We start from the raw sequence: 72,089 nt of genomic DNA on the forward strand, positions 1-72,089 counted from the left end.
TGGGGCCAGGCAGAGATGGTTTTCATCTTTGGAGCTGGGCTCAAATCACCCCCCTTGGCCTTCACTCTGCCTCAGCCTCCTGAGTGCTAGGATTAAAAGCATATATCACTACTACCCAGCTGTTCCTGTCTTTTAAGGTAAGGACATTTCTAGGGCACATCTGTGAGCGCATTTGCCAAATCGTATGTATAAATAAATGGCTCTAGACAAAGTACATGGACCATGTCATAATAAATCTCATATTATTGGTGCCAAGTAAGACCTTTGGCAGATAAGAAAAAAAAAAAAAAAAAAAAAAAAAAAAGGATAGCCATTTGTGGAGTGAAGGAAACTTGTAAGTTACCGGCCTTTGGGGCCCAGCCTCTGTGGCAGACAGCATTCTGTCCCGGAGACTCTGACTCAGAACTTTCCTGTCTCGCTCTCCTCATTTCAACCATAGATCGATGAAGGTGAGATGGCACGGGTCTCTGTCCGATCCCTGCATGCAGCTTCAGGCTCCCGTTATGTAGTGAGGTGACCAACTTGTTTCAGTTAGCCCAGGGACTTTCCGGAGGAGGTTGTGGCAAATGTGCTTTCTCAGTCTCAGGCTAATGAGTCCTAGCTCCCTGAACCTAGTTCTTGCCGAGCTCCTCTAGAGGGCGCTGGAGGCCAAGAAGAGGAGGCGGCGCCATCATGCGCAGATTGACACTTCCAGGTGGGATGCAAGAGCTCCTCCCAGGCACCAGCCGCCCAGGGATTTTGTTATCACGCCCACCTGAAAATGCTGTCAGAGACGATGCTTGTTGGAAAGACGCGTTTGTAAACCTCTCCCATCCCTCTCTCCTTATTTTTTGTTTTGAGACAGGGTCTCACTCTGTAGTTCAAGCTGGATTCAGACTCGGCTTCCAAGTGTGAGTCACTAGGCCTGGCTTCCTTTCCTTTTTTGATCCTAATGAAGCAAATTGTTTGTAAATAAACTGATTTGTTACAGGCTACCAGGCTTCCAAGTGTGTTCTTGCTCTAACTATCCGGATGGCAAGGCTGTTCAGCTGCATTGACCTAGAACAAAGAAGATCAGAACAGGAAAAAAAAAAAAAAAAAAAAAAAACACACACACACACACACACACACACACACACACACAAAAAAAAAAAAACAAACTTGATTTTTATAAGAAAGGGATTCTCCCCGACCACGTCCCCTTTAGCCCTTTTGGGTTCCTGTCTGGATTTTTGTAACAAGACAGATTATCAAAAAAAATTATGCAAAATTTTACAAAGTGTATAGGACAATAGAACCTTATAAAGGATGAAGACTGCATGCCAGGGGGTACAGAAAAGAAACTGATGGCATGACCACTCCTTTAAGGGAAAGGTTTTTTTTTTTTTCTTCTTCTTTTAATTGTAGTTAGGAGAGAGAAAATATCCAGCAGAGTCCAGAGCAGAGGAAAAGGGAAACCGATTGGACAGGCACTGGGCTATCAGAGCAGAGAATAAAGAATAGCTTGAGAAGCAAGAGGTGGGAGAGGGAAGCCTCAGAGATGAGCGACAGCATGCGATGTGGAGGCTTTGTGATGTACTTGTGAGTAGGGACTGAGGGAGCTGGAGGCCAGCCCCCCCTCCTTTGAGCCCCCCCCCCCGTTTTGCTATGCCATCACAGGCATACATGTGAATGTGTGATCTACAATGTCAACATTCTGGAACTCGTCAGGCAGCAAGCCCTGTCCCTTCTGCCAGAGGCAAGGAAATGACTCTGGAAGAGCAGCCAGTGCTCTTGACCCCCCTTGCTCCCCAAGCCATCTCTCCAGCCCAACTCCCCAGTTTTTATTGAAAAAAAAATATTTAGATAAGCCCATCATTCACCCCCAGCTTCACTGTGTATTTTGTGCAGCGTAGGTGCTCAACTGGATTGTGATGTGTTTAAGATAGCCTCATGGGTGGGTCTTTCATAGGCTCTTCCAAGCAGTCTTTGTAGTTAAAGCCTGTAACAACAGCATCTGGGTATGCTGTTAGAGTTGCTCTGCATGGAGGACCAGGCTAGAAACACCCACAAAATGATTTCAAAACACACACACAGCTGCTATTTACTACTGGGAATGTCATTTGTGTTTCCTTTTTTTTTTTTTGCTAAGCTCTAGGAGGTGACTGTGGGAAAAGAGTGTTTCTTCCTGTTCGATAAGAAGTCATTTGTAAAAGCCATTCACTCTCTGTTGTGACAGCCTCCATCTTAGGGATTCAGCTGTGCCCCCTGCAAAAGCATCATCCCAGCTGGGCTTGTTGACTGCCTATATTCTGCCTTAGGGTTTCTGTTGCTGTGAATAGATGCCATGACCACATCAACACTTACGAAGGAAAACATTTAACTGGAGCTGGCTTATAGTTCAGAGGTTTAATCCATTATCATCATGGTGGGGAGCATTGTAGCGTGCAGACAGACATGGTGCTGGAGAGGTAGCTAAGAGTTCTTTATCTGGATCCGAAGACAGCAGGAAAAGCAAGTGGCCCACTGGGCCTGGCTTGAACTTCTGAAACCTCAAAGCCCGCCCTCAGTGACATACTTCCTCCAAAAAGGCCACACCCACTCCAACAAGGCCACACCTCCTAATAGTGCCATTCTCCATGGGCCTATGGGGGCCATTTTTATTCAGAGCACCACACACTCCCTTGTGGAGGGGTGGGGAAGACCCTTCACTGAGTACTCAGCTGCTTCCTACCACCTGTAGTATGCAACCTGCTTTAATTGTTACTGCTGAGAAGCCTCATCCCCGCTGGTTAAAGGCTTTCCAGGTGTGGCCTGATGTGAGGAGGAGCACTCACAGTCCTGTAAGTAATCCTCTGCTCCACAAGGAAGCCCAATAAACTCATAGGTTCCTCAGAGTGAACTTTGGCAGACTTGTGCCTTGATTTGTTGTTGGAACCTTAGGAGAAGTGATAGATATTATGGCTCCCCCTGGGGAAGAATTTTAATAACATACCCTTAACCTTTTTTTTTTTTTTTAATTAGATAGTGTTGATGGTTTTTGAGATTTGTACATTATTTTATTGTTTATTACTGTGTGTGTACAACGTTGCTTGTTTTGTTTTTGAGACAGGATCATCCTGGCCTGCAACTTACTATGTAGACCAGGTTGGCCTTGAGCTCACAAAGATCCACCTTCCTTGGCTTCCTGAATACAGGGATTAAAGGTGTGTGCCACCTTGCTTGAACAGAGGACAACTTGTGGAGTCAGTTCTCTCCTTCCATTTTTTCATGGATTCCAGGGATTGAACTCAGGATGACAGGCTTACATGGTAAGTGCCTTTGCCTCCTAAGCTATCTTTGTAGCTGGCTGATGGGTTTTGCCTGTTTAAAGCAGAATGTCCTGGCTTGGAACTTACTATGTAGCCCAAACTGGACTCAGACTCATTGCCTAGCCAAGGATGACCTTAGACTTCTTATCCTCCTGCCCCTACATCCCAAGTGCTTGACAACAAGCATGTACCATCATGCTTGGGGTGGGATTTTGAAGACCTTCAAAGAGGGTGTAACTTACAGGCAGGATATCCATCAGTCAGATCCACATAGGAATTCACCTTCAGCAGAAGTCTTATGACCTTGATTTCTCTATCTGCAAAGTGGGAATGATACAGTCCACACTCATGCTAAGGTATGGGTAGAGATAAAGCCTGGGAAGCATTGGGCCAGGACTAGCACCTGCAGGGGTCCAACAGCACCGTGAAAGCTGGAAACACCTGCCTTCACTAACTCTAAGCTGATTGCCCCAGTGTTGCTCAGACTTACATTGTAGCAGACTGAGTCACAGCTTTCATTGGCTGCATATAGCTACATCGGTGGATGGCGTAGATGTTTCTTGGATGGTGTAGATGTTTCTCCAGTTTCTCAGGAGCTTTGTTCTAAACTGTCACCATCATCACTACTGTCACTGTCCTTGCTTGCTTCTCTGTGGCTGTGATAAAACACTGTGAACAAAGCAATGTAGGAGAGAGGAAAAGGTTTGTCTTATCTTACAGGTTACAGGGAGCGCTTGGGGGTTAAGGGAAGACAAAGGAGGCGGGAGCAACACTGCTTGGAGGCTTCCTGTCTGGCTTATTCCCGGGTTCATGCTTAGTTAGCTTCTTTATGCATCCCAGGGCTCACCTGCCTAGGGACTGTGCTGCCCACTGTGGATGGGGTCCTGCCTCATCAGTAAGACAGTGTCCCACAGATATGCCCAGTGCCGAATCTGATCAAGGCAATCCTTGCACTTCGGCTCCATCTTCCCAGGTGATTCTGGATCGTGTCAAGATGACAATAAAGACTAAAATAAAGCACACCCACCATAATCTACAACAGTGGCAATTTCAGCAAATGTCTACTTTATGTCAGGCATTGGACAAAGTGTTTTCAACAGCAACCCATTTCATTTTCAGTAGTTTTTTTTTTTTTTTTTTTATCTCTCGTGCACATGAGAAAACTCAAACCTCAGCTTGAACTAGGAACCACACAGAAGCCTGTGTTCTTGGCCTGAGTTCTTTACTGCCCGTCCTTGTACAGCTGAGAATGGGTTGTATTTTTCCAGGTCTGTTCTGGAAATCTGAGAAAACTAGAGTTCCTGTGTGCTGGTTATAACTGGTTTTGGAGTCTGTGGACACTGGGGAGGGAGGGAAATGGGCTACCAGCCACTTCTGGGTTGTCACCCACTACTGGAGAGCATCAGACACTGTTTTGGGGAGGAAATACTGAGAAGTCCCGCATGCTGGAGGTTGTCAGGCTCCTGGCAAAGATCAGCATAGCCAGGTGTGTACATGTGGCTTTTGCTTGGGAGATGTTCTTGCCCCAGCAGAAGAAGCCAGATAGAACAACTCTAGTCTTGGCTCTGAAATAGTTGGATTTGAGATGAGTCACTCAGATCTCTTCTTTGGGTATTGATTTCTCCTTTGTTAAAATGAAAGGCTTTAATAAAATCGATGGGCGTGGTTCCTTGGCTCCATCCTGACCACCTTGGATGCAGTAGTTGTGGGCGGGGCCCAGGCATCTTTCCTGGAGAAGTGCTGGCTGACATTCGGTGTGGGAACTGGCCACAGGAACTGCCTCTGATATTTGGTGGAGACATTTATGCTCCATTAAAGCTAATATCTCAAGAGATAAAGTGGAGAGAGGTCAAGGGAGAAGGCCTACCTGGAGCACACAAGAAAAAGTAGGTCATTTTTATTTTGTATGTTTCTGTGACAGTCTTACTAAGCAGACTCAGACTTCAGATCCTCCTGCCTCAGCCTCCCAAGCGACAGGATTATAGGCACGTGGAACCCCAAGAGTGAAAATTCACAGGAAACCACAAAGGGTAAACACAAAACCTACGAAAGCCATGAAGGGGGTTCTCTGTGTTGCCGTCTTGAATGATTGGAACTGTTGGCTTCTGTTGTTTGCGAGTGTACATGCGTACATGCTGGTTTTGGCAGTACAGGCAGCACTGGAGGGCAGGAGCCTCAAAAGGGAGTGGTTTTTACCTGTGCTTCTCCCGGTTTTACACAAGAAGCTGGTCTCTGGGTGGATTTGTTTGCCTTGAATCTTTGGAATTATTGACTCACTCATCACTTAGCACTGTGAGCTACAGCCTGAGGTCCTTTTTTCCTCTTTCTCCAGGAAACCTGTTTTATAGGTGTTTATTTACCAACTCGGGCCAAAGATTACAAGCACAGATTGCCTTGGTAAGGTGATTCATTTTAATATTTACTTTAGGATTTAGACATGGAGTCAAAAGGGCTAGGGAGGTGGCTTGGTGGATAGAAGTGCTTGCCGCACAAGTGTAAGGAGCTGAGTTCAAATCCCCAGAACCCTGGTGAAAAGCCTGGGTGTGGTCTCATGCATGAGCCTGTAAAATTACCACTGAGGTAGAAGAGGACAGAGGCAGGGGGATCACTGGAACTTTCTGGCTGCCTGTCAAGACCCAGGTTAACTGAGAGGCCCCATTTCTCTGAGGGACAAGGCAGAGTGACAGAACAAGGCACCTGCCACCCTTCTTTTGTTTCCTTCTGACCACATGTATGTACATAAAACACACACCCACGTACATGTGCAGCCACACAGTCAGAAACTGCATTAAAAGCTCTTGGGCTTAGAGGAAGCACTCATGTTGGCACTTACTATTATTAGGTGCCCATGCAAGTAACTTCCTCTTATTGAGCCAATGTATTAATAATATTTCTCATTGTGTAACTGGGCCATGTCACCTTTCACAGGAATGGAATCTCTAAACTGTGCTTTATTGAGAGAGCCAGAAATCTGAGGAGACAATGGATCATTATCCCAAGGACCCATCTTCATCTTAACTACAGTGTACAGATTAGGTGGGGAGAACCAGGCCTCCATCCCCCAGAGCTGAGTGGATCAGCCATGTTTTTGAGACCTGGGATGTCTAAGTCTTCCTCCTTGTTATTGCTTGTACCCTTTCTCATTCTCTGCCCATCACCACTTCTTGAAACAACCTGTCTAGTTAGTGTCTACTAATGTCAACCTTGTGCTTCTCCAGGGAGCGTGTGGTCTGGGAAGGGATTGATGTAGAACAAACAAACCATTAATAATGTGTATGAGCTGGACTGGGAATAACATCTATGTGCTTCCTTTTTATGATATGGAGCACATGTATGCCCATATATGAAAGCACCCCTATCAGTGGCTGTGATAGAACCCTGACAGAAATAATTTAAGGAAGGGAAGGTTTATTATGACTCACAGTGAGGGTGCAGTCCTTCCATCATGGTGGTGGTGGGGTTAGGGGCATGGAGACAGAGTGGGAAGCAGTCGATCATCTGGCATTCTGTCCAGGATCCAATGGACTGGTGTCATCCATATTTATTTATGGTGGGGGTTCCCACACCCTTATATACACTCTTAGAGGTTTGTTTCCAAGGGGTTCTAAACCCCATCAAGCTGACAACCAGAGATTAATCCTCAGGGAACAATTTTGTTTTGAGACGGTGTGTGTGTGTGTGTGTGTGTGTGTGTGTGTGTGTGTGTGTGTGGTAGCCCAGGCTGTCCGAAACTCACAGAGTAGCTAAGGATGACCTTGAAAGATCTTCCTTCTCCTACCTCCCAAGTAACTGGGATTACAGGTGTGTGCCACCAAACCCAATTTTATGCAGTGCTGGGGACTGAACCCAGGACTTCTCAAATGCCAGGTAGATACTCTACTAACTGGGCTACATCCCCCAGGCCCAAAGGAACAATTTCTAAGCAGACATCATTCCTACAATTCCTAACACATATGGGTTTAAAGCTGTTTTCTTTTACAAAAAGCAATTGTTTTGTATTTGTGCTGACTGAAAATTTCCCCTTAAAATAAAGACGTAGGAGAAGCTAATTCCAAGAAGGCTATTTAGTAATAACAGGAGAGGTGGTGCCTAGAAATGCTACCAGCGTGGTAAAAGTATGAAAATGAGTGAGCTTCTAGAAGCTCCAGCACAGCATAAACAAAGTGGGGCTCCTTCCAAAATCCCAGCACTTGGGAGGGGCAGGAGGAGAATCAGGAGTTCAACAGCATCCTCTGCTATAGAAGGTACTCCAGGCCAGCCTGGGAAATGTGGGGCCCTGTGTCAAAACCACACACACACACACACACACACACACACACACACACACGAAAGAAGGGAGGAAGGAAGAAGGGGAAGAAGAAGAGTAAATTGCATCTGCATGTTCTCCATTTTGCTACTTATGATGATACCTATCAATATTTATGGAGGTGGTTCTATAATATGGTTAAAATGTGTATGTATGTGCACGCGTATGCGTGATGTGTGTGTGTGTGTGTGTGTGTGTGTTGTGTTGTATGGGGCCCTGAGATCATCATAGAGGATCCCTGCCCCATTTTAACTGATGCTTTGAAGGTGTAGTGATCTTGTGCCTTGACTGAGTGCCAAACACTGAGAAAAGACATGATTTTTCTGTATTACAGAAAGCCACTTTCAAAGGTCTGGCCCTCAGAGGCAGAAAAGGCAGAGTCACAGGGCAGGAGAAGAGGATCATGAGCTCCAGATCTCAAGGGACCATTGTCTTGAAATAGTTAATATTTTACTTGGAAGGACAACTCATTGGTTCTATTTCAAGGTGTATTTGTAAGAAGATTTGAAAGTATAGCCAAGCAGATTTAGCTCCTAGGACCATTTTTAAAGATTTGGTCATGGAGGTAGGGAGCTGTCACAAGAGACAGTGGGTATCCTAGACCAGAGGTATTTTTTAAAAAAAGATTGTAATGCCCTTGGGGGACATGCTTGGCAGGAGGCTGGAGGTGGCTCATCTCAGGTTGCCTCTCCTGAATGTCATTCAGTCTCGCTTGCTTTCAAGTGGTGTATCAAAAGAAGTCATTGCCTACAGATACTATCTGAGTTTTATGTAAAGAAAAAACTGCATTTGGGAATTTCCCCTCCCCACATAACATTTTTTACTCTTTAAGTAAATGAAGAAAAACATTATTGATAGTGAAACCATGTGAACCCAAACAGTCGTTTTGACTATATGGCTTCTGGGGTGTGTATACCAGCAAGTTGGGGCTGGAGAGATGGCTTAGTGGTTAAGAGCCCTTACTGGACTCACAGAGGATCCAAGTTCAGTTCCTAGTTCCCACTTCAGGTGGTTCACTAAGGCCTGTAAGGCCTGTAAGGCCTGTAATTCCAGCAACAGGGGATCTGATGCCCTCTTCTGGCCTGTGGTGGTAACTGCACTCCCATGCACATTACCCCCCCCCCCCATTCTCAGACACAGACCCATGATACATAATGAAGATTAAAAACAAATCCAAAGATTAGGATGTTAAATATTTAGTATTCTGGGTTTCCTTGATCACTAAAACTACAAGAGAATACAAATGTCATTTCACACTCGAAATGACAAGCAAGCTCTTGTACTTGTGGGATTAAAAGTAGACTTGTTAGCAAGCAGGTAGAACTATCCTGAAGATAACATGAGGGGTGGCTGAGTTAGCAAAGATCTGAGTTCAAATCCTTTGCACCCATGTGAAAAAGCTGAGCACAGTGGTGTGTACCTATAATCTTGATGTCCGGGAGTGGGGTTTGGGTGGGAAGGGTGAAGATCCTAGGGGCTTGCTGGCCGGACAGACTGGTTGAATTAGTGAGCTCCAGATTCAATGAGAGATCTGTCTAAAAAAAAAGGCAAAGTGATGGAATAGACATTTGTCATCAACCTCTGGTCTCCACATGCATGTGTGTTTTACCTTCACACACAGATGTGCATGTACACAATCATGCATGGAGACAAAAGCAAATGAGTCAACCTATGTGGGCCACTTCATGTGGTTCAAGATGAGAGTTAAGACATTTCTAAATGGTTTTAATGGTCATTAACACACGCATATCATTTTGAACTGAACTGTTTTCCTTACCACAGGGATGGAAGACTCATTTCACAGTAAGCCAAGTTACATATCAGCATGGTGTCTTCCAAAAGGCCTACCAGCAGACTGCTCTCCATTTGGAAGACCTTAGGCCATCTGAGGTGCAGACCGGTAGTGTAAGGAGTAAGGTTTTTCTGCCCGCCGCCTGGTCTTGTCCCGCCGACGCGCCAGCCCCAATCAACACACTGAGACTCTGTATTTGATATAATTCTGTTGGCCAGGTACTAGTTTCTTATCGGCTAGCTCTGCCTTAATTATTAACCCATTTCTGCTGATCTATGTATTTTCATGTGGACTTCTCTTACAGGGGAGCTGGCTGGCATTCTGCTTTCTCCAGACTCTCCATCTTGACTCTCCTTTCTACTTCCTCTTTCTCCTTGTCTCCTAGTCCCGTCTATCTTCCTTTCCTATTGGCCAACAGTGCTTTATTCATTAACCAGTATGAGAAACATATATACATAATGGCATCTCCCATCACGGTAGGAAGTCAGCAGTAGCTGTCCCAGCAAGGCTACCCCAGGGTGCAGAGCAAAATAAAACCCAGGCAGGAGGTGAAACCAGGTGGGCTCACTGGGGTAGCGCTTGGGGGAGGATTTAATAAATTATGATGCCTGCTCCATTGCTTGTTCACATGAAGAGCTGCTGACACTTCCGTTTAACTGCAGGTGATAGGAGCATTATCCTGTTTGCACCAACTGTCTTCTCTCCAGAACTGTGGACATGGGGAGGGGCAAAGCCAGAGGCCTGGATGTAGGTTAGCTTATTCAGCAGCTATCCAGGACCTCAGATTCCTGTTTTGGACAGTCCTTGAATCTATTCTATATTTTCCATTTGGCCTTTACATTATCACGTGAGAATGAGATAGCGCTTTGCTTTTCCCTTATTCTCTGCTTTAAAGAATGTAACTGCCGGTTGGTGGTGGTACAGGCCTTTAATCCCAGAACTTGGGAGGCAGAGGGAGATGGATCTACATATAGCATGATCTACATACAGCCCTGCTACAGCCTGTCTCAAAAACAAAACAATAAAAAGTTCTATATAGCCATGTATCACTTAGTAAAAGGGACATTAAAAAAATCTATCATTGGGTTATTTTTGTCAAGCAAACATCATGAAGGGTATGTGTACAAGCCTAGATGATATGTACCCCAGGTACAGATGATGGTTACTAGGCTATGACCTGTCAAGTCCATGAATAAGGAGACATAGCTCCAAGTTGCTGCCTTGAAGTCTCTTATCTTTCGAGATCATTGACTTGGGCATAGTAAATAATTTCTGAACTGCAGTATGAAGCAGAGTTGGACTTATTAGAGTTATCTTTATTTTATATGAATTGGTGTTTTTCATGTGTATGTCTGTGTAAGGGCATAGGGTCCCCTGGAGTTGCAGTTATTGGCAGTTGTGAGCTGCCATGTAGGTGCTGGGAATTGAACCTGGGTCCTCTGGAAGAAGTTAGTGTTGAGTCATCTCTCCAGCCCTAGAATTATCTTTTAAAAAGATTTATTTTATGAGTGCTTTGTGTGCATGCATGGATGTGCACCAATGCATACCTGGTGCCCTGAGAGGTCAGAAGGGCATTGGATCCCCTGAACTAGAGTTACAGTTATGAGCTGCCGTGTGAGTATGAATGCTGGGACTCAAACCTGGATCCTCTAGACCAATGCTTTTAACCACTGAGCCCTCTCTTAGTCTCATATTAAAGGTATCTTAATTTAGATCTTATATGCCATCGTCAAAGAGAAGTGATCAGAAAGAAAAAAAATACCCGAGAGCATGTGTGTGGGCTTCAGAGTGACACTTTATTGTTTTTACAATAGTCATATAGAAAATTTTGGGGTTTGAAGCTATTATCTTCAAAGGGTTGTAAAGAAACCTAAATGAGATCACAGGGTGGTTCCTGAGGGGCACTGACAGGATTATAATTGACCAGGGAGAGGCAGGAAATCATTACTGTAGAACATCTAGTGTTGAAATTCCTAGAAAATGTCTGGGTAAAGGAGTGAGGCCTTTACCCACATATATACATCCAGGCTTTTGTTTTTATTTTTTGGAGACAGGGTTTCTCTGTGTAGCTTTGGAGCCTGTCCTGGAACTCACTTTGTAGACCAGGCTGGTCTCACAGAGATTCACCTGCCTCTACCTCCCAGCTACATCCTGTGTCATTGCTGTCTTCATAACATACACATTGGAAAGGAATGTGTTGCCTTTGTGGCAAATTCAATTATGTTCAAGCTCTTGCTTAGCCTCCCAGAGCTTCAATCAGAATCCTTGGTGATCATCTCCTTTCCGTTTCCATGTCTCCATGACTTTATTTTGTCCTGCTCTTAATTCAGTACAGCGTTACCATAACTAGGAGCACCCACCACCATAACCAACAGGAAACAACATAACGAGAGTATTGTGGAAATTCAAAACAGGCATTTCTCAGCTCATGTGTCTGTGCTGGGACCAGTCCGACATGTACCCACCTTTTGCTGACAGGAATGTTACTATGCTGCACCTAGCAGTTCTGTTCAGGTCAGTTATTTAGAGAAAGGCCTGTAGGCTGTCTGGGCAAGTTGCAGAATATGAATTTTCTATAAAATCTGGGGATTATGAATTCCCCCTTTTTCTTAGAACCTTAAAAAAATGTAAACCCTTAAATTTATGCAAAACAAAAGCACATCATGTAAGGATAGTGAGACTTAAGATATTTCTGTGTATTTTATACTCAGTTTAAGCTACTTGTCTAATGCCTATGGCATATGGTTATCAAAGACCTGTTACACTCTGTATTCTCAAAACTAAGAATCTTTTTGAACTGCATCAGTCTAACAAAAACTTTAATTCAATTCTTCCCCACTAAGGTTAGTAGACCAGCAGCCTGGTCTAGAACTCCTTTCCCAGTGTTGTCCTCAGTGATAGTAGATGTTCCCATGCTCTTGGCACTGTAAGAACCCAAGACTTCACGTGTCCTGCTCCAGCTCACCAGAGGATTGTCTGTGGCTCCCCATTTTGTCTGGAACAAGAGGTTATGGCTCCACAGGTTCAACATACACAAAAACCTGTTGATAACAAAGGTCTTGATTCACAAGGAATTGTAATTCCATGTAGAACCATGGAAAAATTGACCAAAGGATGACCTTACACATCAGGCTTCCGCTCAGGAAACTGAACAGTGTAGAAGCAGACACTAACCGACTGAGTACTCAAGTACTGAGGAGTGCAGGTAGAGTGTCCTGCTTGAGCACACGTTGTATTCATCACTTAGCAACACTTCTTACTATTCAAACATCATAGATTTCTTCACAGTCCAATTAACACTGATAGTTCATGAGACAAGGGTCTTCATGTATGACATTTCATGACTACGGGATCAAATTATATGCCTTTTATCTTTTATAGTGCAATAAAAACACTGAGATCTTTGTCTTCATTTCTTTATTATGTCTGGACCTTTAAGAAACATATACCATCATATATATCACTATCAGTAAAAACCTATTCTAGGTTTTAGGAAACACACCACAATCTTTCTTGTTTCTCTAAGACTACTAAGGGTTTCTCAAAAAGGTAGGCTGTGATCTATGGAATCTCAAGCCTTGAGGTTTTCATCACTGTAAAATATGTTCAAGTGGATAAACTTCATTCCTGTTTTTCTTCTGGAATGGGTAATCATTCTGAAATTTATAGTCGATTCTAAGAATATTCCATTCCTTAAGCACTGTTGTCTATCATGTCTTTGGAAAACAAACTTGATTAAAAAGTATTTCTTTCCCCCTGTAGAGTAAGGATGGATTTCCCAGAACACATCCATATTAACTAGTGAAAAGCACTGTAATGTACATGTGTTGTGTTCACTTTAATGACCTCACACCAGCGACTACTCTACCATGGAGGTGTTTCTGCAGCAGTCTGCTCTCTGTGTAGTTAACGTCAGGTTATTCTACCCTGTAGGAGAACTGTTATCTGACATTAGAAATGAAAAGGTAAGTGAACAAACATACTCACATGATGTATTTAAGAGGGTCCTTTGTACGAATACATAAGATGGGGCTGGAAAGGGTTAAAGCTATTGCTTTGGTGGGCACCCAAGTGAGATGAAGGAAGGCATTTTTAAGAGTAGATTCTGCAGCATCAAAGGTAATTCTGGATTATTTCAGTTCGGAAGCTTCAGAAACCGAGAGTAACAGTATCCAAAGGAAAGGGCCAATTCTCAGAAGATAAGAAAGGTACGTGCTATGATGTTGATGGTTGGAAAGACTTTGGTGGTATCAATGGAAAAGGAAATAATTAATACACAGACCACATAACACCATTAAAACCAAAAAAAACCATTTTTTTTTTTCATTTAAAAAAGTTTTAGGACACATAAAACAAGGCAACATTTATTCTTTCTTGTCGTCTTCGGGCATGGGGTCTGTGGGTGGCTCCTCTACCGTTGCGCTGTTGCTCTCTGAGCCAGTGTTGCTATCACTGGTCCCTTCTACCTCCATGCTGTCGACCCCCTCCTGCCCACTCTCCTTGTCCTCAGGAGTAGACGTGCCTTCTTCCCCATTCTGTTGGCTCTCTGCTGTTTCTTCCAGATGTGTCTCCTCTGTAATCACACATTTGCCACGGTTAGTTCCAAGACAAACATTGACTCTAACTATGCTGATGGCATAAGATGTTCTGTCCAATAAGATAGTCACTACCCACACTTGGAGAAGCACCTGAAATGGACCACTATGACCCAGGAATTTTTAGCCATATTTGAGACAACTTAGGGTGCAAGAACCTACATTTTTACCTATAGGTTTATGACATTTAAATATAAACCAAACACTTGTGAGAACGGAGCTTTTGTAATTATGAAGTGTATGAAATACACACTGGATTACAAAGACTTACTGAGACAAAAGAATATAAGACAGTCGGGTGTGTGTGTGTGTGTGCGTATTGTATGTGTATGTGCGTACACACCATATGGAGGTTAGAGAGGACTGCAAGTGTTGTGTTCCTCAAGAACTGTCCACTTTAGCCAGGCAGTGGTGGCACACATCTTTAATCCCAGCACTTGTGGGGCACAGGCAGGCAGGTCTCTGTGAGTTCGAGGCCAGCCTGATCTATAGAGTGAGTTCCAGGACAGGCTCCAAAGCTACACAGAGAAACCCTCAAAAAAGCACAAATAAACAACAACAACAAAAAACAACTGTCCACCTTTTGGAGACAGGCTCTCTTGCTGGTGCAGAAGTCACCAAAAAGGCTAGGCTTGCGAGGGTGAGCCCTAGGGATCTGCCTGCCTCAGTCTCCACAGTGCTGGGATGACATGTATATACCATCATGCATGCTGTTTACATGCCTGCTGGTTCTACCCACTGAGTACTCTTTAGCCTAAAATGTTAATAAGATGTTGGTAACATTTCAACATTTTGGATATACTGGGTTAAATGTAACATTAAAATTAAGCCAGAGACAGTGGCATATGACATTTCAGCTACTTGGAGGCTGAGGTTAAGATTCCTCATGTTCAGGAGTTTGAGGCCAGCCTGGACAATGTAGTATAGCATGATCCTGCCTGAAATTCACAAAATGAAGGCACAGAATGAATATGCCATGCTCTGTTGCAAGTCCTGCTGGGCCATTTCCTTTCGGAAATTAAAAGCACAAGGTTTTTGATAACTCGTATTTTTTTCTTTAGTTCCCCTCCCCCTTCCCCCCCTAAGTTAGAAGACAGAACCTGAGTAAACACCCTCTGCTGACAGAGGAAGACAAACTTCATTTAAGGGCAAACAGACTCAAGACTGAGCACATGGTCTTGTTGCAAGATGAGAAAGAAGCATACTGACTGCCAAGCATCTGCTGTAACCACAGAAATGTGCTTCAGTCCTGAATTTATGGTAAAAAACAGGTTCACAAAAACAGAAAGAGGCCCAGAAAATGAAGATTAAAACTAGACTTGTCTGAAAAGATAATCTGCTGAGTTAAATACTGCGTAACTCCCTGCTAGAGGTACTGATGTTCCATTAAACACTGTATGGGCAGTTGCTGTTTGAGTACAAAGTATGCCCATGTCCCTTCTATTTCCTGTGGACTCTGATGGTATCCCGTAACTACCTCTGGCTTACTCCTGTCTACCCACTAGGCAGGGCCAATAGTTGCCAGAAGGCAAGTTGATCTCAAAACTCCAAGAATAACCAAGTTCATTACTGTTTTATGTAAGTTTAACTTTAAAAACAAAAACAAAACAAACAACAACAACAACAAAAAACAAGAACAAAAAAACCAAAACCCTAAAGAATGCTTTTATTTAGGAAAATCAGAATATCAAAAAGCAAACTGCTCTAGGGTGAGGTCAGCTATCTGCATGTAAGGCCTAGATAATCATCATTTTAGGCTTTGTGGGCCAGGAAGTCTTTCAAGTCCTAAACACACACAGACACACACACAGCCTACCTCAAAGCAGCCACAAACGAGTGTGGTGACCTTCCATTGAAACTTTACTTATAGAAAGATGGAGGCTTACAGTTGTTACTTTGCCCTGTGCTGTCCTAGGACACCAACGACAACAAATCTTGAGAATGATGATTACATCTTAGGTAAATGGTAGCCATAAAGGTTCAAATATTATTGCCTATTACTCCTATGTTAAATCCAGTACCAGAATGCATTCAGAGGCAGGTACTTGTTCAAATGAAGAATTGAGCTAAAACGCCCAGTAAGGTCACAGCGATGGGGAAAGGGATGAGACCCTTTCTGTCTGTCCCCAGAGCCACATGTACCCACCTGGGTACAAGAGCTCAGACCACAAGGCTGAGACACCATGCTGCCCTGTTGTGCCAGCAACAGCAACAGCAGTGGGGTGTCTACTTTGGAGAGTGAGATTGGAAAGTCACAGAGATTAACTAAAGGGCATGGCTGCTGCAAAGCATCCAGAAAGGGAGGTCAGAAGCCAGCTGTCAAAAGTCCTCATATGTCCCGGTACCAAGGAGCTGCTTACCTGTCTCCATAGGGATGCTCTCCTCATCCTTCTTCTCCTCGGCTTTGTTAGCCACTTGCTCTTCCTCAGGGGCGATGCTGCCCTGACTGCGCTCGGCTTGCTCTGCTGCCTCCTTCTCCCTCTCCTCTTGCCTTTTGCGGGCCTGTTCTTCAGCTTGTGCAATTTCAGCTGCAATTTTCTCCATGTCTACTTCTACCTTCAGAGTGCATAACTAGTCAAAAACAAATCAGAGAACTCTTAGCAACATTTTCTTCTTTGAAACTTGGAGTCAGGTGAGTTGTTTCTTGGCTTAATAATGGTATTTACACGAGGGAGAAAAACAAAGCAGTGTTTTGTTCTCAAACTGTACTCTAGTAGCACACCAGATATGGAAATGCAGAGGCTGCTGGGAGCACTGTCCAGGACTGGGCTAGCCTTAGGATGCTTCACTCACATTTCATCTACCAAACATTCCGTTCGTTCATTCATTCACTTTTTAAGTTTTTTTTCAAGACAGGGTCTCTATGTAGTCCTGGAGCTCACTATGTAGACCAGGCTGGCCTTGAACTCATTGAGATTCTCTTACCTCTACCTGGGATCAAAGGTGCACAGCACCAGCCCCAACTGAACTACATCTAATGAAGACATCTATGAATAAATTACAATAAAGTGAAAACAATTCAAGACTATAAAGATTTTAAACAAAAGCATTAGAGGGCTCTATCATCTGTGGGCCTATGACTTAAATGCATACTACATGACATTACAAATTTATTGTAATTTTTCCAGAAAATGGGAATAATTTTTATAAAGACAGTGCAAGTTACACTGTGATGTTACTATTGTTTTAAAGTGATCAACACTCAATAATAACAACATTACTTTAAGAAAAAAACAGAGCAACAGGCACACGATAAAGGCAGTCAATGAATGGAATAGGTACCCTTTTAAGTTCATTGTTAAAGGAATCCGTGCTTTCCAGAAATTTCCTCTTCTTTTCCTGGTGTCGTTCCTCTATCTGAAGAAGTTCGGCTTCTAGTTTTCGCTGCAAGGTATCAGATCAGATTATATACCATTATACGTTTTCTCTAAGGCAGATGTAAAGCACACAAAGAATGTAATTTTAAAATTAGTTTATGCTCTAAAGTATAATTGTGTATTTTTAATTATGTGTATGTGGGTATGTATACAAGTGTACATGCCCAGGGAGACCAGAAGAGGGTGTTGGGTTCCCAGGAGCTGGAGTTACAGGTGGTTGTGAACCACCTCACATGGGTTCTAGGAAATGAACTCAGGTTCTCCAGAAGAAAAGTACATGCCCCTAACCACTAAGCCATCTCTACAGTCCACTGATTTTGGATTAAAAAAAAAATTAGTAGTATAAAATCTAGCTATTATTTTAAAAATGTAACATAAGGAAAGACTACTGTTAACAAGAAGTTAATGAGTAAATTTTTTAGGAAAATCATTTTATAGTAAAGCAGCAAAGGCTGATGGGGTGCCCTAAAATTCTTCAGTTTGCACCCATCTTTTAAAAGATATACTACAATGTTTCATTACAGCTTTGAATGACAAACTTACTAAACTTGAGGAATGGTCCTCTCATCAGGCACAGCTCCCTTTTATTATGGCGAATGCTTCTGCCCTTACCTGATGGACCATTAACGACTGGACCTGTCTCTTGAGGACCTGCATCCTAGCTGTTGTGACAACCGACCGCACATCAGGTACTACACTCTCACTGAGGATCTCACTGATGAGGCGGTGGTTTCTCTGGAAACGGGCAGTGGCTGTATGCTTCATCGAAAAGCCATCATCATAATCTGGAATGAAGGAAATGGTCTAGAAATTAGGTGGCTAGTAACCAGAACAATGTTAACAAGCAATTATCAAGTGTGGCCCTCAGTGTCCTACCAAGTGGATTTGCCCAGCATCAGGGGAGTCAGGGCAGTAAGAACCACACAGAGACAGAAGACACAGCCATCTGAAATGTTGTCTCCATAAAGCTTGTAGGTAGGAGTTCACAAACTGGGTCATACCCCCAGGGTGGATAACCGAATGACCCTTTCACAGGGGTTGCATATCAGATATCTACATTGTGATTCATAACAGTAGCAAAATTAGTTATGAAGTAGCAACAAAAATAATTTTATGGTTGGAAGTCATAACACAAGGAACTGTATTAATAAAGGGTCATTAGGAAGATTGAGACCACTGTACTAAGGGATGATTTGTGTCTGAGGTTTGGTTAAAACACAATATATGTTCATATCTCTTTTAGCTCTGGGATCTATGTGAAGCCTGCAGTACTTGAAATTCTGCCAAATACAGGTACACATGCCTTTAATTCCAGCACTTGGGAGGCAGAGGCAAGTGCTGTGAGTTTGAGACCAGCCTGGTCTACAGTGTGAGTTCCCAGGACAGCCTCCAAAGCTACACAGAGAAACCCTGTCTTGAAAAACAAAACAAAACAAAACAAAACAAAAAAACAAAAAAGAAACCAAAAGTGAAGGGTGTATTTATGTGGCGCATGCCTTTAGTCCCAGCACTCAGGAGGCAGAGGGAGGTGCATCTCTGTGAGTTCGAAACCAGCCTGGTCTACAAGAGTTAGTCCCAGGACAGCTTAAAAGCCACAGAGAAACCCTGTCTCGAAAAAATAAAAAACAAAACAAAAACAAAAAAACAAACAACAACAACAAAAAAGAAATTCTAGCAAATGTTTCTCTCCCAGTAATGATTGAAGGCATTTGATAAATGCTGAACTATAAATAGGTAGTATTATTATCACAGCTGTTAAAATTAATGAAAATATCCACCTGTAAAAATAACATCACCATCTTCTCTAGCAATATTTAGTTTTCCAGGCAGTACTTATGATTTATTACATTAAAAATGGTAAAGACCTAAACTAATGTTACAGAAAGAAAAACCACAACTTGATTTCAAGGCTAGGAGAGGCTTCACTTGATAAAGGGTTTGCCAGGCAAGCACGAAGATCTAAATCTGGGTCCCGGCCAACAGTAAGGAAACACTGATTGTGGCAAATTCAGAAGGCTCAATGGTCACTCTAGCCAAACAGCAAGAAACTCTGGCTGTACTCCAACCTCCACATGTGCCAGCACAGGGAAGTACAGGGCATACACCATACCCAACTGTATCACAAGAAGGAGGATAGCCAACATTGGCACACACAGGAACATACAACACACACTCAGAGATACTTGAGTCTAAATTTATAAACATGCACATGGCTGTTATTAGGCACATACAACACACATTTGTGTTATTTTTGGTGTGTGTGATGCATGCATGCATGTCAGTCTCAGGTATGCACACATATGTACACATGAATGTGGAGGCCAGAGAATGATAGGTGTCTTCTTCTATCTCTTTAAGACAAGGTCTGTCTCTCGCTGCCCCAGAAGTTCAACATTTTGACTCGGCTAACTGCCCATCATGGGTCCAGAATCTGCCCATTTCAGCTCCCTAATGTTGGAGTTATGGGCATATGCCAGCTATCCAATGCTTGGCTTCTTACATGCATGTGTACTGGAGATGTGAACTTGTGCTTGCACAGCAAGAACACTTATCTACTGGGCCATCTCTTGAGCCCCAGGGTGTGTGATTTTTTTTTTTGAGACAAAATTTACTGTGTAGCCCAGGCTGGCTTTAAACTTGCATTATCCTTCCTGCCTTAGTTTCTCAAGTGCTGGGATAACAAGTGTGTGCTTATTTCTAGTAACACAGGTGTTTCCTTTAACTTGCTTTATTGGCTTCACATAACTCGTAGCCGTCTGTACTAATATCTATGTAATATTATTTTTTTTTTTACATTAACTCATCAAACAAATCAAGTTTTCCTTCCAATATAGATAGAAATAAAGGTTGTCATGGCACCATCCAATCCTTAGTGTCTCACAGAGGTATAGTTACCACGCTTAAGGAATCCTGTTACAGAGGCCTGAATGCTGCACACAATGGTCTCTCAAGAGTCATTTAAAAGCCTTCACTGTCTTGGTGAATCAAGGTCTGTTTGTGAACCTTCTGACAGTTCTCTAAGAAGGTAGCAGATGCTGCCTTCATCTTTTGATGGGTGGCTCCCATCTCTTGGTTTTCTGTACATTTTTCTACTTCTCAAGTCTTAGAGCAGTGGCTCTCAACCTGTGGGTCTTCACTCCCGGGGTGGGGATGGGGTGGTGTCAAAGGACCCTTTCACAGGGTCACATGTCAAATGTTCTGTGTATCAGATATTTACATTCATAACAATATCAAAATTACAGGTATGAAGTAGCAATGAAATAATTTTATGGTGGGGGCTCACTACATGATCAGTATTAAAGGGTCGAAGTGTTAGAAAGGTTGAGAACCACTGTCGTACAGGGTCACATTATATTAATATAGCTTAATTATTACATTCCATGTTACTGCTCATGTAAGAGCCTCTCAAACTTAGTTCCTGCTGTTATATTTGCTTAGGAAATATTGTGTTTTCTACATATGGCTTCTGTGTTGCCAACCTTTGTTTCTACTATATAGATTTCCATTCTCCCAGCTATTTTCAGGCTTACTTGCTCTTCCCTTGTTTTAGTCATGTCTTTCTTGCATCAACCATTTCATCTGGATAATTGAAGTCTGCATATAAACCTTGAGTAGTGCCTATGCGTAACATTAAATTCCTGTTTCCATTTTATTACACTCTACTACATTTATGAGAACTTTTGCTAGTAACTCCAATGAATCCTTTTGAAACTCATTTCTAATTCTTCCTCCTTCTGAGCTGAATTTATTCCTATCTTTTGGTGCAATTATAACCTCCTCCACTCTATAACCCTCTTTTAAAGTTCTAAAGAACTCCCTCTGGTATGTTTAAGTGGGATCTTAATTTACCATCTTGGTGTCCACCATGCAGTAGGACACAGAGACAAGTAAATGTTTATGCTAAGTATGTGGATGAGCATGCTCCTAAAGGGAGGTGGCTATCAAAGGGGCCCCTTGAGGCTGCAGACTGCCTGGCTGGGAGGCCAGGAGAGTAATCTGCACATGGAATCCTAATTAGGAAGCCTGTTCATCTGTGAGTAATGTATGTGTAATACATGATATCCTGTCTACATGTAATATATGATAGGCATTCACGAGTGATCTCATAAGTGGTACTCTCAAATTCATACTGGATTTTGAATTAAGTTTTTACAATGCTTCGACACACTCATTAATTTTTGCACCTAAGAGCCTCTAATTCAGTAAATTCAGGTTATCTGTAAGATTGGATGTGGCAATTAAGAGCATGTACAGCTCTTTTAAAGGACCAGAGTTCAATTTCTAGCTCCTGACCCCCTGTAACTCTAACTCCAGAGAATTTGACACATTCTCTGGCCTCCTCAGGTGCTACACTCACATGTACAAACCTGCAGTCTTGTTACACACATAATTAAAAAACAAAACAAACAAACAAACAAAAAATGACTAGATGTAATGGAGTGTCTTTAAATATTTACAAAATAAGTAGGCTGGATAAGGTAGCACACACCTTTGATCCCAGCACTCAAGGCAGAGGCAGGCGGATCTCTGTGAGGCCAATTTGAACTACACAGTGAGCTCCAGTCCAGGACAGCCAGGGCTATCTATATAGGTTTAGATACCCTGTTTCAAAAAACCAAACCAAATAAGCCAAACTAAACCAAACCAAACAATAAACAACAACAAAACCCAACCCAAAACAAACAAACAAACAAGACCACAGTGCTGCTTAGGGTGTGTCAGCAGAAGCCTATGGTCTAGGATTTGGAGGCTGAGACTGGAAAATCATCAGTTCAAGGCAAATCTTGAGTAACACAGTGAGACCTTGTCTTGAGAAGCAAATAAATCTTATATTCTGAGTACAAAGACTTTGAAAAGTAATAGATATAGCTCCCCCACTTTAATCATTTTTACATACTCTAAAGAGTATTTTTCTCATGAGAAAGTCATACACAAAAATCCTATTATTGAAATAACTTAAAATTACACTTTTCCATTTAAAAGAATAAAAGCCTACTATTTTAATTCAGAGAGAATGTACATTTCCCCTTACCATCTGGATCCTCAGCAGGCTGAATGCTCATATAAGGTTCTCCTTTCTCCATGCGAGACTGTCTCTGTCGACTTTCTTCCTCTAATGCAGCTTCTGCACGACTTTTTGCATTAATATATGCAAGGTATGCAGGGGAATTATGATAGGCCTTCATAGATTCATTGTACTCTATCTGAAATTGAAAGGGGCGTTGGTTTTATAATGTGCACCTTAGAAGCTACCGTGTGTGCCTGCATTGACCATCTGAATGTCAGGGGCATGAGGCAAAGCATGGTGTCGGGACAGTCATCTCTCTGAACAGAGAACACAAGGTTCAGATGTCAGGTGAGTGGAAGAGCTTGGTGGACAGAACCTCAGTGTTGCCTCAGCTTTCTGGTCAAACCTTATATTTCTTTCATAAATAATAAAATATTTTATTTATGTTTAAAATATTTTATGTACCCCCCCCTACCTTTTCTGCTTCGTATTCGTTTAAATATTCTTGTTTCTCTTCATCAGTGAGATCTCGCCACATGCCACCAATAATCTTGCCAATTTCCCACAACTTTAGGTCAGGGTTGGAAGCCTTTACTTGGTCCCAGACCTTAAAAGTCAACAGTTGAAAACTCAATATTAATGCCTAAGAATATAATCATTTAAAAATACTCTACTATGAAAACCTTTAAACACAAACAAAAGCAGAGAAGGCAGTATCAAACTAGTATGTACCAATCAGCCTGCTTTAAAACTGCCAAGAGCTGGCTTATCTCATACACCATGTCATTTTACTCATAAATACTTGAAACTGATAATTTAAGAACATCATTAATCACAGTACACACTTACAGCAAACTGACCAAACAATTAAGACTATATCTGTAACAGTTCATGAGAATTTAGAAGCAGTTAACTTGTATAATACAAAGGCATCACATCAAACATATATGTAATAATTATGATCAAAATAATATTTTTAGTATACTTATTAATTTTGTGCTCTTAGAATTGATCCTAAAGGCTCTTATATGTAGGCTAGGCAAATGTTTTACTACTAAGCTACATCCCAGACTTATTTTTAGAAAAAATAAAATATCAATCTATATAATCTTATATTTGTTTTTCTAATTAACATTTTCCACATGTCTCAATAGTCTCCAAAAGATATTAATATTACTTTCATGGCTCCCTAATCTGTTTAAAAGATTTTAGCATTTTATTTAACCATGTTCTTCTTGGATTCAAGTTCTAGAATTCTGAAATCAGAACAAATCACTTTAAAAATTACAAGTTTTTGGCCGGGTGGCGGTGGTGGACGCCTTTGATCCCAGCACTCAGGAGGCAGTGGCAGGTGGATCTCTGTGAGTTCAAGGCCAGCCTGGTCTAGAGAGTGAGTTCCAGGACAGGCTCCAAAGATACCCAGCGAAATCCTGTCTCAAACAAAACAAAACAAAACAAAAAATACAAGTTTTTAAATCCTTTCCCCAAATATGTGTAAGGAAGATGCCAAGCCAGTCTGAAATGGCACGGACAGTCTGAGTCAGCAGGGCAGGGGCTCTTGCCCGGTCCTGATCCCTGGTACACACCTTTCTGCTGTACCTCATGTAGGGCATCAGCGGCTTATCTGGTGGCTTTGGAGGCTTTGGAATCGTAATACCAGAGGATGCCTGTAAAAGAGATAAATACATGCATTATTCAATTGTAAGGAGTTCACTAGCACCTGAAAAGAAAGTCTCTTAAAAATTCTAATGCGCCTTTCTTCTACTCGTCCATGGATACAAGATTCTTATATTTTCTCCAAAGAAAATAGATATCACTGCAAATTCAGAAATGTTTATATCAAAAGAAAATGATTTTAAACAGGTAATATTTAATGTTTTACTTAGCAGTTTATTTCCACTGTTTGACAACCTGGCTGCAAGAATAAAATATTATACATAACCATACACTGAAAATGGGGTTACATGCCAAATGCCTCACATTTAGGACATTACCTGGTGTCCTTTAATTTGCTCAGTTACTATTATGCATACAGTCAACATTAGATATCTGTAGACTCTGAGCACTTAGCACTTACCACACACACACTGCCTACAGGGGATCTTGTTATCACGCAGGATTGTACCCCATCCAAATACAAAGACCACCTCCCAGGTCAAAACAAAACAAAAAAAAAAAAAAAACCCAATAAAAAACAGGAGGTAACTAAAAATCTAGCAAATATATTTAAAAAGAAAAAAAATATGTCCTTTAGAAATACTTATTTCTCTTAAGGTTTTACATTATCTTGTAATTTTCTGTCTAGTAGTCTTGAGGCAGTGGTTTTCTTACAGGTTCTTGTCCTCATCAGATTGCCACATAGAAATAAAGACGCCTGTTAGGCGCTGAGCACTGGCAGACTCTGGCTGGGCCTCGCTTAGGTTATTTTTGAGGCCCATCCCACAACATTGCTTTTGTGGAGAAGAAATGAGGACAAGGAAAGATAAGACACAAACTATTTTCAAAAGGGCAGTGAGGACAGCGGTGAGAGCAAAAGTGAGGGAGGGAGCAACCAGAGTGTACAGTGATTGGTTCTGTCTATGGGGGATGCTACAGGCAAGGAGACACCAGGTGACTTCTGGCAGATGCCCTGTATGGAGCTGCTACTTCAAGGACACCTGGTTTTGATTGTTATATCTTCTCTTCATATCACTGCTTTGATGAGGGAGTCATAAGAAGTAATATGGTCTATCACACTTGGCTCCAACATGGGTGGGGGGGGAGTGGCTGATAGTGACTCTGCCAGAATGGGGACAGGATGGCTTGCTTCACTCTAATTATCAACACACACACTGGCAAGTCCTTGCTGCTCTGACCCCACACAGATCTGGTCTTAGCCAGCAGTGGGTGGTGAAATGAAGGGACACATGTGGACAGAAACTATCACAGTGGTTAGAGTAGCCAATCAAGTGGGCCTCATGGTTCAGGAACCCTAAGAAGTCAGAGTCCTACATGGCTAACCTTATGCATGGAAAGTCTGCTTCTCAACACAGCATGTAATTAGAAAACATTTTAAGCCCAGATCCCAAACAAACTTTTGGAACACAAAGTGGGTCACATAAATAAATAAATTAAAAAAAAAAAAAAAAAAAAAGTTGCGCCCAGATTTGAAGGTACCAAAATACTGTTAACAGGTAAAAATTCTAACATGTTTACTTTTCAAACTTTAAGTAGGAATTAAAACAGTTAAAAATGTTTAGTTGTATTTGCTTACATCTTCCAAAGAATATTAATAGATTTGCTAATTCACCTCCTTTCCCAAAGAAAGGTACCTGAATAAAATTACAAATAAAAAACAAAAACAAAATAACACCACAAAACAACACTTGGCCCATTCCTTAAGAATAGTAAAGTGAAATTCCAGTAGGTTTGGGATCATCATATATCACCAACTTGCTTAGCATCTTTCTAAATGTCCGAGACATCGTCTACTATGCCCTGAGCACATTATCTCATCCTTTCTTGGTAAGAGCCACCTAGAAACAGTCATTGTATGCTGTAATGAAAAACTAGTCGACTCTTTGGCTAAGTGGTCTGGGAGCACAATTCTGGAGAGCTCAACCTTGCTTTTTCCATGAGGACTTATCCTTGTTGCTATCATGAAATCCACCTGTAGCACCAATTCTCCATCTCTGCAATTTCTCTCTTCCCACTTGCAATGAATTGGAAGTGGGGAAACTTGTTAAAACTGTTCTTATCTAAGAGTTAGGTCCTACTCCATCTGTGGATAAAGTCCATGATTTTGTGATCAAGTTATCTTGGATAGCACATGAGAATTTTTTGTTGTTTCTCAATTAAAGTTTCTTTTGTTCTGGAGACAGGATTTCTACCAACAAGAAGACAACACTTTGTCTCAATCTGTTTTTGAACCTGTATATTGGAGAATGCGAACTACTATCTGAATAAAGTGATCAGGTGTGTGGGCTGCACTTAAAGCTATCCTAAGCCCTCCAAAGGTCTCAATCTGGTACCTAAGTGTTTTATTATCTGAAGACAACCGACATGTAACAAAGCTCTTGCATGGGATTCACAGAATCATTCCATCAAATCACTATGGCTATTTATAGCTAACAATTTACTCAACAGGAACATTCCTCACGAAGTAGTCCATCGTTGGGGTCATTCTCTACAAACACTTTTTATGACCAACTGAGTCCCAAAACAGTAAGTCAGGGTTATAAGAGAATGCTAGTGCCCAGATTTCTAGCAATTTGATCACATCAGTCTGGTGGTAACAGAAGAAACAACTACAAAGAAGGCAAACACCAAACTTCTCACTCCTAATTCACTCTCCTACTGAAGGCTAGAGCCCACTCCCTACACCAAAGACTAGAGCTCACTCTGCATTCTGAGTTCTTCTATCCCCCAGAAGGGAAAGGGTTAAAGACACATGAACAGTATAGACCCAGAAAATGAGTGCACTCTCCTTTTTCTAGTAAGATTTCTACTGAATGACCTTACTTTGTACCAACACAGAAGCCTCTCAGCTATATACACATTAAGAACTGGTTGTTTATACAAACCCAAAGTCAAGCTATGACAGTGACTACTCCTGTTCCATTAGCATGGCCACCAAGAGCTCACTGTATGGAGCCATTGAGAATGATCATTCTTTCTAATTACCTATAAATAAATTTCTGCATGAACACAAAAATCCAAAACTAATTCTGCTTACTGTGAGCATCAGAATGTTCTTTTTCATCTGATAACCTTGCCACTCATTACACTTGTGAAACAACACATTTAGGCCAGGGAAAAATATGTACTGCTGCACATAGAAACTGTATGCATTGCACAATGCACACATAAACATATTTTGTCAGAATCCTTTTCAGATACTGTGACATACGCATGGCACATAGAACTTGACATGTTTATGAAGTACAAATTATGCAGAAACAATGGAAAATTTAGACATACAAAACCTATCAAGCTAAGCAATGTGCTTATCAAGATAGACACATGGTTTGATAGTGACGAGTTTTCAACTATAGCATTACTACAGGGTGAGAGGGTTTTTTTTTTTTTTTTTTGAGTTACATTTCTTTTTTATGAATACAGCAAATGAAAACCAGACATTAAAAAGTTTACAGCCATTCTGTGTTGTATATATTCTCACCAACACCACATTCTAATGGAGGTTATTTGACTTTTGGATTTATTACCTTAATTTCCTTGGAGTTTGATAAAAGATAAAAGCTTTAAAGTATGTCATCCAGTTTTGATTATCTTAGTTGGACCACTTAAATGAAACATCCCAGCTTTTAGGAATCATCTTTCTCACAACAATTCTAGGTGTACTTATCTAACACCTAGAATTAATTCAAGTTTTATCCTGAAATTTCTTTAGGTGACAGTAATTTTTTTTTTTCTGTATTAAACTGGAAAGAAATGAGTCTCAGATAGGCCAATTACTAAATCCAAAAGACAAATAACTGAGTGTAGAAGTTTGAGAGCAGGTCTGCCCAAAGCTTTCCAGTCCAGATGGAAGTCAGGTCTAAAGTCCCAGCATTCCTTAATAAACTACATCCTTGAGAGTAACGCCAATTACCTTAAACAACAAAAGATACTCTTCACGACATAAAATATTTTAACCAAAAGAATTCTAGATTTGTTTACATATATAGTACCCTACTGATCACCAAACAGAATGGATTTCTTTTCTTCCAAGTACATATTCCAGTCTGCACTTTTTTTTTTGTTTTTTAAATGGCTGTGCTTCTGATTCAAAAGGACCTAACTCTGGAGGCATTTCTGGTCAATTCCAGTTGTTTGCCGGAGGCTGTAATAGTTGATTCTCCTACCGTGACCCGGCTGTTGGTGCCCGGGTTCCCTCCCAGCCTGTAGTTGTTGTAGGCGAGATGACTGTATGGATTGTATCCCACAAACCCTGGTGTGCTGGGCATTTGCTGATGGAAACAAATGAGACAAAAACACGAATGAGAAATGAGCTCAAACGAGGAAAACACAGAAATGAAAAATGATCTGCATATGGCATGCAAAAGCAACCTGAATTTAAACAAGCAATGATGTGTTGTAATTGTTCTTTTTGTTGTTGAGGAAATTAAGAATTTTTTTTTTAAATTGAGAAACCAGCCTGCAAGTATGTTTGTGCTTGCATGTGCGCGTGCGTTTGTGTGTTTCTTTTCTTTCCCTCTTCTCCTCGGTGGGTTAGGGTTAAGGATGCTTGTGAGACTGAGTATGTTGTGTTTTGTGTCTGAGGAAAACATCACACTGCAGTTTCAAACATCTACAGCTATTTCATGGTCAACAGTATGAGATAACAACTTGTCAATCTGTGATGTCTGGGATGAGAAAGCTTCAAGTATGGTAAATTTAAGTCTGAAAACACTACATGCAAACGAAACATGGTTTATTGGACAGTTATGTGGATGCCACCAATGCACTCATTTACTAAAAACAAAAAACAAGAAATGGATCTGCTTTTCAAAGACAGCTTTAAATAATTTTATAGGTGACAAATGAGAAGAGACTCAAATCAGGAAGCCAGGAATTGTCAATAGGAAAGAACATATGCTGGAGTCAATGGATGTCACATGCATGATTTCAAAACGAGGACTTGTAAGGAATGCATAGATTGCATACTGGGAACTATCTGATCGTTAACCCAGTCTTTCTTTCATAGGCTTTCTCTTCCAGCTCTTCTTGGTCCATCTTCCATAGGTAATCATGAACAGTTTATGCATTTAATTTTAGTGGGAACTACTTTTTTTAGTTGACAGACTTGAACTTCTTTTTCATCTGATTTCCTGAAGGCTCTCAGCCTTTCCAAATACAACTGCTGGCTGCAGCGACAAAATTCTTGATTTTTGTGAATTATGTGTTCATATAATCACAAATGGGTTCTTATGTAATTGTGGCCTTGTGGTTAATACAATGACATCCAATGTTCATAAAATCAAGGCATAATGCATAAAAAGAATGTAGTAAAGAGACCAAAGTGTATAGTTTACTTAGTAAAACTCAATCATAACAAGTGATAGCAATGTCATTTTACATGCAATTAACATAGCTCTACTGAATTCTACAAAAGTACACTTGACACATCCCCACTAAACTCCAGTTGTCACAAATAAATGCCATTTCCTAAAACATGCCCTTGTACATATCTTAAGTATCCAAAGACATTCAAGCAGGCAGTACATGTTACATTTTTTTAGAGAACAGAGTGATTAATTATAGCCCACAGTTAGAAAAGACGCAAATTAGGCATATTTAAGTAGCAAAACACAGATGAAATAGTAAGGCACCAAAGAAGTGCATATTACAGAGTGGTTCATCTGAGTGGTGGCTGTGGAGGGAGTGGGTGGTGATGATAAAAGCAATGGAATTAAAAGAGAGAGAGAGACTAACTCATTTCATATCCATTCTGCTAGATGTTATAAACCCTAGTTTCTGCATTTTGTGTGAAAATGTGAAATTATGGTATGAGGGAATAAAAAAAAAAAAATCCCCTTCTTTGTATGAAAACTCAGAAGGGGATCCTGGTTTTTTAAATATCTTTATCTCAATAATAGTAAGTTTGTACACTATTGGAGGCAGTATTTATATAAAAATGATACCTCCAGACACTGCATAAAGAACGAGTTACAGGTTCAATATGAAGCAATAATGTAAGCAAATAGGGGAATTAAAAAAAATGAAACTATCATACTGTAATTATACCATATCTAAAGTCGAGGGGCCTAGTTATATCTTTGAGGGGAGGCTCTCAATCGCTTAACTCAATCTGGACACAACCATGAGTATGTGATGGAGATGGTGGTAAGAGGTGTTCTTTAAGAAAGAAAATAACGAAGCACAAGACTTCACAGTCTACTGGAAGCAATTTTACAGACTATACATTACATGAAGTGAATGTAAGAATGTATGATATGCTTTTTAAAAAGAGCATCTAAGGAAAAACAAATTGCTGATAAATGTAACTAAAACATTCACCTATGGGTTAGTAAGTCACACTAATTACCTAGTGGAGAAAACAAAATGATACAGGAACTCATTAGTAATAAAAGGAAACTAGCCTGAAATTAGTTGGTGGAGGGCATGGGAGGAAGATCTAGCAGACATTAAAGAACTAATTTTGGGCTGGGAATGCTGATAATCCCAGGACCTGGGAGGCCGAGGCAGAAGGATCACCATTTCGAAGTCAGCCTGGGCTACATAGAGACCCTGTCTCAAAACAAAACAAAATAAATCAAAAATAACCCTGATTCTGATTTTGTAGGATATGGTTAAGTGGTTTTTAGCATTTCGACAAGGGCCTGTATACTTGTGTTAAATCTGAACTGTGGACTGGACAATTATTTTACATGCTGATCAAGCTGGGCTAGAGCTTGCTGGGTAAAAACAATTCCTACCATTAGACATTTGGAAACAGGTCAGTCAGCCAATCATTATAATTTATGGAGAAGAACAAAATTCAGTAGCAAGTTCTGACCCACAGGTAATGAAATCCTAACTTGAACAGCTTGAAAATAAGATTTATGATGAGTGTGGTTATCTTCAGAACTAGAAACTTTATTTAATGTGAAAAATTTTATATACAGACAAGAAAGTTTAATTAAAAAATTTGTGTTGTTGGGGTTCCAACCTGGGCCTTGCACACTCTGAGCACACAGCTGCTCTGACACTCAGCTATGTTCCTAGCCCTTAGAGTGAGAAAAAAAAAATGTAACCAGTTGAAGGTTAGGTTTAAAAACAACAACAACAAAAGAATAAATAATGCCAGAATGAGTATTTACTCAATCAACTTAAAGACTCTTTAACAAGGAAAACAAGAAAGAAGTGTTTTACGCATTTCCCATTAGGAAAAAGCAGAGCACAGGAGGTTGGAAGCTCATAGTATGTATTTTTAGGTGTAGGGTTTGGTTCAAGGTAGGATGAGAAGAATTATTTTATTTAGTAGGAAGAGCTAATTTTTAGCTGAATTTCCTATCTTGTGACTGTAATGACTGAGTGACTGTCACTGGAAGACATCTGGGTTTTTGTATCAAGGCCAGACTTGGCTATTACATTAACAAGAAAATTAAAACTTACTGTTGCAGGAGCTGGGGTGGGAGGTGGGGCATAAGATGGTCTTTCTGTTTGAAAGAAAATAAATAACTTCTTGTAAACAACTGAGATATAATACTATGCAACAAAACTACCAATGGTCCTGTTTTGAAGAAAAAAAAAATGAGAGTATTTTGGAATTTCCATTCGCTAGGGCATTCGTCTTGTATTAACACAGATTGATAAATATAAAAATTGAAACTTACTTGACATTTTGGAAGATTAAGTTCTCAGTTCCTTAAGAATGAATCTGAGACACTAAAATAAAAAAAAAGAAAAAAAAGAAAAAAAAAGAGAATCAAAACTCAGCAAGCATAAGAGAATGTTTTCCTAAAGAATAGGGTAGTTTGATTGGTATTCTGAGCAAAATTCACTGTTATTCACTAGTAATCAAGCCTTTTGCATATTTTTAACTAGTTCTTGTAGTCCTTGATTGATCAGAAATGATGAGAATAAGTTACTGGGAAATTTAGAGTTATATTAGAGATGGATTTTTAAATTTTTGCTTATGATATTGAGCCACGTCTTGTATGGAAAACATTTTGCTGATGCCATGCAAACGTTTACTTAGACTGGTAAAAAAAAAATAATGACAATAGAATGTGATGTATTATCAGGGTGACCCCAACAAGGCCTACCAGATACTGACAAATCCTTAATCAGTGGCTCTGCTTCTTTTAGGGACATCTTTTATTGAAGCAGAACAATGTCCTATTCCTGGAAGATAATTTGGTATGACAATGAACTTTACATTGTCTTTTATTGGTAAATAGTTTCATAAGTGCTGGGATAAACTTTTAGAGTCTACTTGGACAACTCTTGGTCCTTTACAGCCCATTTTAGAAATTATCTCCGGTACTTTCTTGATAAATTATCTGGGTAGAATAATTGCAACTTCTCTGTATTCCTATCTGGTCACAAAGATTAACGGCATTTTCCCTTACACATCATGCCAACATGACTAGGTTTTGTCGTGAAGAGAGGAGGGATGGTTTAATTTATTACTGTATTGCTCAAACCCTGCTCAATTCTTCACAAATTTGGTCATAGTATTACCAGCTCACAACATGGACAGATGTGAGCTCGATCCTTACTCTACACACACCACAAATGGTAATGTATAAAGAGATGAAAAATTATCTTTAGAAAGAAGGTGAATAAACTATGACTTCTGGAGCACCTTTCATCCAACACTATGTAAAACAAACACTTCTGTTTTCCTTCCACATTTCATTTAAGGAAAGCCTCAAATCATCAGGGTAGGAGTTCTGATGTGGAAACAACTTAGGTTTTCAACCTAGGCCTCTTTTCCTTCCATCAACACCTAGTAGGCCTTGCTGTGGGGAGCCCCGACAGAAACTGTAACAATGTCCCTGCTACCTTACACTTCACTGCTAATACGTTCAAATGATCGCTCTCCTAGGCTAAGAATATAAACTCTTAAGAGTGGATCTGACCCCAGTGCCTAGCACGGAACCCAGTATTTGTTGAATTATTACCTTACAAGGTAGGCTTAATACAGTCTCGCTCACTACTCACAACGACCCTACCAGATACATTCAGCTGTCCCCATTTTACAAATGAAGAAACAGCTTCAGGGCGATTAAGATAAAATGTCTAAAGCCAGAGGTGGGTTTAAACCCAACCCACACCGTCCCAGAGTTCACTCCTCACACCAGGCCACCCCGGGAGTCTTTAGGTCGCTGCCTGAACCAAAAAAGGGAACCACCTTCCAGGTGGGCGAGGAACCCCGCGGCCGTGCCCGGAGGGCTTCCGGAGGTCCTCTCTCTCTCTGAGGGTGAGCTTTTCTGCCACCCCCCCGGGGGGGTTGTGCATCGGTGCTCGGCCGGCGTCGGGGTCCAGGGTAAGGGGACAAGTGTCGCCTCCGAGCAGCTGTCCCGGATGGGGCTTCTCTGCGACCCCGCCGCCGCTAGGCCTCAGAGAGGCCGCAGCAGCCCTAGTTCCCGCCTCGGAGCTGAGCCCGATCCCCAGCACCCCGCGGGAACTCGGGGTCCCGCCAAGCCGCAGCATCACAGCTCGCTACCCTCCCCGACCGGGTCGGACCCACTTGGAAACACTCACCCGCGGGCCGAAAAGGCGCCCGCAGCTCCGGCTTCGCTTCCCTTTGTCCCGCGCTCGCCCCGCCCCTCGCGCCGGAGCTTCCGCGCTCGCACTTTCCACACGCTCCGGGATTTCTCTGCGGGCCGCGGCCGGCTCTCGTCAGACGAACAGGCCTTCCAGGGAGGACGCGGCGAGCCTTAGTGCGGCCGAGGATTTTTTTCCGGGTTCCACGCTCTCCTCAGAACTCTTCCAGTTTGGGTCCTGTCCCAGCCAGGCGCCGATTCGTCACGGCGAGGAGGGCGGAGAAGGCCGGGCCGGGCCGGGCCGCGTTGAGGGGCCCTGGTTCGCGGCCGGGCGGCAGCAACTGCGCCGGGAGTGCGGCGGGGATTCTCCGAGGCGGTGGGTGCCGCCGTGTGAGACCCGCGCCGGGCGAAGGCACGCCGGAGCCTCTCCCGGGAGAGGGCGGGACGCAGCTCCCGCACCCCGGCGTTTCCCGTACTGTGGTCCTCAGTACGCCGCTGCGGGATGGAGTATGGAGGACGGAGGCGGGGAGGACTCGGGTCGCCGCGATTAGGTCCTCGCCGGCGCCCAGCAGGGCTCCCTGCCTCAACAGCCTCAGCGAAAAGCAACACGGGAGTTTTGTAGTTTTCCAGATGCTTCTAGAGGCTGAGTGATGGCGACGGGTTTCTGAGCTTAGGGTCCGCAGCTGTCAGCTCACTCTCACCAGGTCGCATACCTGTGACAATTCACATTTCTTTCCAGGAGAACCGATTCAGCTTAGCCTCGCCTGTTTTCAAGTAGCCAGCTCAACTGTTTCTTTGTGATGCCCTCCTGGAACTTTCCCAGGCCAGTCCTTTCTTTGGCTCTTTGTAGTCCTGTGTCTTGATACCCGTTATTATGGGACTGGGCCATCTGTAATCTTGAAAAGTCTTTAAAACAAAGGTTCAGGCATCTGGACGGGACAATTTAATAATTACCCATGGTTTCTAAGGGCCAGCCGCGTAATTGGGTGTTCAGTAAGTGTGTGTGGAGGCACCTTTCTGGACCTTTCCAGGGGTCCTTTTTACTAATTCCAAGCATTTCGAGGGACCATAGGAAGTATAGAAACACCTAGCTGATGCGAGTCACAGTGGAGGAAACATGAGCAGATGACAAAGTTAGCATTGAGAGAAACTGGTTGAATACTGGGACTACCTGTTGGCCCTTATCCTGGTTGTGACAACAGGAAATGAGGTGTCTTTAGAAGTGTGCAGTGCCAGGGTTAAGTGAAAATACTGTCCCGTTCTTCCGTCGCCCAATGTTTTCATACTCATGAGTAGAAATTAACGAAATGAAAGCACATTGGACGGAAAGACTAAAGGAGAGTGTGTCCGATGAATGGTCACATCAGGGATCCAGGGTCCTCTTGCTTGGGCAACTCTAGCCTTGCTACTTCTCTGCTTTAGGGCTCATGGGGTGGAGTGGTAGAAAAGGAGATTGCGGGAGGGGCCACTGTGCTTTGGGTGTGGTGATAGTTTGTGCTCTAACAAATAAAGCTTGCCTCAAGATCTGAGGGTGGAGCTAGCCACTAGTTAACCGGAGAGGCAAGGCCACTAGTTAACCGGAGAGGCAAGGCCTTGATGGTACACACCTTCAATCCCAATACTTGGGAGGTGTAGACAGGAAGTAATATGGCTGGGTAGGGAGAGGAATATAAGGTCGGAGGAGATGAGCTCAGCCCATTCAGTACGAGGATTCCTAGGGACAGGAATTTTGGTCTGAGATTCCGTAGAGGTAAGAACTCTAGTGTCTGGCTCCTTTCTTTACTTCTCTGGTCTTTCAGCTTTCAACCCTTAATATCTGACTCCATGTTTTTATTATTAAGACCAATTACATCTCTCTCTCTCTGTCTCTGTCTCTGTCTCTGTCTCTCTCTCTCTCTCTCTGTGTGTGTGTGAGAGAGAGAGAGAGAGTGAGAGAGAGAGAAACATAGCTAAATGAACACAACCTGTTTAGTGTCCCTATCATATGATTTCAGAGCTGACCATTTGGTGTTGGATAACCAGTTAGGGCTTCATCCCTGGGAAAGACTATCTGGCTCCAATGATCCTTGGTTGCCTGTAGTTCATTGTCTAGGGGTGGGAATATTTGACATCTTGAACAGTAGGTGATATATTTAGATACTTATCTGTGAAATTAATGGATGACGAAGGAGGATGATCTCCTTCGAAAATGTATAAGATGGCTTAGCTGGTAAGCCTGCTTCATAGCTTGAAGACCTGAGTTCAATCTTCAGGATCCACCCACATGGAAGAGAACTAACCTGTATAAGTTGTCCTCTGACCTCCACATGCTCCATGTGATCCACAGGCACACATACAGACAGAATAAATGTAATGACTTATCACATACATGCAATAGATTAAAAAACATTTTTAAATAATATACTTTAAACTTCAGTATAAAAAATCATTTCTTTTTCTTTAGACATCACTTGTCCTTCACACACTGGCGTGACAGAACAGTACAAGTTGGGCAGTTTACCAGGAAGGAATAATTTCTCCTGAAATAATTGAATTTAAAATACCTCTTGTGCTTTGAACTATTGCTTAATCGTCAGTTATAATTTCCTTCACAAATTCTTTACTCCCAGAGACAGTTTTCATTGAAGTAAGATTGTACATTTCAATTGTACCTCGACAGACATTTCAATGTGCTTTTTTTTTTTTTTTTTTTTTTTCAAGCAGCTGTGAGGCGGGGAAGGCAGCAACTAGAAGCAAGCTGCCTTCTCTTTGTCTTCAGGTGTGAACTTGAGGCCTAGGAAGCATAGACCTAGCCCTCCTCTCACATGACTAATTACCCACAGAGCCTGCACAAGGATCCTACAGCTGTTAGTAGCTGGAATTATTCTTCATTTTTTTCCCCATTATGAACTCATACATTTGAAGTATTTTCAGGAGATGGAGGAATATGCATCTCCATTCCTCTGTAAGAGAGGATAGCATTGTTTTGTATAGTTGCTGTGGGGATTATAAATGATCTGGTGACGGCAGTGACTGGAGTCCTTCAAGAACTTCGAAAACAATGCTGTCTGCTGTTACATGCTTTCCAGAAGTATAGGCTTTTATAGGTGTGTGTGTGTGTGTGTGTGTGTGTGTGTGTGTGTCTGTCAGACCTCACTGCATAGTTCAGGCTGGCCCTGGAACTAAAAATCTTTCCACCTTTGCCTTCCCAGTGCTGGGATTACAGGTGTGCACTCCCGGTACCCTGATGGGTTTTAAAGCATCAGCATGCCATCCTTAGTTTACCTTGTGAATCAAGTTAAACCCACCATCTACTGTGAGTGCAGTTTTCTTTCTTCCTCAAGTGACAAGTGAGGCTAGCTTTGCTTGGATCAACCATGTACAGACATCTTTGGAATAAGAGAGATCAGATACAAGGCAGCCTTACAGTTCATGTTTCAATTTTTTTTTTATTATAGTGGTATCATTTACTTTGGTAAATTCATATTCCGATTTTAAAGTGCTTCATAGCAAACAAAACTTATTTACAAATTCAAGTACTGCATGTTATACACACAATAGTTGCACAGTGGAATTTCTCTAGCAAGCTGTTGTTTCACAATGCCCAGTACTAATCGTACTGCAGTAGATTACACTAAATGCATCACCTTACCGAAATCATTGTTGCATAGTACAGTAAACAGTACAATAGCTTGTATGATTGGACTTCATAGCTTTAATAAAATTATAGCATGTAGTGATGAATGAAACTTTCCCCTTTTTTCCTGAGGTCCAAACCCAGTCCTCCTTTGTGCTAGGTGAAGCTCTGTTACCTTGCTATGCTTCCAGCCCAAAAGAAACATTTTTATATATAGGTTGCAGTTATAGGTCAGATGCTTATGCAAGAATAAACACTTAATATGCTGTTGTATCCTTGATAAAACAGCATTGTTTCTTTTTACTAAATAGAGCAAGTCAGGCTAAAAGGGACCTGAGGTAATAGAAAAAAAAAAAAGACATATTAAATCCCTGTATTATATTAAAAGTTACTTGATATAATTTCCTTGTGGCTAAAGCATATTTACTGGTCAACATATATACATATGTGTGTATGTGTGTATATATACACACACATGTGGAGAGGGAGGGGGATGGAGGGGGATTGATTTTGAAGGCTGCACTATAATGCTAGCATAGCTATAGCCCTTATGATACTTCAGCTGGAAACAAAGAACAGCGGTTTATAATCCTTTTTGCTGTTGTTTAGGGAAAAAAAATCCTATAACCACCTAGTATCTTAAAACAGGTATTTATTATTTAAGGTCTCAAATGTACCTGCATTAAACAAATTAGTTTTTAAAAAATCATTGCAACAACTCATTACTTAGTCACAAACATATTTTACATCTATATTTATTACAGTTTGAACAATTTAAAAGACAAGTCTTGCAGACACTCTTAGCTCAGCTAGCAATACTATCCTGTTAGTTCACACAATGACTGAAACTCTTTCTCCTAGTTCACAGAGTACCTTCTCTAAGGCCATAGCCAATGTTTCTCACAGATCATTTTACAGATGGAAGAGTTCAGATGATGAGCGGTTGGTAACTGTCCTAGTAACTAGGTGACCACCTTTTCAATTTGCTGTAAAAGTTTTGTTTGTATAGCTGTGTGTGTGTGCGTTTGTGTGTGTAGATATAACCTTTACAGTTCTTTCAACAAAGTGGCTCCCTTGCAAATCAGACACTGATTCTAAAGGACTTTAAGATATAGGGCACCCCAATTTTACCAATCATCAAAATAGCATTGAGGTGTGCTCTATACTTCATTCACAATTGCTCACAGACAAACCACTTAATTCCTAGGGTTCAAATGATTGTCTCAAAAGGAAAGATCCTAAGAGAATATTGAGTCCCCTCCTTTAATATTTGTTCTTAGTGGCTGTCTTCTTAGAAGTAGAACAAACATTTTAGGTCCAGCTGGTCCTGAAGCCATGGAGGGTAACTCAGTGTAACGCTTCAGTATCCAGACAAGCTATTTCACTAACCTGAGGATGTTCAGCCATTGAGGGACACTACAGACTTAACCAAGCCACCTTATACTTCAAGTTTTGGATAAAGCTTTCCAGGATAACAACTATTTGTATGATAAATAAACCAGAAACCACACTGAATTTCTAATTTATTTTTAAGCACCCCCTCTCCAAAAAAAAAAAAAAAAAAAAAAAAGCTCATCTTTGGAGTCCTAACAACTTTACTTTTTACTATGTGTGTTCTCTGTAGAGGCCACAGCCCACAGCATCTTAACATTATACAAAAATATAGATACACCCTGGTGTCACTGATAAACCAAGTACTGTCTTTGGGTTAGTTGGTTGCTGGTGGGGGTTTGATGGAGGGAATACTACATGATCTTCGCATGATAAGCCTGACTTCGATGTCTGGTAGATTATCTTGCCTGCTCTGTAAACAGCCTTCGTCAGTGGCTGCTAAATGGAGATCAAATCGAAGAGAAACAGACTTTTTCCTCAATCGGGGGTTATCTTTAAAGAATGAACCTTCCCATTCTTTTATAACTTCATCCACTTTCTCTGTCCTGAAATGAGAAATTAGACATTTTATGGAAGAATAAATAGACACAATGTACAGTCCATATTTATTAATAGGAATATGTATAATGTATAGGTTGTGGGATTTTAACAATTTAGGTTTATTTTATGTGTGTTTTGTCAGTATGTATGTATGTATACCAAGTGGCCCATGCCTGGTACCCCCCAGGGTCAGAAGAGGATGTCAGATTCCCAGGAACTGGAGTAGTGAATGACTGAGAACCACCATGTGCTCTTTACCACAGCCATCTCTCCACATCGAGGTTGGGGAATTTGTAACTGACACATATGACTTTAGACGGGCGAACTCTGTTAATCCCAGCACTCTGGAGGCAGAGGCAGACAGATCTGTGAGTTTGAGGCCAGCCTGGTCTACAAGAGCTAGTTCCAGGACAACTTCCAAAGCCACAGAGAAATCTTGTCTTGAAAAACCAATAAATAAATAAATATAAATAAAATAAGATTAAAAATTAATCTTTAATGTGGAATTCTGTAGAATTTCTACACCTTCCTTCCTTCCTTTCTACAGGGTCTTGCTATATAAGTCCAGCTATTCTAGGACCTACTATGTAGATCAAGCAGGCCTCCAAAACACAGAGATCCACCTGCCTTTTCCTTCCAAGTGCTGGGATTCTACATAATTCTTAGGTTCTGATTTTAGTTTTAGTTTAGAAAAAAGGGTGAATTATTTTCATACTCTTATCCATGTCTGTCTGAAAAAAATCACAATATATTGAAAGTATTTGAAATATTTAAAAAAGACTGCTAAGCTGCTGAGTTGAAGTGAATTTCATCATGTTTTGTATTAGAGCTTTCATAGTCCGAGCTGTTTTACTTACTGAATGGTGCCATGAGCCTCCGCACTCTCCTTCACCACGTTTTCATTTAATACTTCCTGTTTGGTCATTGTCTCCACATTATCATTCTCATACTTCTGTGAGACTTTTGTTGAGAAAGTTATTTCATTTATAATGGCTGTGAAAATGTTACATTGAATTACAATGTTGGAAAAAAAAGGAAAATGGAATATGGGGGGGGGATTGTCACAACAACATTGAAGTACTGAAATTCCCGCTTTTGCTGCTTTGGAGAAGTTCCCGTACAGTCTCCATAAATAACATGCCTACTTTCAAATTAGTTTACTGTGTGGGAAACTCACCTGAGGGGAGAAGAAAGCCAACTTTACTCCTGGTAGGTTTTTCTTCCTTTTTCTCTCCTTGGATACAGCCATAATATCTGAAATGGAAAGAGTCATGGAAACAACACTGCGTAGCAAAACAAAAACAAACACAAAGAAAACAGACAAAAGAACAGGTAAGTTGTTACATTCACACAATGGGAATAACATTCAGCATTGACAGTGATGAGCCCAGCGGAGTCGTCACCAGCGACTCTCACAGGCATAAAGAAGAGTGGAGGGAAACTAGGAGCTAGCTTTTTGTTTGTTTGGGTGGTTTTTAGAATAAGGATTAAAATAATACAGACTGGTTTTCTACATTGTATAGATATGCACCTATTATCAAAAGAGTTGTGTGAGACTAGTAAGTATCAAATTTGGAGCCAGCCTGAGGGACTTGGGGTGTGGGAGGAGGTTGAGGGGGGCGGGGCAGCCACAAGGCATGCGGGCCCTGTTTAGATACTCGGAAAATGAAGCATCTTAGGTTGGAGAGGCTAGAAACATGTTAATATGTAGGACCTCAAAAGTCAGAGGATTACAATATATACTACTTAATAAAACTGCTCATTATATTTTCTGGTTTTATGTAACAACATTGTTCATTTGTATTCTCCTGTATTTATATCTTAAATATAATAACACAAATTTAGAAAATTATAAAAATGTTAAAAACCAATTTGTCAATATTTCTAATGATTAGGAATTAACACCTATGATCATTATTACATAATATATTAATTTCACACCATATATAAAATCACATTTTAAGAAAAATCACAATGTGCTAGATAGTGCTTTAAGCACTTCACAAATGTTAACTCATAGATCCTCACAGTGATCTTGTGATGTAGGTAATATTATTCCCATTTTGCTGAGGAGAGAACTGAAGCACAGAGAGGTTAGATAACTTGTCCAAGGTCGCTGAACTAGTAAGTGGTATATTTTGAATTCAATTTATGATTTTGAAGGATTTAAGAAATGTCAAGGCTTGTCACAGGCTAAACTTATTCCATCTGGTTCTGCAGAAGACTCAGAATTCTGAAACAATCAAGAACAAAGATTTATTGTTATGGGAATATAGAGATCTGGTGGTAATGCCATGTTCAAGAGTCTAAGGCCTTTTAAATAGTTGTAAAATATAATATTGAGTAAGAATTAGCCTGTTAACACCCTTTTATCTCAGGATACCTGAAGCTTTTTAAATGTGACTCAGAACAGTATTGCTTTCCATGCTTGAAAGAAAATCACATCATTATCATTATTTTTCATTTTTTGAGAACGTTCTTGTTCTCCAACTTGCTATTGGGCTGGGGATGACCTTGAACTCCTGATCTTCCATCCTCCACCTCCCAAATGCTGAGATTACAGGCATGCATGTCTAGATTATGTGATGCTGGGGAACAAACTGAGGTTTTCGTGCATGCTGGGAAAGCCCTCCACTAGCTGAGCCCCAACCCCTGGTGTTCTCTGTGGGGTGGGGGTGGGGCCTTAGGGCCAGGTTGTGGTGATAATGTGTGAGTCGCCAAATTTCTTTGGAGGTGATTTATAGAAGTTCTAGTTCTAAAAGAGAAACAGTGAAGGAAGTGGAAAGCTAAGAAAAGCCTCTTAGGGAGCAAGGATTGTTAACAGCCAGCTCTGGTTATGAATGTGCTGGTTTGAGCAGGCTGGGCACAGTGTCCACGCTCCCTGGAGGGTGTGCTAATTCCGCTTTCTTATAGGGGCTCAGTGAACAGCTGTGGTGGTGGTGCTGGGCTTTATTTTGTATTTGATTTCTCTGATGGCATCAACAGTGCGCTGTGCATGTGGCCCCATGCCATCCTGTGCAATGATGTGGGCTTAGGTACCTGAGCTCTTCCTGTTCTAGCAGGCGCCGGTATGTTGCTATTTCCTGCTCCAGCCTCATTTTGGTGTTGAGAAGCATCTCATGCTCCTGAAGCTGCCTCTCGATGCCACATCTCACTTCCTGCAGTTCCTTCTCTAGTCTGTCAATCACCGACTCCAGATCTTGCAGCTGCATCTGGTATTGCTGCTCACTGGCCTGCAGGGAGTTTTCAAGGCCCCTTTCCTGTTGACAGATCATCAGCAGTGAGCCAGTGACATGGAGTGGGCTTCTGCTATCTATCTATCAATCCTATTTTTGTTTTTTTTTTGTTTTTTGTTTTTTTTTTTTGGCATTAGCAATCAAAGCCAGGGCCTTGAACAGGAAAGGCACTGAGTCATACCTGTAGCCCCACTTTTTTTTTTTTTTTTTTTTTTTTTTGTTTTTTTGTTTTTTGTTTGTTTTTTTAAAGGTTATAATAGTTATGTTTCACTTATGCAAGGGGACTTTTTCTTTTTGAAGTTTGATTCTTTTTCACATTTATTTTGTGTATGTGAATGTATGCACGTGGAAGTCAGAAGACAATTTTCAGGAATTTTTCCCTTGTTCTATCATGCAAGAATGGGAGATCAAATTTAGGGTATCAGGCTTTTTGGCAAAGCACCTTTACTTGCTGAGCCATCTTGCCGGCCCCCTTTCTGCTGTTTGAGACAAAGTCTCATGATGTAGCCCAGGCTGGCCTTGAACTTGGAATTACTGGTGTGTGCATCGAGGCCTAGTTTATTCTGTAGTTCAATCTGACCTTGAGCTAATGGCAGCCCCTCTTCCTCAGCCTAGCTTACATTTTTTTTTCTTTAAAGAAAATTATATTTAGTGGCTGATCATGATGACACTCACTTGTAATCACAGCTTATTACTCAGGAAGTGGAGGAAAGAGGAACACCAGTTCAAGGCCAACCTGGGCAATTTTGTGAGATGCCATCTCAACACCACCACCACCACCAGCAAGGGCTAAGGATTCGGCTCCACAGCAAAGCACTTGTTTAGCATGCACGAGTTCCTGGGTTTAATCTCCAATACTGAATATTTTTAAAAACATACATAAACAGATAGCTTTCTGTATTTCAAAATAGTGTTGTAATCATTCCTTTGGCAAGGGAAAAAAAAAGCCCTTTACATTGTGATTAACATGCTGTCATTCTGAATTATTTGATTTTGTAAAATATTGAAAATATAATGAATGTCGAAGTTGAAGCAGACTGCTTATAAAAGAAGGCATGCTAAGAGCCAATGAGATGCTCAGTGGATAAAGGTATTGCTCAGCATGGGTTCAATCCCCTGGTCCCTCATGGTGGAAAGAGAGACCTGGCTCACAAAACAAAACAAAACAAACAAACAAACAAAAAACTGTCCTCTGACTTCACATGTGCACACACATAAATAAATAAATGTAATTTTAAAAAGGCATATTAAGAAAGTGCTTAACAATTTTCCCTTTAGAAATCTCAATGGCATGAATGCAGGAAGCCAGCTGTGAGAAAACGAAAGCCAATAACAACACATAGTCCATTTTCTCATAGCAATAGTCAGGGAGCCCCAGAGCATGAGCAAGTATAACTGAAATTTTCTAGGTGTGAACTGAGCTTCCAGTGAGCTGATTACAGCCACTGGATGGGAAAGAGCGAGGATGGGGCCAGCATTCGGTATCCTCCACCGCAGAGTGACAGCGTCTTCTTTTTCCTCTCTCTTCCGTACATGCTGGGCAGACAGATGCTCTGCCAGCAAGCTATCTTCCCATGCCCCTTCCTCTCCCGAAATCACATAGTCTCTGGGGTACAATGAGCCAGTTTCTTGGGATCTTCCTTACCACAGCATGGAGAGACTCAATCTCTACTTGCAGGTGGTGGCACTGGCGGCGGGCCTCCTTGAGTTCAGCCTGAGCTGCCTTCAGAGCCTCCTCATCCTTGTCCATTTTTTTGGTTATGTCTTCCTCTAGCTGTAAGAAAGTCAACAATAACAACAGCAAACAACAACAGCAAGACCAAACCAAAAGACCAACAACAAAACCAAAACAACCAAAGGGCACTCTTGAAAAGGTCTTTAAAATCAATCATAGCACAATTATATAGGAATCAAATCACACTTTCTTGTCACTGGTGCTTCATTGCTAGTCAATCAAATACTTGAGCCAGCCAATTATGCTCTTGGCCCCAATCTTGTCTGTAATACAATGATCTCAAAAGTCCCTTCCAACTACGGCAGTGCATGAAATACAGAAAAGAAACACATCTTTTTTAATGAAGACAAAGTTTTTGTGACAAATTTGTGACCTCTGGATTTTCACATTCCCTTATATGTGTCAATAAGGAAGATCAGTTGAAATTCAGTGATTATTTTCCAACATTTTTTTTTGTAGGCTGCTTCATAGAGGCAGATACACAGCTGTACACCCCAAAAGAGGTCAATTCTGGACGCATGGACTGGGAGTAGGCACCGCTAGAAAACTGGAAAATTAAGTTGTCATAGTCATCAAGGTCCTTAAATGAAGTTCTGTGTTGAGGAAACCTTTTTACTTTTTTCAATATGTTCTTTTTAGAAGGCATCTTCAGTTTGGATATTTGGGGTAGTAATAAAAAAGATTGTGTGTGTGTGTGTGTGTGTGTGTGTGTTCACATGCCATGTAGGTATATGTTTGTGAAAGCACATATATGCTAGAGTTAGCCTCTGGTGTAGTTCCTCTGGAGCCACCCACTTTGTTTCTCTTTTCTTAAAATAAACTTTTTTTTGAGGTATGATTTCTCATTGGAACCCAGGCTTGCTGATTAGGTTAGGATGGCTGGTCAGTGAGCCCCGGGGATCAATTTGCCTGTCTCCAGATCTCATTGCTGGGATCACAAATGCATACCACCATGTTTTACTTTTGTATGTAGGTCCTGCTGATCAAAATTAGGTCTTCATACTTTTACAGGATAGCTGAACTATCCTCCAAGCGCCCCCCCCCATACATCTTAAAGGTGATTTTCTAAATGGTCTCCTGTTATAAAAACAATTAGGGAAAGACATGTAGCTCAGTGATAGAATGCCTGTCTGACAGGCACATGGGAAAACTGGAGTATTTTCTGTTTTGCTTGAAATGTTTTCATGCTGATGGAATTAAAAGAAAACACCAGTTAACAGCATTATCAACATTTGACCTCATTAGGAGCAATGTATTGAGTTGATTTGAAGGAGGATGAGGAGAAGAAGGAGAAGAAAAGACTGACTACTTTTTATGTTCTTTTTAAATTTGTAAATTTGATTATATGGTAGATTTTATTTAAGGGGATCCAGAGTCAGTAAAAGTCTATACATAAAGTTAAGAGCATAATATTAGAGAAGAGGGCTGGAGAGTTTTCTCAGTAACTAATTGCTTGTCATGCAAGCCTACAGGCAGGAGTTCAGATCCCCAGAACCTACGTAAATGCTGGTAAGTGTGGAAGCCTGCCTAGGAAGGTGGGTTAGGACATCTCAAGTCTGGATATATCATTGAGCTCTGTATTTGACTGACAGACTCTCCTGAAATAACAAAGTGGAAGAGCGATGGAGGACAATTTTTTGAGATCAACCCTGGTTCCCTACCAGCGTAAACCAACATGCATGTGAATCTTGCACAGTTCACCCATACACATGCAAACATACATGCTTACATGTAAACACCCACACATACTGCCCAAAAAGTGGAAAAAGAAAGATGCTAGAGGGAATTTGTTTTTTGCCTTTCTTTCATCAGTTGATCACCACACATTTAGTGTTAACTTGGCAAAGTCAAGCAGCCAACATCTATAGAAGCAACTGTAAAATGGGAACGAAAGACTTTTGGAAACAATATCAGGTGATGGGAACCACTGGTCTTTTGAATTCCCAGTGGGGATCAGGCAGGTAAAGTGTGTGGTAGCTAGATTCCCAAGATGGTCTCCAGTGAACCACACCTCCCCAAGTTCATGTCCTGAGTCTTGCTGTGATTAGTTGGATGTGGTAAAGGTGAAGCTGTCCCAGTCTAGGCTATGCCTTAAGAAGCCTGCTAGCTTCCACATTATGTTTTGGGGATCCCTGGGCATCATTGTAGAAGAAAGCTGGATACCTGGTTAGAGAGGGTCACATAGGGAGGCTAGGTGGAGAGGGACCCGAGACTACATGGAGAGGGAAGCAAGCTCAGATGTCTCAAGCCAGCCTTTCGGCATTCTGCTGCCAAAGTCCCAAACACATTTACCAGTCACTTGGAGTATAGCAGTCAGTAGGGGCCCCAGGTGACTGCATCCTATTCAGCATGTGGAGTAGCCCCAGAGTCCCTGCATCCCAGCCTCCTCATCCCACAGAATCACAAGATAGGATACAATAGGCTAAATTTTAGTTTTAGGGGTGACCTTTATGCAGCAATTGCTAGCTACAGCAACTATATGTTTATTTTATTTGACTTATTTTACATGTTTGGTGCTAGAGTTTGAACCCAGGGCTTTGCAATATGTTGTGGTAATAAAACAAACTGACTTTGTGGATTATTTAGGATTATTTCTCTCAAGAACCTTTATGTTATAAAGTGTTGTGAGCAGAACTTATGAGAGTTTTGCTTTATATTCAAAGTCACTCAATTTGGCATTGGTACTTATAAACTAAACTTAGATTTCTACTTTGTAAAATAAAGCATTCATTTAGTTTATACTTTTCAAAAAATTGTCATCGCTTAATATTTTTCCCTATTATATGAAGGTGAACAAACTTCTTCAACATTTAAATCAATGGCCCAGTGACATTATTTAATCTAGGGAACTGATCACTCTTTGAAAACTTAAAATGTTAGCCACATGCAAAATCTACAATGATATTCCAGTAAGTTGCTAATGGAACGCAAGAAGTCCTATGATTTTTTTTTTTTTTTTTTTTTTGCTAACAGCTTTATATGGAATTTGAATTGAGCTTTGGTCTGAATTGGCTTTGTTTCACTTATTTATTTTAAATATCTTGCAAGCTTTATGTTCAAAGTAAAATGTTCTCTTAGTCTAAATGCAAAAAAAAAAAAAAAAAAAAAAAAAAAAAAAAAAGGGGATGTTTTTGTAGAGCCACTACCCAGCTGGGGGATTTTGAATGTCAGAATTTGTATCCTTGATTCTGAAAGCCATGTTCACACACTCAGATGATTCTATTTATAGCACTGAATGCACGGAAAAGATAATAGAGACCTTTAAAAATATTTTACTTGCTTTTCTCTCCTCCTCAGAATGTGCAGACAAACAATCTTGACTAGTAAGCTTTCATTCTACAGATGTTATCTAAATCGCTTCTATAATTAACTCCATAACATCTTTGAAGAGTGTGTGGAATGCATCTTTCCTGAAAATATCTAAAGAGGTCGGAGTGCACCATTTTATTGCTTGTTGACTCCATGTTTTAGTAATGACGGTCACCTTATGCTCTCTATAAAATTCCAATTCATCAATCAATATTTATTGAATGGTCACTCAGCAGCAAGCCACAGGGTTTATCCCTGTCTGTCACCCCAGACTCAGTGCAGAAACACCTACATTGCCTCCCCAGTAGATGCTGCGTGGAAAAGGAAATACTGTACCTCAGAGAGGCCGGGACAGGAATCGGGTAGACATGGACTGTCTCCTTATCCTGAAGGTGCCTGGCTGAATGAAATCATTACCTGCATCCGAGTTGACAGCACCGTCTCTATCTGATTTCTGGTGAGAAGCTGTTCATAGTTTGCCCTGATCTCATTGAGGAGCTGGGACAGCTCCATCCTTTTCCCATCCTCCACCTTGGCTAACTGGACCTTAGCGATGGGATGAGTCGCTGCGGCAGAGCCTGCCCTGCCTGCGTCGCCACAGCAGACAGCCCCGCGGAGCCTTAAAGATGCAGAGATCCATTTCCCCACCAGAAGCGGGGAGGGAGGGGGGAACTCCTGGGTTGCTAATCAAGTATGCAAATGTGAGAAACAGTTTGTGCCCACTGTTATTGGTACAGCAGAAACCTCAGAATCTCCAGGGAAGGGAAGAAAATGACACCCACAGGTCACTGCAATCACATGTGAATGCTTTGCCTGTGGGGGATAGGGAGTTCAATTATTTTGTGGTAGGTAATGGGTCATGACATTAAGTAAACTATTGTTAGCCAGGTATGGTGGTCTGCTTGTTATCTCAGCACACAATCAGAAGGATTCAAGGTCAGTCAGGACTTCATAAGGCAGACCCTGCCTTGGGAAGGGGCTGGGAGCAAAACAAAACAACACAAATCTAATCAAACCACCACAAAAAGCCGCAAAACACACAAAATTTCATTGTGTGTAGCTATTGTGTGGACATTAATCTGGGCTCCAAATAGGATAGTTTAAATTTTTCTTTATAGTTTTCCATTTGAACTTTTTCCCCCTCTCTCTACAAAACGCTAAAGCAGAGGGGAAGGGGAGGAAAACAGAGGATAAAGGAACAGAGATGACAAGAAACAGACTGGAGACTGTTCCAGGAGAGGAAGCAAATAGAAGGGAGATGGTGAAGGACCATGGTGGAGGGGATGAGTACAAAGGACAATGGCACATATGGACGAAAATGCTGCAATGGGGCCTATAAGTTTGTATGCTAACTTAAAAATATTAATTAAGAAAACCCAAACACTATGGCAGAGCATTGGCATGTGTTATCCATTTCAAGTGTCCTAACACTGTTAGGAAAAGCTGGCCTCAGACGAAGTCGATAATCATCATTAGTTGTATTTCTCAAACGGTGGAGGACTGCCAGCCCAAGAGCTGAGTTGATGGATAAAATGAACTCCTGAAGTCACTCATATTACAGATGAAGCGAGCCTGGAGGCAGGCGCTAGAGCAGTTCTTGTGGGAGCTGTGAGTTAATACTGCTGGTGTTGTGAAAGGGAGCCCTCTGGTCCCTGTAGTGGGCCATCCACTGAGGGAGATGTTTCTGTTGCTAGTAAACATGCAAAGAACAACACCTCCCTTAGAGACAAGCCTTCAGCTCTTCCAGCAACACTGTTTCACCCTGTCTCCAGTTCCTGGCATTTGGTGACCTGCAAAGATGGAAGGGCTATGGCCAGAGGAGTTAAGTCCTACCCAAGGTGGCCCATTGAAGTGGCAACATCACTGAGATCAGGACTTTGACTGCATGTTGCATGCCATGTCTGCTTTTTCATTCTGAACTCACCTGGATCCCTGCTCAAGACAACAACCATGTTAGATGAGACTAGAATATTTTTGGGGATGGGCCTGTTATTTACAGAGTGGATGAATCAGATCTTGGTTCTAGAACCCTCTTGTTTAAAAAAAAAATGTGTGATTATGTGAGTGTGTATGTGTGTGAGTATGTATGCATGTGACTGAGCTGTGTTTGTGTGTGTATGTGCGAGTGTGTATGTGAGCGTGTGTATGTGTGTGAGGCTGTGTATGTATGTGGCTTGCCATGGGCACAGATGTGAAGGTCAGAGGATAACTTTGTGGAATAATCTGTCTTCTTCCATAATCTGGTTCTAGGAATTGAACTCAGGTTGTCAGGCTTAATGGGCAGCTGACCCATCTTGAGGACTCTTGCTCTTTTAATTTCTGAGTTAATTTACTTCTAATAAAGTATGTTATTATTTATGTGTGTGTACATGTCTCTTGACTTATATTCAGGATTGTTTCAGGTAGGTCCTGCCTGGAACCTAGAGACCTGAGCTAGCTGCAGAGGTCAATCCTGTCTTCCCTTTACGCAGACCTCTCAGTATTTCCTATGCACCTAAGCCAGTGTCCTCTTAGAGAAACACAATGTGAACTGCAAGCTACACGTGTAGTTTCAAATGTTTGAGTGATCGTCTCAAAAGATACAAAAGAAACAAGTGAAGTTAATTTTAACAGTATATTTATTTAGTCCAATATATTGAAAATGTGGTAATATAGAACATTAGCCTTCTTTCGATATTGTCTTTGAAATCCAAGGTGTTTGATATATCCCATTTCAGTTTGGGCAAGCCACATTTAGGGGCCTGAGGGGATGGCTCATCTGGTAATGTGTATGCTACCTAAGGGTAGGGACCTGTGTTCGGATGCCCTGTTCCTACATAAAAAAAAAAAAAAAAAAAAAAAAAAACCAACCAACCAACCAAACAACAACAACAAAAACCGGGTGTAGTGACATGTGTCTGTAACTTCAGCATCGTGAAGGCAAAACAGGCAGGTCCCTGGAACTCATTGTCCAGCCATCCTGACTAGATTCAGGAGCTCCAGGTTCAGTGACAGACTCCACCTCAAAAATAAGATGGTGAGGGATTGAAGAAGACGCCCAACACCTACCTCTGGCTTATATACACTTGCACACGCTTATGGATCTACAAACACACATACACTCTCACCAGTAGATAGTGTTCAGTAGGTTGGGGATATAGTTCATCAGTGGACAGATTGTTTATTTAGTCTGTGCAAGGTCCTAGGTGCCACTTCTAGCACTGTTATGCAAAGTTTATAAGACCCCCAAAAAGACCATCAAGGAGCTGACTCACCCATGTAAACGTGCAAGGTTTATTGTAAAGTTTCAAGCCTCCGCAGGGACCCTGTCCAGCAGATTGGCTCAGCAGCTTCAGGAAAAGGGTGCCTGGCCTCAACTGCAAGGGATTTATAAAGGAAAAAACCTCAAGCAGGCTGGTAAGTGTCTTGGCTGTTCAGGATTTGGTAAGCGTAGGTGATCTTTGCATTCATTGCTGTAGGGGCTAAGGGAATTTCAAAATTGTTGCTAACAGTTGCCCACAAGGACAGTTGTGTCAAGAAGATGTTATTTACCAAAATTAGTCATTGCCTTACCACCTGGATGGGGTCACTTTGACCGGAGTGGGCACAGTTTGGGTGTCCTTGGAACTGTTTATGGTTGCTTGGCTGATACTGAATCAGATCAGCCTTGTGCCATGAAGGGAATTTCCCAAGGTGGCTTCTTTTTTTCTTTCTTTTATGGAGCTAACTTCACCCTCTCCAGTTTATCTTACTCTTACAGCATCAGAGAAAAATAAAACTACATGGCTAGTAGCCCATGGATTAGACAGTGCAAATTTAAAATTTGAGCCCCTGGCTGGGAACACTAATTGTGCATATCAGTAAATGCTATTCCCATACTTATGAATGCATAAAGGCAATAGCGTTGGAATTGTTCTGAGGAGTTAGTATTTACACATCCAAGAGCATGTGATTGAAAAGGGTAACCACTTCAAGATTTTAAATTCCTTTTTTTTAAAAAAGTAAAAATGTAGCCACTTTTGAGAAATACTGCTCTTTTTACAGAAAACCAGTCACAATAGCTCATCAAATACATTTGCGGCCCCCTCTCAGGCACAAACACGGGATACTACATCAGCACATCATGTTTCAAAGTTCAAATACACACTGTAAAATTCATACAAAAAACAAACACCTAAAGAAAAGGAGGTACGTCTTACGTTCAATAGATGCCACTATGTCTCTTTTTTCCTCATTAAAGTTAAGTTAATGTGTTCTTTGACAACATCATATGCAAAAATAATGCATTCTAATTGCTTTCCTTCCTACTTTAAAAAAAATGTTTATATTTTTATGTGTAAAGGTGTTTGCTTGCACGTTATGTGTACCATGTGCCTGCAGTACCTGGAGAGGCCAGAGGGGGGAGTCTGAACCCCTAGGTCTAGAGTTGCAGGCTCTCTCTAGACCCTTCAACTTCTCATTCCTATTATTCCTCCCCATATCCCCCACACCAATCCTTTTCCAGATTCATGAATTCAGGCTTTGTTTTGAGAAAGGAAAGAGGAGAGAGAGAGAAGGATGGGAGACAGGCAGGAACCTTTTAAAAGGGAACATAATGAATATGCACAGATGGTGCTCTTAGAGGTTATGGTTGAGCACCTATCCTATTAGAACCCCAAGTACAGGCCAGTACAGATGCCTGAATACTAACACCAGCAGCTAGCTACCTTGTCTCATATACTTGAGACAGGGTCTGTCTGCATAGCCCTGGAATTCAGAAAAATGAACTGTAAACCCATCCGTTTCTCTTCTCTACACGAGTGTGTGTGTGTGTGTGTGTGTGTGTGTGTGTGTGCGCGTGTGTGTTCATAGCTCAGCTCCTACACTATTTTTATGTTAAACAATCCTGGGGTTAAAGAAATAAAAGGAAGCAGAGGCAGCTGGATCTCTGATTTCACATTTCCTCTGGTTTTTATTGAGACAGGGTCTATTTGTATCATTCTGGCTGTACTAGAACTAGCTCTGTAGACCAGGCTGGCCTCCAACTCAGAGATCAGACTGCTTCTGCCTCCTGAGTGCTAACACAACAGCTTGGCTAATTTCACCTTTCTTATTTATTATCTATCTATCTATCTATCTATCTATCTATCTATCTATCTATCTTCCACTTGTAAGTAATTGATTTGTGACTTCTGCTCATACATCTGTGTCCTCTTACCCAGCAGGAAATTCCCTTTGTAGAGGTAACTAGTTTGTGTCTTTTGTATTCCCCATCTGCTTGAAGGAGATGAAGGGAACAAATGAATTACCAGGAAAAGCACTCCGTTCCTCACTTTTTAGTATTCATAAACTCAAGCACACGAGATAGGCAGCTGTCTTTCATGTCAGTGATTTTTACTAAATGACACGGTAGGAGTGTGGCATTAGGTTTTGGAGAAATGACAGCCCTTTTAACCTGTGCTTTATGAGAGTGTGTGACAATCATGAATGGGAATTTTGCTTTGAAGAGGAAAAATATTGAAAGGGAGAGTAACAGATATGTTAGTTTTTATATGATGCATTGTTATATACAAGGATGATAAATCTTAATCCATTTAATAGTCTTACCTGTCACACACACCTATTCATCTCTTCTTCTATCATCTACATGTATGTATATATATATATATATATATATATATATATATATATATATATTTGTTAGGTGTGAGTACTTGCACCACGGTGCATGTGTGGAGATCAGAAGATAACTTGATGGAGTTGGTTCTCTCTTTCCACCCAGTGAGTTCTGGGAATCAAACTCAAGTCATAAGATTTGACAGCAAGCACCTTTACTTGCCAAGGCATCCTGCTAGCCTTGTATTGTTTTCCTTTTAAAAGCATCACAGGATTGATGGCAATACAAGTTTTTACTAGTCAGCTTTCCCCTCCAGGCAGTTTGTGCTTAAGCATCTCTTTAGATAGACAGGTCAGTCCACTATCTTAATTTTGAGCAATAATCCCACAGGGCTTGGGTAGTACACGATTTACAAAGTATAATTTCTTTAACAGCTTAAGGTATTTTTTAAAATCAAGCTTATATTTTAATAGGATTAAAGACACACAACTAGTCAGCAAATAGAGGATTTTTTTTAACTTTCAAAAAACTTGCTATGGATGAGAGGCTTGCCCCCTTTGCTGAGATGTGGCTGACTTATGCTCACAGGACATAGCATGTCTCCACATGATGTGGTTGAGCTTGTTCCGTGTGTCAGTTAGGAACATACTTTGATGAAGAGTTTTGCAATGGAATGTGCTTATTGGTCAGCATTTTAGAGCAGCTTTTCGTGTGTATGAGCAATGCTTCCATGCATGCCCATGTGTCCTGTATATGCTTTTCATGTGGAGTGATCAAGCAGGGTTTATGTCACATGCTGACCTCATCCTTTGTCCCTGTAGCTCAAGGGTGAAAAGCAGGGCTAAGTCTCCTTTGGCATCTTCCCTGGAGCTTCTGTTTCCTGCCTTGCTTCTTGCTGTTGAGCACATGCAAATGCTCCCAGCTCAATAAGTTCTAGTAGAGGATGACACTAAATTCGGACCTTAATAACATACAGCTACAGTGTAGCACAAAAACATTCATACCCTATTGTTACAGACTATAATGATTCAGAATCTGCTTCCTCTTCCCCACTGTGAGTGGGGCTTCCTCCGCAGCCACTGTGAGAAACACGGTTTGTGTTTGTCGTTGTTTTCTCCTTTTTATTGAAGGTAGTTAGCTCAGCAAAGTCTTATGTTTCCTAACCTTCCCCTTCCTTTTGGTGATAATTACCCAGTCACGTCAGATGGTGGAGTCCAGCTCCCATTAATGTGGTAAGACACAGTTATCACCTGAGTGAAGGATAAAAGTTGAGTTGCTATCCCCGGTTTGGGTTCCTGTACACTTCTTTGCCTTATTGAGATACTTCTGTTTTCTGCATTCCTTTGCAGGATGCTGAGGCTATTTCTAACACCACAAACCTTGGGGTTCTGGCTTGTAACTAAAATGGCACTCCTGTGCACCAGGCCCACACGGATACAGATGTTCCATCCCATCTCACTCCTGGTAGAGAGATCTATCCTGGATCTTTGTGAGTCAGGATAGAAGAAACAGAAAATAAGGGTTAGAGAGAGGAGCCCCTCATCCTGGTGCCTGGTTGAAGTTCCCGAGAGCCAAGAATTCCAGCACAATTAATAAAAGTGCTGTGAACAGAGAGACTATAGTCCTTTTACATAACTGTTTAAAATAAGAATGTTAAAACAGCAACAGACCCCCCATTAAGGCATAAGTGTGTGTAATCAAGTGTGATTTTCTCCTTGTCCAGATGTAAATCTACCAGAGGTTAAGATCATTGACTGCTCTTCTAGAGGTCTCTTCTAGAAGTCCTGAGTTCAATTCCTAGCAACCACATGGTGCACAACCATCTGTAATCAGATCTGATGCCCTCTTCTGGTATGCAGGCAAATAAATACATGTTAAATGTTAAAATAAATAAATGAGAAACCCCCCCACAAAACCAAAACTAAACAAAAAACAAACAAACAAAAAACCCAGCACTGTCTCTGCCTTTAAAAAAAGAAAGAAAGAAAGAAACTTTTAGGGTGATTCTCGATTTGGAGGTCCATGCCCATGCTTGGGTATGTGCTATCCTTTCCTGAGTGCCTTTCTTTCTATTAACTACCTACTTAAATCTACGTTAAAAATCTCTTAGTGGGTTATGTATTTGCATCTGTCCATGTGTGTCTATTTGTCCATGTGTGGGGTAGATGTGCACACATGTGCCTGTGCATGTGGGGGTCAGAGGTTAATGCTGGGTGTCTTCCTCAATTGCATGCTCTCTCTCTCTTTGTTTTTTCAAGACAGTGTTCTTCTGTATCGCTTTGGAGCCTTTCCTGGAACTCACTCTGTACACCAGGCTGGCCTTGAACTCACGGAGATATCTGCTTGCCTCTTACTCCTGAGTTCTGGGATTAAAAGCCTGTGCCAACCCCCCTAGCACTCATTTTTTTGAGACAGGGTCTCCCACTGAATCTGGAGCTCACTGATTGGATGAGGCTGGCTGGCCAATGAGCATCAAGGGATCCTCTTGTCTTCACCTGCCCAGAGTTGGGATTACAGATTGGGGTCACAGCCAGCTTTTTATCGAAAACTAGGACCTTGCGCTTTCTCAGCTGGTGCTTTACCGACTGATGCTGACTCTGTAGAAACTGCTCTGATTTAAGGGAAGAAGTAGCAAGTGTCACAAGAAATAGTCCTCTGAAGCAGTGACAATGTATTGCTTTGTACTGGAAATTGAAACAAAGATTTACATGTTTAGTGTGTGCACCTGTCACCAACATAATCTTGACTATATAGTTTCTCTATCATCTGTGTATTATGTATCATCTATGAATCTATCGTTTATCTGTTACCTCTCAATCAATCTGTCATCTATCTACTTACATTTTGTTGAAAGAATCAGAAAAGACTAAAAAAAGGTTAAAAAAATTTTTTTTCTTTTAAAATAAGAGTCCTTTTTCCTTCTGTTAAAAACAAGGGAAGAGTAGTCCCCTTAACTCCCAGAGCACAGACACATACCAATACCAACAACAAGGGAGGAAGAGGGCACGGTGGCACACGCCTACAATCCCAGCAGCACTTGGGAGGCTGAGTCTGGAGGCTCTAGTATGAAGGTTATCAAAGGCTATACAGCAAGAACTTCCCTCAAAATAAACGGAGAGGGAACAGATATGGTCTCCACTCCCTTTAATTTGATCATTTACACACGCCTTTGTAAAGTCTTTTTTTTAAGCTCTTTGAAGTGCTGTTCTTTCGAAAAGTCAAACAAAGGCTGACAAGATGTAAAGCGTTTGCTGTGTAAGCATGAGGACCTAAGTCTGGATACTCAGCACCCGCACACATAAAAAGTGGGGTGTAGCTGCAGGCACGTCTTATCTCAGCTGAAGACAGAGACAAGTAGATCCCAGGCCCTCTGGCCAGCCACTGTAGCCAATGTGAAACTGTCCGTTAAGTGAGAGACCCTGTTTCAAAAAATTAGACAGCAAGTTATAGAGGAAGGCACTGGGCACAAACTCTGGCAGCTAAGGTGCGTGCCAAACCTACGTGTATACACACAAACAATAGCACACCCATCAGAACAAGTATACAAACACACAAAAAGGTTAAGTAAGGCTTGTTTGGCACCTTGAATTTAATAATATGAAATTTCCCCCTCTCCCTGAGACAGGGTTTCTCTCTAGTCCTGGCTGTTCTGAAAACTAACTTTGTAGACCAGGCTGGCTTGGAGCTCACAGAGATGCATCTGCCTCTGCTTCCTGAGTGCTGGGATTAGAAGTGTGCTCCAGCACTCCTGCTTTCTAAAGGAGTTAGAAACCATCTCTTTAAGATGTAAATTTACAACACCTCGTCTCTCAAGTTCAACAGGTGAAAAGAAGCTTGATGTCCATGGACACCTTGTTCCTAAAAACTGCATTCTGTTAGAAAGATGGGAGAAGTTTATTTGCCCTGTGTTTAAAGACTGTTAAATTAGACAGACATCACTCTAATTACCAGGCATCCAGGATGAAGTCTGTGTGACAAATGGTCCACCAGATCATCTTACTGGAGAATTAATCACTGCTTATTTTTAGAACACAACCTTGTAGATCGTATCTGGTTGGCTGTCTAACATACCATTTGCTCTGTGCTTGTGGACTCTTAGAGACTCTCTTGCCATGCACATCACATCCTGACTTAATGCTTATTGGATAACAAAATACATTTTCTCCTTTGTGGAGAATCATATTTCCCCAATGGGTTCTTGGGGGGGAAGTAGTATTCTATGTTGTAAGTTATTTTTCTTAAAAAAAAAAAACCTAACATTTCCAATTTGTAGTTTAACTTCCACATGGAACTCTGTTTTAAGATTTATTTATATTTTAAAACATGTGTATGTGTGCCTGAGTGTGGGTTTGCACACATGAATGCCCACAGAAGCCAGAAGAGGGCGCTGGTCCCTAGAGCTGGAGTTAAAAAAGGCAGTTCTGAGCTACCCAAGCCGTACTTGGTCTTGTTCATTTTTACATCGGATCATCTCTCCAGCCCATGCATCACTATTTAAAACAGAATGAAGAGTTAAAAAAATTAAATACAGGTAAAGTTCACATAAAATGGACACATAATTAATATTTAATCCATCCACAAAGTTCTGTAACCAGCACCTCTATCTAGTTCTAAACCATTTCATTTCCCTTATTTCTTTGGAGCTTGCCCATTGAAGTTAGCACTTAGTTAATGGTGTGGTGAATAAATATCAGAGTGAACAATCTTATTTTAAAGTGTGTGTGTGTTTTAAGTTTTTACTTTGTGTGGCATGTGGAGTTGGGGCAAATGTGCCACTGTGTATGTGTGGAGGTCAGAGGATGACTTGCAGGAGTCTACTCTTCTTCTACCATGGGGGGGGGGTGGATATTGAACTCAGATCATCAGGCTTGCCTATTGATGTTTTTATAATGATAAATTTTTAATGCAAATTAATTGTGCAGATGAATAAGACATATCAGTCCATCTGTGCATCCATGCATTCATCTATGCATCCATGCATTCATCCACCCATATACATATATGTTGTGCCTTGGTCATGTCCATCCTTCCTTTACCCTCTTTTCTTCTTTCTCAAATCCCTTTCCTCTTCCCTCATAGTTCTTCCATTTTCAGGGTAGAATAGAGAATCTTCTTTAAAAAAAGGTGAATGGGGGCCCTCACATACCCCTGGCTGGTCTTAATCAAACTTGGCTGTACTGTGGAGGATGATCTTGAACTTCTGATTGTCCCTCCTCTTCTCCCCCTGACCTTCGTGCCATGATTACAGGGATGTGTCTAAGCTCTGGCTCTACAGCAGATGACATTTTACTGAATTTCCTTTATATCTCATCCTAATGGAATGGGTTATTGTTAAACCCAGAGTACACATTTTATGTTCTGGAAATGTTCACCGGAAGGTTCAAGTTTATTTCAGTTTTCTGATCGTGCGTGTGACCAGGAGAGGTTGCTCACTTAGGCATTACTGTTGTATAATTAGGATGGAATGATAATCTTTCCCTCTTGGGTGTGAGACCAGATTAAAGTCATCAATATGTCACACCAGCAATTATCCAGTCTAACATAGCTTAATTGCATCAACAGACCATCTCATTTGACACAAGGAGAATATTTGTGTTCCTGTAAATAACTTTGAGCATTTGGAGAAAATGTTGGGGTGTTAGTTTTCAACTTTCAAAAGTCTCTGGGACCTCTGTAAACAGCCATAGGACAAGCAACTCATTCCTGGATTGAGAATATTGAGGACGGTGCTGTGAGGATCAGGGAAGGTCTTCCTGTCAAATCCCCTGTGAAAGTGTGAACAAAGCTGGTGGCTCCCCTTTCCAGATGTTTGATCCTATAAAATGCCTTTGATAGTTAAGCTCTCCGAGGTTGCTGTGGCACCTTTAATTAGCAGTTTTGAGCTCTCCGTGGAGTGGAATGATAGTCTGGCAGTAAAGGAAGATGTGCACCACCCACTCCGGATGGCAAAGCTAACCCCTCCTGGCCACCGTGCCCCAGTACAATCCCCTTCCTGACTGAGAGCTTGGTGCAATTGCTGGTTCCCTGAATACTGTAGTCTGAAAAACTCCCCACTTGATGACACGAGGAGTTCTCAAATTCTTAAATAATTTTCACATCCTTGTAATCTTGTAGCCCCCTTGGTTGGACTTTTCTTTTCTTACTTTGTTTATTTAAGTTCTCAGTCCTGGCAACCACAACTCTTTACTTTTTAACATTTTATTCAGTTTAGGGGTGTGTGTGTATGTGTGTGTGTGTGTGTGTGTGTGTGTGTGTGTGTGTGAGAGAGAGAGAGAGAGACAGAGACAGAGAGAGACAGAGAGAAGGATTGTGGAGGTCGGAGAATAATCAATGACACTCAACTTTATTATTATTTTTTTTATTATGTGGGTCCTAGGGATGAAACAAAGGTTATCAAGCTTGGTGACAGATACCTTACCCGCCAAGCCATCCCCCAGCCCTGATTTATATTTCTATGACCTCTTATCTTATGGATTCAATTAAGAAGAAGAAGATGAAGATGAAGAAGAAGAGGAAGAAGAATGCATTTTCAAATGCCTGTTGCCTTCAATTGCAACTTTCACATTTGGAAACTGCAACTGTCACACCAGTCTTTCTGGAACGAGTCCAGCTGATATAAAAGCAAAGCACTTGGTAGGACAAGCTGAGTGGATTAGCGTCCACATTCAGACACACCCTTCACAGATAATTTTCATGCTGTTGCCAGGAGAAAAATCCATTGCGTGGATCCACTGGAGCTTCAGCTTCCCCTTAATTGTTTTTCTCACATTTCATAACTTGCTTGTGGCTCATTGCCGTCTGTCACCACTGACTCCAGATTGGGATTGGAGGATTTGTTTGCTGACAGGTGCCACAAGCTCAGTCCCCTTTAAAATATCATTATCTCTGAGATGTCTGCAAGTTGCTACCATGCACTGCTGATGCCTCCACTGAATGAGATGGTCACTAATGTCACTGTGTTTCTTTTGAATTTGGGAGTTGCTCCTTTAGGAAAGTCAGAACAGCCTGGCATTAAGAGCATGTGCTCTGGGGTCACACTGCGCAGGTTGGCGGCTGCCTCATCAAATCGTTTAGTTGGTGTGTCTCAGTTTTATCATGGGGAAAGAAATGCTCCATCTCACAGGACTACAGAGAGGGTAGACTGAGTCCACTCATTGGAGCTTCGAGAACAGAGTCAGGTGCAGGGGCTGACTCAGAGAGGAAGGGGGGTGGTAAGTGTGGGGGCAGAGAGGAGGTCAGCATGTGTCCGGAAGTTAGGGCACATGTGCAGCGGAGCCTGGAGGAGCCGTGAGGGAAGCATCATCAAGCTGAGCAGGTTGGTGCCTGAAGGCGAGGGGGTGATGTGCACCACGCATGGGCAGCACAAAGCTGTGGGAAGAAGAGGGAGGGTGCGAGCTAAACTTGGGAGGTGTGGCAGCAGTGTGGGTGACGGTCTGAAGCAAGTGGCGGCAGATTGCAAGAAAAACTCTCGCAATTGGATACATTCCGTTTCTATTGTTGTGATAAAACACCATGACCAGGGCAACTTCTAGAAGGAAGGGTTTATGTGGGCTTCCTGTTCCAGAGGGATTAGCGTGTATCATGGTAGTGGATGGTGGCTTTCGGTTGCAGCCATGGTGGCTGGAACAGCTGAGAGCTCACATCTCAAAGCACAGGCAGGAAGCAAAGAGGGAGAGCTGAGAATGGTGTGAGGCTTCTGAAACCTCGAGCCCTATCCCCAGGGGCATTCTTCCTCCATCAAGGTCACAGCTCCCAACCCTTCGCATTTGTTGTTGTCAACCGGGGAACATCTGAGCTCACGGTGGGGGGGGGGGTGTGGTGGTGGAGCCACCACATCACCAAGACAAAACCTTTGTAAAGTAGTATTGGTGGGTAACATCTCCCTGTGTGGCTTAGGGTGGGCTTGAACTATCCATCTTCCAGCCATTTCTTTTTCAGTGCTGTGGCCATAGGAATGCAATAGCATACTTAGCTGGGCTGGAGAGATGGCTCACAGGTTAAGAGCACTGGCTGCTCTTCCAGAGGTCCTGAGTTCAATTCCCAGCAACCACATAGTGGCTCACAGCCATCTATAATGAAATCTGGTGTCCTCCTCTGGCATGCAGGCATACATGCAGTCAGAATACTGTGTACATAATAAATAAATAAATAAATAAATCTAAAAAAAAAAAAACAACAAACCTAGCTAATGTCTGTGCTGTTAGTTATACCTGTATTGTTTATTAAGATGTAAAACTTACATTTATTTATTTGTGTGTGTTTCTCTCTGTGTGTAGGGGGTACATGCATGATACAGCATGTAGTTGGAGGTCAGAAGACAACTTTCAGGAGTCAGTTCTCTTCATTCACCATGTGGGAACCAGGGACTGACCATGTCATCGGTCCTGGTGACGAGCACGTTTATGCATTAAGCCATCTCCCTGGCCTTACCACATATTATATAAAATACTGCCTACTGTCTCTACCTATTTTCTGTTCCATTGTGCTTAAACATGCTGATTGTATTCCGATGTTTTTAACTAAGGGGTCACAAGCTGCAGCTGGAAAAGCAACACCTTCAACTCACATACATATTTAAACCTTATGTGATCAACTCTCTGTTTTCAGTTAAACATTATGTTTGGCTGAATATTTTTCTTTTCCTTCTCTATGTCCTTTGACCTTCCCCAGTAATTAGTACAGCTGAGAATGTCTCCTTATATTCTGGATCACATGATGTCAAAAGAAAGCCATTTAAATTCGACACAGTAATAATAGCTTCTAAGAAATCTATTATCTATTATTTGAAGTTTGTGTTTGAAAACTAATGCAGCAGTGCTTGGAGATACATCTTAGAGGAATGGTTCCACGGGCGACTTTTGATTTTATGTGATGGTGACTTCCTAATATGACACTTAATTCATGTACAAACTATCCTTTCAAGCCGTGGGATATATTGTAATTGAAGAACAGGAGGGAGACTAATGAAAAGGTTTCCTGTAAACTTGGGCGGGGCATGTGGCTCAGTTGCGAGCATGCTTGCTTAGCATGCAGGGAGCTCTGGCTTTTAACCTTAGCACTGCAGAAACCCTGGTGCATGTCTGTAATCTCAGCCTTTAGGAGGAGGCATGAGGATCAAATGTTCACAGTTATCCTCAGCTCCAAACTGAACTTGAAGAGGCTGGCCAGGGCTACACGAGCCCCTGTTTAACAATAACTAAATAAAGTCGAAAAAAACTTATTCTTGATTTTACTTCCTTTTTTTTTTTGATCAGTTTTAAAGCTTATGAATAAAAAGGAACTAGTCTTGTTTTGATTATTTTAGGTATTTATTAAAAAATTATAATATCAAGCTGGGCAGTGGTGGCATACGCTTTTAGTCCCAGAACTCAGAGGCAGAGGCAGGTGGATCTCTAAATTCAAGGCCAGCTTGGTCTACAGAGTGAGTTCCAGGGTAGTCAGGGCTACATAGAGAAACCCTATTTCAAAAACGAAACAACAACAACAACAATAACAAAAAATATCTGGAATGCTTCTTGAAACTCTAAATTGCCCAGGGCCAGGCAGATGAAGGCTCAGTGGTTAAGACTTACTGCACTCTTGAAAAGGACTGGGAGTTCAGGTGTCAGCACCCACATCAGGCAGTTCACACTTGCCTGCACTCCACCTCCAGGAGAACTGGTGTGCTCGGCTGCCTCTGTAGGCACCTGCCTTCTTGTGTACACACACACACACACACACACACAGACACACATACACTCTCTCTCTCTCACACACACACACTCTCACACACACACAGACACACACACACTCTCTCTCTCTACACACACACACTCTCTCTCTCACACACACTCTCTCTCTCACACACACAGACACACACACACTCTCTCTCACACACACACATACACTCTCTCTCATACACACAGACACACACACACTCTCTCACACACACACTCTCTCACACAGACACACACACACTCTCTCTTACACACACAGACACACACACTCTCTCATACACGCACAGACACACACTCTCACACACACACAGACACACACACACACTCACACACACACACATACTCTCATACACACAGACACACACACACTCACACATACACACACACACTCTCACACACAGAGACAACACAGACACACACACAGACACACAGAGACAGACAGACAGACAGACACACACACACTATAAAAACAAATCTTTTAAAAAACCTAAGCTGGAGTCACTGGGTTTTAGCCTTTTATATATTCCTTTTATTCATTTTGCTTTTGAACTCAATGGCCTCAGATGACTATTAAGTTTAAAAAACGCTGGGCACATGTGCTTATTTTTAGTGTAGGAGTCCTAGTTTCTTTCTCTTGCTACAGCCCATCACTGAAGGAAGTCAGGGCAGGAACTTGAAGCAGAAATCATGGAAGAATGCTGCTGACTGCTTTTCCTGCAGACCCATGATGAACTAGCTTTCTGGTTTGTTTTTCAGGAGAGGGTTTCAATGTGTTGTGTAGCCCTGGCTGTCCTGGAACTCATTCTATAGATCAGGCTGGCCTCCATTTAAGGTGTGTGCTACCGCTGTGCCTTAACTAGCTTCCTTATCTGCCCAGGGAATGGAATGGGCTGGGCCCTTCTACCTCAATTAACATGCAAGACAGTCTCCACAGACATGCCCATGGGTCAATCTGATCTGGGAAATCCCTCCGGGGAGACTCCCTTCTCAGACGACTCTAGGATGTGTCAAATTGACACTTTGAGCAAACTAGGACAAAAGGGAAGGCAGAACAATAGCGATGGCCTAGATCTCAGTTTGACAAGATGAACAACTGTGGACTCCCTTGTCCCTGCAGCCATCCATGGGACTAGAGTCTGGTTCCTGAACTAAAAGCCAGTCACTGCCGTCACAGAGCAGAGATGGGGTCTGTTCAGCCTTGGTAGCATAGTATAGTATTGCTGCATTTAATTAAAAGTGTGAGTTAGATCAATGGATTCCTGTAGTTACCCCTGCCCCATTCCTCATCTTTCTCACCACATGCACAGCTCTGTCACCAGCCGTGTCCTTTGTGCAGGTGGTGGCAAGTGTCAGCTTCAGTCTCCAGGTATGTTTGGAAGCCGGGGAGCTGCATGGAGCCTGCTGTCTGTCTTTTGTCCTCTCTGAGACATTAAGTCTCCAGTGTGCTGATTTGCAATTTGGGTCCCTAAAATTGAGTCTGGGAATTGGCCTTGACTTTTCAAGGGATTTTTTTTCCCCTTGGGGTGGGAGTGAAGTTTTCTAGGCACAGACAGATGAGCAGGGTTGTCTGGGTAGGTGAGTGGCAAGAAGAGAACACAGGCTGTGTGTTCTCTCTTCCATGCTAATCTCTGCCTTCCCAAGTAGATCAGAGATAGTTTTCCGCAGCAGCACTCACATTTGGGGAAGTCTGAGTTGTGATATTCCAGGAAGGAGGCCATCTCAGGCTCCCAGTGTCTTCCATACGGAACTGTATTCAGGGCCAAGCATTTCTGGAGTGGAGTAGGAAAACCCTGTTTTGTAGAGTCTGAGAAGTAATTGTGTGAACAGTTTAGCTTCCCTCCCTTTCTACTTGGTGACATTTGGAGGCATTTTTGATGGTAGAGTAAGGAAGTACCCATCACTGGCCCCCTACAACCCACAGGAGAGCCATCCCACCCCAAGGAATTGTCAGCCCAGGATTTCTCTGGAGCCAAGACTGAGATGCTGTTTAGAACCTTGATTCTCAGATGTTATGTATTAAGCAGGTTTCAGGACATTGCTCTAGCCAGGGCACACTCCTAGACTGCAAAACTATAAGGCGCTATGCCAGCAAGGTGCCATCACGGTGACACACTGCCTGAGACCATTATTTGTAAAGAGCAAATGACATTTATTTATTGTTTTGAGGGATCAAACCCAGGACCTCGCCTATGCTAGCCCAGTGCTCAGCCTCTGAACTATGTTCAGTCTGTTTGACTCCGTTTTAGAAGTTGCACATCACCATCAGGGCAATGGCTTGAGATCTCTGGTGAGGAAGGTGCTGGATGGTAATGGTGATTGTGTAGGATGAAGCCAATTCCTCACTTCATGTGCCAGGAAGCAAAAGGCAAAGAGGAAGGAGCTGTGGGCCAACCATCTCCTTTAAATGAGGGGTCTCCAGTGACCCAGTGATCTCCCTCTTGGCTCCATGTCCTAATGGTGTCACCCTAGGGACAAAACCTTTGACACATAGGCCTTTGAGGGGAGAAAATTTAAGACCTAAGTTAGAACATCTCCTTAGGCCATCACCAAGTGTTGCCATGGAGATGATAGCTCAGGGTACAGCGCTGGCCTGGGTATTACCAGCTCTTTTGTATTGCAGGAGTTGTGGGAGGGACTGGGTAGGGACAAAGAACTTACAGACAGCCCAGAAGTGAGGCTCAGGTGGGAACCTGGCAACTGTCTCATGAGTGGGCAGCAGAGGAGGAGGCTGTTTCAGTGGCTACCTGGAATGCTTAGAAGATGAAATCGATGCTCTTTGCCGGGCGTTGGTGGCACACGCCTTTAATCCCAGAACTCGGGAGGCAGAGGCAGGCAGATCTCTGTGAGTTCCAGTCCAGCCTGGTCTACAGAGCTAGTTCCAGGACAGGCTCCAAAACAATGCAGAGAAACCCTGTCTTGAAAAACAAAAAACAACAAAACAAAACGCTAATGAGAGAGAGAAAAGAAAAAAAAAAAAAAAAAAAAAAAAAGAAAGAAAGAAATCGATGCTGTTCTGGATCCTTCCTTACTACTGAAACGTGGAATGCTGAGTATGCTAGCAGGTGGGTGTTCCTCAGGAATAATCTTAGGTCTTTAGAGTATAAAAGGGCCAGTGAGGTGGCTCAGGGGATAGTAAAGTCTCTTGCTACCAAACATGACCACCTGAGTGCAATCCTGGGGACCCACATGATGGGCAGAGAGAAACACCACCAGCTAACCTCCACTTGTATCCGTGGCACTTGTGCACTACCCCCAAACAAACAAACAAGCAAGCAAGCAAGCAAACAAACAAACATGAAAAGTACAATGCAAGTGAAAGTAGATTTAAAAAGTGGAGCAACGGGCTAGAGATATGGCTCATTGGTTAAGAGTACTGGCTGTTCTTCCAGAGGACCCTGGTTGGATTCCCACCACCCACAGGGCAGCTAGCAACCATCTGTCACTCCAGTTCCAGAGGATCCAACACCCTCTTCTGGCCTCCTTGGGCACCAGGCATGTATGTGGTGCATAGACATACACACAGGCAAAACATGTATACATATAACATTTTTAAGAGAGAGACCCTTGAGGGGTGTTGGTGCAACACACATTTAATCCCAGCACTCTGGAGGCAGAGACAGATGGATTTCTGTGAGTTTGAGGCCAGCCTGGTCTACAGAGCCAGTTTCAGGACAGCCAGGGCTACAAAAAGAAACCCTCAAAAACCGGGGGGGGGGGGGTAGCTAGAACCTTATTACACAGCTTGAAGTATGCTGTCTTCTCTGTGCTGAAGAGAACCCCAATTGACCTACGTGTCTTCTCTGTGCTGAAGAGAACCCCAATTGACCTACGTGCGGTGTTTTATCTAGACTCAGTTTCTTAAGCTTTCAGACAAGAGCTTGTCTTGCCACCTGGCAAGAGGAACCGTGATCTCACTCTGAATCCAAGCCAGAGCCTTTCTGACAGCATCCCACACTGATGCTCTCAGTAGCTCAGCTCGTTCTGTGGCTGGAATATTTTCAAAGCAGGGCCTGGCATGTGAAGTCATTGTGTGGCTGCCAGACTTTTTTTTTAGACATTAGGTGGAAAAATTCTTGTAAAAGTTACTAATTGAAGAAGTCCAAGGTCATGGAGACATCTCCCTCACTCTCTCCTTTTCTTATTACCCCATAACCCCCTCTCTGTTTTTTGAGACAGGGTCTCAAATGGCCCAGGCTCACCTCCAACTTGCAATGGAGCTGAGTATGACCTTGAACTCCTGATCCTCCTACCTCCGTCTTCCAAGTGCTATGATTAATGGCATGTATCACCATGGCCAGGACGAATTTTTTCATGAGTCTTAAAATAACAAAAACACCTTTATTAGGGAGGTATAATGTTTTCAAAAACACCTCCCATGAATTCATGAATTCTGTGAGGGCCCTTGGTTTATGGCATGATCACTGGGTTGGGGGTGGGCAGAGGAGAGTGTTCAGTATCAGGGCTACTGTTAGTTATAGTTCTGCCTCTGGGGCCTGAAAAGCCCTTTCAGCTCTTCTGAATCTTCCTGGGATTGCTGCGGCAGCAAAGTGCTGCGGTAGCTCTTTGCTACAACAGACCATAAATATCATTCTTAAGGCGGTTGTTGAAGGAAATAGTCCTCAGTTTCCTGACCTTGTCTGCTTGTGTTTGTGAGGGGGAAGGGTCCCATTGTGTAGCCCAGGCTATCCTCCAATGCCAGCTATCCATCCTCACACTTTGTCCTTCCAGTGCTGGGATTAAAAGCATGTCCCGCCGCACTTGTCATCAGCTGCGTTTTTGATTTGCCTCATTTCAGCCCCTTGATGATCTGCTCTGTTGGGGTTGCGCTTTCCTGTCCCGGAGGCTTTCTTCTTTCTTCCTGACAAAAGCCATCACACACCCGAGGATGCTTTTGCAAATAAAGTTGGTGTAGGTGATACTTGTGTGGCTCATGCTCTTCTACTTTAAAGGGAGTCTGAATTCATCCTCGTGCAATATCCATTAATTAAATAGCACTTAAAACTTCTGTTAAACCTGAAATAATTCAACACTTAGGGCCAAATGCCCAAATGATAAACTTAGGAAACACATATATCGATCTGGACCTGTTGTAAGCCTAGGGATATTAAGGTAATATTAATTGTATTTTAGTTTTTTTTTTAAACAATGGTATAAAATATATTTTATATGCTGAGTAACAACCAAAATATTTACTAAAGGATCTTTTGGGTTCAAATGGTAGCCTGTAAATAATTAGTACTTATGAAAATAGGTAGAATGAAGCTGACCAAACATCAGATGGAGGATAAAGTCTGTCTGTGAAAATACCAGTTGGCAGAGTAGGTGAGTGTGATGTGACTGCTGGCATTAGACAGTGTGGCTTCCAAGCCAGAGCCTGATCTCCCAAGGCTGCAATCTTTTAAGTCTGGGTGTCCCATCCCAGAAGGAATACATATGTGTGTGTATATATATGTGTATGTGTGTATATATATGTGTATGTGTGTATATATGTGTATATGTGTGTATATATGTGTATATGTGTGTGTATGTAGTATATTTGTGTGTTTTTTTTAAACAGAATTTCTTTAATGATTCTTTGGGAATTTCAGATCATATACCCTAATTCTGCTCACCTTCCAGTCCCCCATACCCTCCCTTCACCCCTGCAGTGCCCCCCAAAGAAAATTTAAAAAATCAAAACAAGCAAAACAAAACAAAGCAAGCAAGCAAACAAACAAAAACAAGAGCAGTCTCCCCAACTGCCAACTACCTCTTCCCTCCCCATCTTTCCCGCCTCTCCAATACCTCTTCATTCATCCTGGTGGCAGAGGGAGCAGTGTGTCACATAGTGTATCCTTTTGTCCAGTCAGCTTTACTAGCAAATGTTCAATGCAATGAGTCACTGGTCTGGATCATCACTGGATCCTCACAGAAACTCCTCTGGGATATCCCGTGGCCGCTCCACGTCATGGAGATCCTTCCTCAAGCTCCAGCAGGTCCTAGATGGGTAGATGTTAAGGTGGGCCAACCCAAGGCCCAGCTGTGTCCTGGGTGGTAGCTGAGCTGGTCAGTCTGGTCCCTTGGGGTCACCTGCCTCAGGCAAGGGGGCAGAGTCAGCTCCCCTATGCCTGAGCCCTCAGGGTCAGTTCTCCCTTGCCTGTGGTGAAGGATGGGGTCTTCTCTCCTGAGTGTAGTGGCCATCTCTCCCGTAATGAAGGTGGGGGCCAGCTCTCTTGCTGCAATGTCCAGTGAGAGGTAGGGCCAGCTTTCTCAGGGTCAGGGAAGGATGGGACAGGCTCAGTATGGCCCTGTGATTTCATCACACATGGTTCCTATGGCAACCCCAAGGTGACACAGGCCACAGACAGCTTTTCATTTTTATTTATTTATTTATTTTTAGGCAAAGTCTTATGATGTGGCCCAAGCTGGTCTTGAACTCCTTGTGTAGCCAAAGAGGATGTTAAACTGACTCTCCTTTCAGTACTTCCCACGTGCTAGGACCATAGCCATGTACCACCTTACCCTTTTAAAGGAAATTATGATGTGACAATGATCATTGTATCCAAATTTTGTGACCTTGATGATGAAGCCTCTGAGTCAGATAAGACACAATCAAAGAAATCAAGACCTTTGTCTAGAATGGGGATGGCATAGTGGCTGTTTTTAAACATTGTCAGAAGCCAGGGCCAGGATCAAAGAGCAGGAAGTTCACAAGGAGAGGACTTGGCTGATACAAGGGAACATTTCCAGGACAGCCCTTGTTTTAAACTGATTGGGCTGCTTTGCCAAATGAAGAAGTTTCCGAGCTCTAGGCACCTTGGCCCTACAGAATAATCTAGATTAGAATACTCTTCCAGGAGAAACTTCTGTTCTGAATGGGAGGCGAGAGTGAGAGTCACCGCTCAACTCATTAAAATGCTTTGATTTTTATATTGTCATGATTATGAGAGAAACGAAGAGCGTCGATATCAGAACTTCATGGAAAGTTCTGGGTGTGAAGTACCCGTCGGGGAAAGAAACAATTACCTCATCTTGACAAGATGCAGCAAAACCCTCATTTGCATTAAAAACCAACAGAGACTAAAACAAGGCAAAGCAAAGCAAAAATCCCAACCTTTATCCCACCCCCCTCCTCCCATCTTCCTTCCTCCTTCCTCTCATCTTCCTCCCTCCTCCCATCTTTCCTTCCTTCCTTCCTTCCTTCCCTCCCTCCTCTTTTCTTATCCATCCATCCATCCATCCATCCATCCATCCATCCATCCATCCATCCATCATCTATCTTCTTTTCTTTCTAACAGAGGGTTATGTATCCCAGGCAGGCTGGCCTATGGGCCATCATGCCCAGTTCTATATGGTGCTAAGGATGGAGCCCAGGATTGCACACATGTTGTGCAATTACCAAGCCACATCCCCAACTCCTAGTTTTTATTATTATTTTACATTTTTATTCTTAGGCCAAGTAACAACAACAAAAAATCATTCGAAACAACTTATTTACAGATAGTTACAAGCCTCGAGAAAAGGATGAAGCTTCCAACACATGACCTTTGGGGGTATGCTTAAACCTTAGCACTGTCCAGCTGGAGCTGAGTGATATACATCCCGTGACAGTTTTGCTATGAATTCTCTATGCCTCCACATTGGAAAAATAACATTAGATTGTACCCCCTGTTTGCTACCTGCCCAAGCTTGGAACATGTGGCAGTTCTAGGATGCCTTCTCCGGTGCTATTGACTGCTTTTTTTTTTTTTTTTTTTTTTTTTAATAATAAGGTGATTGGGCCTGGAGATGGCTCAGCAGCTGGGAATGCTTGTTGTTGCCCCTGAAGAGGACACAAGTTTGATTCCCAGCACCCGCCTGGTTGCCTTCGCTCCAGGGGATTGAATACCTCCGTCTTCTTTAGCACCTTCACACATACCTGCACACCGACACCAACACACATATATATAATAGAGAAAAAAAAATCTAAACAATTTAGAAGGGTTGTCGAAGCGCCCTTTTAGCATTTCCTTTCTTCTCCACCATTTCAGGCAAGGCTTGATGTTACAGATAAGTAAATTCCTTTTAGAAGGTTTCAACTTTTTGCTTTTTTTTTTTTTTCCTGTTATTCAATGTCACATTGGACTTAGAGATAGTAATTCAAAGTGATTCCTTACTTGTGGCATTTTGTTACTCTGGGAGGTGGCTTAGTCAACATTGCCTGAGCCACATTTCAGATGATTTATGTCCTTCTTCCCTTTGTCTCCTCTTGTTTGAACTGCCTGCTGATTCCATGAAGTCAACAGGCAAGTCTGGCCTTGTCCCTTAGTGCCTGGAGTCGTTTAGCACTCTTTCCAGCTGGCTGCCATGCACCTTGCCTGTAATCTCTGCGACGACAGATGACAAGTCAAACAGCCTCATCTTTTCTGTTTGTCGCCCCTTAAGATCACAAAGATGAGAACAGATCTGTGAATCTCTGGATCAGAAATTGGCATTGGGCGGTAATCCATTTGCTGCTAGCCCAGGCTCTTCCCTCCAGGGCAAGTCCACCCAGAGGAAGCTCCACTGCTCTAAAAGCCACTAGAGAGCTGAACCACAGTTTCCAGACAAACCTTTTCCTGCTGGGTAGCACAAACATAATTTTTGGAGAGGGAATAATGTACAAATACTAAGTTCTTTTGTTTTTGTTTTGTTTTTGAGACAGGGTTTCTCTGTATAGCCCTAGCTGCCCTGATACTATCTCTGCAGATCAGGCTGACCTTGAACTCACAGAGATCTGCATGCCTCTGCATCCTGAATGCCCACAGCTGGACTTTTCCTTGTGTGAACAATTCTTTCATACGCATGCATTGTGTTAACACTGGTCAAGGCAGCAGGGCTCTCAGTTCCAAGGAATTTTCTGAGTATGTCTATAGTTTGCTTTGATACAAGGGTTGAAGGGTGCTAGAGACTACGCCAGGGCCACATCAGCCGTAAACGGAGGTCCAGATGGTCAGGACCCACAGTTCGAAAGCCAGCTCTGGGAAGACTCCTGGCCGGTGGCAGACTTGGGTGGCTGGATGATGCTGCCCAGAACACGCATCCACTTCTGGAAAAGTCAAGTTTGGGTCATGCTTTCACTTCTGTCGTTCTTAATCTTTGAGTAGAACTCTCCTGCATTTTCTTTACTGGTGATGAGAAATGCCTTTGCCTCTTACAACACAGCACTTTCTCTTCACGCCATGATCTTATGCTTAAGTCATCTCACTTTGTTCTAGGGCGTGTGATGACTGAACAAGTTGTAGGTACCCAGGTGTATTTTTTATTTTTAAGCACAGAAAACAGATTTACCAAAGAAAAGTGAAGAGAAACTCACAAGAGTAGGAGGGGCTCCAAAGGAGGAGTTCACTGACATTCATCTTTAAAGACTTATTTTGATTGTATTCTGATGATGTGCACATGTGTGTGGGTGTCTGTGTATGAAGGTAAGG

General features: G+C 42.1%; 2 protein-coding genes across 7 annotated transcripts; both read right to left on the reverse strand.

The window, feature by feature from the left end:
- Positions 1–13,661: 13,661 nt before the first annotated feature.
- On the reverse strand, positions 13,662–33,681 carry Smarce1 (SWI/SNF related, matrix associated, actin dependent regulator of chromatin, subfamily e, member 1). Of its 5 annotated transcripts, XM_051176149.1 has the most exons (11): positions 33,541–33,681; positions 31,665–31,716; positions 31,444–31,487; positions 28,191–28,295; positions 23,934–24,014; positions 22,823–22,954; positions 22,372–22,543; positions 17,952–18,124; positions 17,245–17,346; positions 16,323–16,533; positions 13,662–13,940 (listed from the first exon to the last, which is right to left on the reverse strand). In XM_051176149.1, exons 2-11 carry the CDS (start codon positions 31,669–31,671, stop codon positions 13,732–13,734), a joined length of 1,236 nt encoding a protein of 411 aa, XP_051032106.1. In that variant the 5' UTR covers positions 31,672–31,716; positions 33,541–33,681; the 3' UTR covers positions 13,662–13,731. The 5 variants fall into 5 exon arrangements, with proteins under 5 accessions (XP_051032106.1, XP_051032114.1, XP_051032138.1 ...); XM_051176157.1 differs by lacking the exon at positions 28,191–28,295; XM_051176181.1 differs by lacking the exon at positions 31,665–31,716 and having other exon boundaries at positions 33,541–33,672.
- Positions 33,682–38,803: 5,122 nt separating this feature from the next.
- Krt222 (keratin 222) lies at positions 38,804–47,994 on the reverse strand. 2 transcript variants are annotated; one of them, XM_051176194.1, is made up of 6 exons: positions 47,788–47,994; positions 43,972–44,100; positions 42,130–42,350; positions 40,268–40,344; positions 39,948–40,083; positions 38,804–39,095 (listed from the first exon to the last, which is right to left on the reverse strand). In XM_051176194.1, the coding sequence occupies exons 1-6, from the start codon at positions 47,881–47,883 to the stop codon at positions 38,867–38,869; spliced, it is 888 nt and encodes a 295-aa protein (XP_051032151.1). In that variant the 5' UTR covers positions 47,884–47,994; the 3' UTR covers positions 38,804–38,866. The 2 variants fall into 2 exon arrangements, with proteins under 2 accessions (XP_051032151.1, XP_051032160.1); XM_051176203.1 differs by having other exon boundaries at positions 47,707–47,849.
- Between the last annotated feature and the right edge of the window lie 24,095 nt (positions 47,995–72,089).

Source organism: Phodopus roborovskii, unplaced genomic scaffold (genome assembly GCF_943737965.1).
Source record: "Phodopus roborovskii unplaced genomic scaffold, PHOROB, whole genome shotgun sequence".
Lineage (NCBI taxonomy): Eukaryota > Metazoa > Chordata > Mammalia > Rodentia > Cricetidae > Phodopus > Phodopus roborovskii.

Coding starts and splice junctions, on each gene's coding strand:
- Krt222 (XM_051176194.1), bottom strand. CDS start 47,883: ATGGAGCTGTCCCAGCTCCTCAATGAGATCAGGGCAAACTATGAACAG. Junction 40,345..42,129: donor CTAGAACAGGAAGAGCTCAG/GTACCTAAGCCC, acceptor TTTCCATTTCAG/ATATTATGGCTGTATCCAAG. Junction 40,084..40,267: donor TGGCTTTCTTCTCCCCTCAG/GTGAGTTTCCCA, acceptor ACATTTTCACAG/CCATTATAAATGAAATAACT.
- Smarce1 (XM_051176149.1), bottom strand. Junction 22,955..23,933: donor ACATGAGGTACAGCAGAAAG/GTGTGTACCAGG, acceptor TTGACTTTTAAG/GTCTGGGACCAAGTAAAGGC. Junction 18,125..22,371: donor GCCTGCTGAGGATCCAGATG/GTAAGGGGAAAT, acceptor CCTTCATTCCAG/ATTATGATGATGGCTTTTCG.